Source organism: Poecilia reticulata, chromosome 2, assembly GCF_904066995.2.
Source record: "Poecilia reticulata chromosome 2, P_reticulata-male-v2, whole genome shotgun sequence".
NCBI lineage: Eukaryota > Metazoa > Chordata > Actinopteri > Cyprinodontiformes > Poeciliidae > Poecilia > Poecilia reticulata.
Genome location: NC_088831.1, coordinates 42,403,374 through 42,475,462, shown reverse-complemented (window position 1 = coordinate 42,475,462; position 72,089 = coordinate 42,403,374). Strand labels below are relative to the sequence as shown.

Below are 72,089 nucleotides of genomic sequence, written 5' to 3'. Positions count from 1 at the left end.
ATGGACTAAACTAGAGCCGCATCGTCTGCTTCACTTTCCCAGATCAGTCAGCAAAACCAAAATCTGGTTTGGTCCCAATGAGCCACCGTAACGGAGTCTAACTCACACCGTGAGGGAGCTCAGTGACTTAAAATGACTTTGGCTTAAAATGATGCAAATCTTTCAGAGCCTTTCGAATCCAATTTTTAAGATCACAATTTGATTCAGAAACCAGTTTATCTTTTCAAAAATTGTTTTGAATGTAGAAACTGAGTTCAGTTATCTGACAGACAGGAAGAAAAGAGTGTAAACAAGCAGAACATTTAGTTTCCATACTGTATCAATTCCATCAGTTTATAATTAAACAAAAACAGGTTTGTTCATAAAATTATGTGCCTTAAATTACCAGCATTAGCTTAGCTTAGCTTAGCTTAGCTTAGCTTAGCTGCCTGGCTTTTTCCTAAATGAAAAACATTTAAAAATGATTAAAACCACACACAGTGGGCGAGTGGAGGAGCAGCAAAGACGTATGACTTGAAACTGATTTTTGAGCATTTTGAATTGATTCAAAATGTCCAGAACTGATAATTATGATTCTTTATTAAATACATTTTTTTCTGCACCTCCATTGCGTAGAAAAGGACAAGATGGCCGACAGAAGGATCACTGGTACCCCAGTTTTTCGCCGACACCTTTTTATGCTTCTAATAAACCTCCTAAAAAGGTTCAGACGTTTTTAGGAATGTTATTGGGGGTTAGCCTTCGATTGGCAGGTAACTTCCTGTTCCACCGACAGAACCGTGATTCCCATGACGCCCTCTGGTGGCCGTTATAACAAACTGAATAATTTACATCTCCGTCGCTGGTCTGATTGACCAAATTACGTTCAGATCGCGTTGTTCTGTCTGGGTTCTGAACTGTGTGCATAGCTCTTTGCCAGTCTTTGTATTTACAGTTTAATATTCACTTCAGCAGTAAAATGCAGAAAAGAGCCTCCGCCCTGTTCTCCGTTTTTACCCTGAATCTCTCTCTAGATTTTAAGCGTTTCATGATTTAGCGATAAAAATACATCTACCTAGCATCCAGTGTTTCATGTTTTACGTTGTCGTCACTGAAACCATAAATACAACCAACTGCTTTCCCTCCCTGCAGCGACGCTGAAAGCTCGGTATTTATTAACGCGACTGTGCTGCGTAAGGGGGTTTGTCGAAAAACAAACTCTCTGCAGAGGCAGCTATCAGGTCGCAGTATATCTCGTTAATTTGTTCTTGCAATTAACAGCAACAGAAATGCATGCGTTGATTGAATCGGCTTTCCCCTCCTTCCAGCTGGAGGAGCAGCGTGTCTTTCTCTGAGCCCTTAATGGACCACAGGTCTGGATTTGTGTCTGTCAGGACGGATGAAGCATTTACTGATATTAATAGAGCTGACTAATCTTTTCATATGTAGATATGTTTATTTAAACATGAAACAAACAGCGTGAATTGCATTTCACAAACACCAGGTTGAATGAGGCCATGTTAATTTGTTGAGCTGCGCAATTAGGTGGAACAGAACGCTAATTTAATCTCTTCTCCGCTGGGAAATGATAATGCACAGAGCAGAGAAGCGTTGCAAAGGTAGACACCGCGCATTAATGCTTTCAAGTGATTTTTAATTATTTAGGTATTTTTTCTAACTGCGTTCTGCTGGGATTGTGACATGCAGTCTGAGACCAGAGGCGGCTCCATGACGCACGGATCATGACGGAGAAAATGGTCCGTAATCCCGACCACCCGGCTCTGTAGAGGAGGGAAGACTGGCCTGAAGCGACTGCCATTCAGACGGCTCTCTTTACAAAAGAGGTTGTGATGGAAAGATGAGAAATGGAGGACGGGGCTGAGCACATCAAGTTCATGTGACGTGACCTTGTCAGACAAATAGTTTTGATGATGGGGTTTAGTGCAGCACACCAAAACACCAGGGGGTCTTTGCAAATCAGGTGGTGATGAAAACCCTCCTGACTTAAAGTGCTTTTGAAAGCCAAGGCCAAAGGGTCAAAATACTGCAGCTAATATAATTAAACCAGGTTCACGCAGGTCCTGAGCCCCAGGCCTCGGGTCAGCCTCTCTTCCAGAGGAATGTCTCCATTCTGGGGCCAAAGGAGTAGAGTTATGGCTCCAGAAAGAACCCGCCCCTCCAGGCGTTCACGATGCAGTTTAACCCAGATACCAGGGGGTCTGGGAAGGGGAGAGAGGGAGCTCAGAGGCCCCTGTGCTGGGAGAGTAATGAGAGACAACATGGAGGAAGGTGTTTTCAAATGAAAACAGGGATGTGAGCCAATCCCAGCCAGGCGCTTCCATCGGATCCTGACCCTTCGGCCTGTGACCAGGCAGATTAGTCCCAGGGGCCTGGAGATGGACACGGACACTAAGCAGGGGGCCCGGCTTCTGTAGGGAAACGGGTCTCCAGGCTGGAACGCCAATCAGCCACATTTCACCAACATCTTACCGTTTCTTTTAAGCTGATTTTGTTACCCAATTGTAAAAGTCAGCATGAAAAACAAACATTCGGTGTACTTCACTAGGAGACAACGGTGAAGCTTAGCCGCTTCTTCATTAATCATAAAACTGTTCAAATCAAAATTACGAACATAAATGTGCTTAGAAACAACCAATCAGAGCCAGAGGAAGGTCTCTGATGCCTTTCCTGGAATCAGTGAAGGTTTTTCCATCACTGTTTGCTTTGGATGGGATATTTATGAAACAACGTCTCCCTTCTAATCCTTATCATATTGTTAAGATGTTGAGTTTCATGATGAGTGCAGTAAACTGTTTTGTGTTTTCTCCTGCAGAATTCGCTCAGATTACTTTTGTTGTTACTTTCCTGAATAAAATAAGGACATTTTAATTAAACTGTTTCTAATAAAAGATCCAGAATAGAGAGATACAAACAAATAACAATGAAATATTATCATTTAGCACTACCCTTCATCTGATTTCATCCTTCGGTTCCATCTTTCTGTTTTTTCCACATTTTCCAACACCTGCACAGAAATTGGTCTCCTTAAATCTCCCTCAGATGGTGAGAAAAGGAATCTTCTTCTGACAAATATCCCATTGATTTCCCATTCTTGACAGCGCTCCCCCCTCGGTGTCAGCCAGCATTGAGCAAAGCCCACCCAGTCAGCCATTTAAAGACAACAATGTTAATCTGTGTGAAATCTATCGATCGCATTAGAGCAATGTTTCTAGACCTTATCTTTCTTCCACAGAAGGTCTGGTTATGCAAAGCACATCTCCGATTACCTTTAACCTTTCATTCCTGATCTCCTGTTGGCCAACCTCTGCTTCCCCAGGAGACATCAGCTGGAGAAAAACACAACAGGTGGGTTTCTGCAGGAAATGGAAGAGATGAAGCAAACAAATAAAACCAGAAAACATGAAAACAATCTTGTCATAAATGTAGAAGTTGGGACATTTTGTAGGAGTTGGTTTGGTGTCAGGATTAAATGTTGATATCAACGTATATAAAAATCCATCCATCCATCCATCCATTTTCTTGCACCCTTGTCCCTTAGTGGGGTCAGGAGGGTTGTTGGTGCCTCTCCAGCTGGCGTTTCGGGCGAGAGGTGGGGTCACCCTGGACAGGTCGCCAGTCTGTCGTAGGGCACCACAGAGACACACACACACACACCTAGGGGCAATTTGGAGAGGCCAATTAACCTAACAGTCATGTTTTTGGACTGTGGGAGGAAACTGGAGTACCCGGAGAAAACCCACCATGCACAGGGAGAACATGCAAACTCCATGTAGAAAGACCCCAGGCTGGGAATCGAACCCAGAACCTTCTTGCTGCAAGGCAACAGCTCTACCAACTGTGCCACTGTGCAGACGTATATAAAAATCCTTTAATACCAAATAAATCCCAGCAGGAACTTTGCAAATAAAAAGTAACTCAAGGATTTTCTGATGGAATCAAAACATTTTACATTCAGGCCACAATCAAAGCCCTTCCTGAAGACTAATTGCACACAAAGAGCCTTATTAATTTTTTTAACTCATCTTGTAGCTTCGTCCAAACCTAATTGATGTCGCCCTGCGTGGGGCAGCAGCAGCTTTTAGATGGTCTGAAGTCTGTGAGTCTTTGCTGAGTGATTAAAGTGAAGCAAATGAGAGAGGAAGCAGCATCAAAGTCAGATTATAGGAACTAGCATAGCAACGCGCTAATATAATGGCTTTACTAAGCAGCCTGTCACTTTTGTCCAGACTGAATTATTTCCTTAATTATTTCACACATTGCCATTCTGGGGGGATTCCTCATTGTTCTGAGCAGCTTTGGGGGTTTTTCAACATGTTGAAAGACCAGATGGTCCAGAAATGGAAAAGCATTTATGTCGTCTTTTGTGTGCAAACAGTAAAAAAAATAAAATGAAATAAAGAAAAAATTACTTTTGTGCCTCATTTATGTTCCTCATATATGAACATGTTGCATATAAGCAATATCAAATGAATGCATTTTAATACAGCATTTTATTTTTTATATAGATTTTTTAAAATACAGCGTTAAAAATATTAATGATTGGGGCGGGGTTTATTTATAAAGACATAAGTGCTGTCCAATGGGCACACATCAACCAACCAATCACATGTCAATGATGAACTGTGATGTCATAGTTTTTCATCCAGACCACGTGGGTTTGCTGAAGCGCCTTTGCATATGCTAGGCTATTCGTATGCTAAGTAGAGTCGTTAACACCTCCCGCACCGCCCGCTCCCCCCCTCCAAGGATTCCGCAATCGACAGATTTCGACTCCCGTGAGTGAAAATGTAAACTGTCGATTGCTGCCGATATCTGTCGCTCACGAGCTGCGTACGCGTCAGAATACAGGGTCAAAAATCCCACTTTTCGTCCTGTGCGAATAGCTGACCTTCTGTGTGGAGAAGCTCAAACGTCTGGCTTTATTTCTACTTTTAAATAACCTTCTGTGATCATCAGCGATGTTTAAAGCCTGACGTCTTCCAGGCTGTTATCAGGATGCGTGTGACAAAGCCTGCTGGGTTTTGGTCCCATTTCAGTTTGAACTCAGTACTTTCCAGGTGAAAGTGTGATGGTTTCCTCCAGCAGTGGCAGCATTTAGGGGACCTGTTGGGAACCGGTGGACACTTTGAGTTTGGTCATGAAGAATTTAAAAGCAGGAAGGAGCATGTTGTGTATAGAAAATGGTCTCATTCTGGAAGGAGTAAATGTGCAGCTGCATCCTGATGCATCTCCAGAGAGCTGCGCCACGTCGCTGCAAGGAGCCATTTTGGAAAAGATTGGTTGTCATGTTGTTAGGAAGCAGGCACGTGCAGAGGAGGGGGATGGGGGGGCTTGAGCACCTGCCCTTTTTTTGCTCCTTGCCCCCAAGTGCCCCTTTGGTCAATTTTTATTTTTTTATTTTTTTGTATTATTATTTTCTAAGCCCTATTCTGACACATAACATGTACTAAAATTATTATTTATTTATCTTTCTTTTTTTTTGTACAACATAATAAGCCCTCCGGTCACCTTGTTACCTTTGACCTTTTGCCCGTGACGCATGACGCAGTTGCCTCTCGCGCAGTGAGATGAGGCGGCTAACTGGAGCTCAACGTAGCGAACGTTCCAGATTACAGATCAGTTTATGGTGAATAAAAAAAACGTTTTTGGTGAATAAAGTGGAGTAACTTGCTGCTTGTCAGAAGACGGAAAACGTTAAAGTATCGTTTCTGCTTCAGCTCGGAGTTGCGTTTTAAGCAGAGAGGTAATGAAATACAACAGAAACTGACAGGCCTCTGCGTCTGCCTTTCTCTGAAGAACTACTGAGGGGAGGAGACAGGCAGGTGAGGAGAAACTGTTCTTATCTATCGATTCAGTGTTTCTATCATACAGACATTAGGCTGTTGTTGATGTGCTATTAGCTAGCTGCTAGCTAACGACTTTGCTAGCAAAGCTAGATAACTAAAAAGCTTCTTCCCTGTATCTTTAATGATATCAGTCATTCTTTAGTATTTATTATGCAATACCAGGCAAATCGCCCGTCCAAAACCGATCATCTTCCTAATGAATATATGTCCGATGTTCTAATTTCCTTTGATGACCGTCTTCATCTCCACACAACACACTGGCAGCTCTTTGTTTTATAGATTACAGTCACTAAAAGGTTGCATTGTGCCCTTGTTTATATTTTTAATAGTGTAATTCTGTAAAGACAAAATATGTCTGGTGGTCCAGCTCTGATTTACATATCTTGCTAAATTGCGGGTTTGAATATTGCAAAACTTCCCTAGAACAAAATAGACCTGCAGAAAGAAATTACTAATAAAATATCTTACATATGCATAGTTGTATGCTCTGTATAGAGATTTCCCTTAGCTTTGATTGTACATCTCACAATTTTGTAATGTATCATTGTTTATTAAACTCTGAAAGCTGAGAGGCTGTTAATATTCTGTCCTACAAGGTGGTTAGATGGGGCCTTTTATTTGAGCACCTGCCCCTTTAGTGGCCTCTGCACGGCCCTGTTATTACTTATAGTCTTTACTTCACTCTTACTTCTATTTTATTTTTGATTCCACAGTCATATTTTGTTTTTCATAGTGTCAGGAACTCATGTCTCAGAAATGGAATTTACTGTATGAAATATTTTTATCTGAAAAATGTTATTTTTTGAATGTGAGGTAAAACATTCATCCATCCACATTCATCCAGTTTTCCCGTGATCCCCCCGTGGGGTGCCCCCACAGGGGGTAACGTTTCGGACGAAACGTTAGTCCGAGTATGCCAGTTCGCCAGTTGAACATCTCGGAGGCGAGTGGGATACGCCCTGGACACGTCGCCAGCGTGTCACAGGGGGAACATATATAGACAGACATGACAAACAAGCATGCACACACATTCACACCTGAGGATTTAGAGGGAACCCAGTTAACCTGACAGTCATGTTTTTGGACATGTGGGAGGAAGCCGGAGAACCCGGAGAGAACCCACGCATGCACAGGGAGAACATGCCAACTCCATGCAGTGAGACCGGTGGTGGGAGTTGAACCCACAACCTTCTGACTGCAAGGCAACAGCTCTACTAACTGTGCCACTGTACAGCCCGCTATAAACGACCAATTAATTCTTTTAAGTATTACAATAATTACGTCATGACGGAAGACGTGACGCAGCTCGGACCCTGTGACGTGTTTGACCCGTTCCATTCTGTTCTGTGTGACAACACCGCCCTCTGCTGGTCTTGTTTTGTTCCTCCTACTCATGGACTTTCACTGGCGACATTCTGTAAAGTCCTCTCCGCTGTTCTGATTTGCTTGATGACTTTTTATTGCCCCTTTTCCACCGGCTCCACTTCAACTTATCGGCTCGGCTCCATTTCGGAGTGACCGCGTTGCCACCGGCCCAACTTGGCTCTGCAGCAGGGTGCCGCCTCCTGGTGGCGGGGGGGTGTAGCGCCATGTGCTGTGCTTCGTTACATGCGACCCAGAGGTCGCGTTAGCGGAATATTTCCGGTTTTGACCGGTTATTTTTTTAAAACGACAGAAACATTTAAAGCCCGTCGGTCATTTGACAGCTTATAATTAACACCCTCTTTACTCACTTTACACAAAGAGTTCATCGCAGAGAACAACTAAAATCAATCAATAAAAGAATCCTTTCTGAATATCATCTCATGGACGCTGAACTAAATGCGTCTTTCTGACCGGAAGCTGGCGGCGTGGTGAAGAGTTATGGACCGGACGCCTTGGAGCGTCTGGTTAGGAAGCGCATTCAACGACTTTAGTAGAAACAGCGCGTTTAATTTCAGTCTCCATTACATACAGAACAGAGAAAACTGAAGAGAAATCAATGCTGAATCCATTTATAGTCTAAACAGAGGAGCCGGCAGTTTATCTTGAGGAAATAAATGAAGGTGCACAAGTTAATTAGATCGTAACAAGCGCAGTGCGCTGCGGCTGCGCAACCAACGCGGACGCGGCTTTGCCGCTGCAAAGAGTTAAACTTAACTCACCCAGTGGCTTTAATGAATGGAGCTGAAGTGAGCGGCGCTCAGAAGCGCGGTAGACATAACATCTGTCTGTCAAATAATAATAATAATAATAATAATAATAATAATAATAATAATAATAATAAATCCTCGCACGCCCGGGCCGCTCAGGGTAAAAAAATAAAGTTCAATGGGTCGGTTTGGATCAGGCAGATCCAACTGCCCGATGAACCAGCGCAGATTTCTCTGCAGATACAACCAGGAGGAATTTGTAAATCTGTGCGATCAGACCACAGCAGGTGAAGTGCTGGTAATTTAAGTGGAGTTGTAATTTCATTTATTATAAGTTATTGGGGCCATAGTCAGTGGTTTTTGTCACTACGGAGAAAAAGTTAGATGCATTTTTTTCTGCTTTATGTGTGATGGGATCTGGATACACGATTCAACTGGGTGAATATTAACTAAACCCAGGCACGTGCAGAGGGGTGGGGCTGGGGGTGGGGGGCTTGAGCACCTGCCCTTTTTTTGCTCCTTGCCCCCAAGTGCCCCTTTGGTCAATTTTTTTTTGTTGGTATTATTATTATTATTAATTGTATATGTCACATTTTTGTAATTTATCATTGTTTATTAAACTCTGAAAGCTGAGAGACTTTGTTAATATTCTGTCCTAGAATGCAGTTAGATGTGCCCTTTTTTGTTGTTGAGCACCTGCCCCTTAGTGGTCTCTGCACGGCCCTGTTAGGAAGTATTTTACAGCTGTGGTTTCAAAACCACAAAAAAAAATCACCGTTCCAACATTTGCTGCACTTCCATTACGAATGAGCGCGAAACGCTGTCGATAATCTGCTAATTGCTGCTTCCATTAAATAAGAAACGCGATTAAAATCTCACATGAATAAGTTTGTTCACGCGGTGAGTCGTTAAAAACATGCAGCGCCATCATCCTCCAACTACTTCCTGTCAATGTTGCGTCGTCATGGAAATGCATTTCCAGGGCAGTTTTGTGAAATAAAATAATTTCAGTACGGCCAGAAAAAACTCCTCATCGAAGAGCCAAACGTTGTTGTCAAAAGATGAGAGTTTTTTCAAAATTGCCGTGTTCCCATTACGCAGATTTGCTTTAGAAATGTCAAATTGTGCAATTATATGGTCAATGGAAACGCAGCTAGTTAAAAGTCGCTCATCAGAGGCAGCTGTGCTGGGGACGTCTGAAGAGAAAACCAAGAAACAGACGAGAAACCGGAGGGACGGTCTGATTATTTGGAAAGAAATCTCCTGCTGAGATCCAGTTTTTCCATAAGATCTCATGGGATTCTTGAAATGTTGCTTCTACAGTCTCATCATGATTTCGATTTCCTTGATGAGAAATTGCAAATGCACCTCATTCTTAGCGGTTTCCACATCCTGACTGTTTCTGAGGTGGGATTATAGTCACTCGATTCACAGATGGGATTAATCCTTATCAGCACTTTGAACTTGGTATCTGGCAGTGGAAAGGCCTCCAGCGTGTCCAGTCCCACTGACGGGGAAATCTGCATTCAGACATGAACCTTTTCCTGTCCTCAGTGCTCCAGCCTGTGGGTCTGGATGTGAGCAGAATGGTTAAATTGTTCCATCTTCATGATGTTTTTTTGGAAAAGAGGGAGGTGAAATACAGGAGGAATGAGAGGAGGAAAACAAGCATTTCATCTTATTTCACATCTAATCCCTGGAACATGGGATGAAATTCATAAAGATGCGGACAGGGAGCGGCAGCAGGAAATGACATCTGAGAAACGGGCCTGGCTGCTGCTTCTATTAGCCATCATTACGCCGGGACAGGATGCCGTTTTCACCACGGCTCCGATCCCCTGGGAACCAACAGGACGACGTTATTACAGACGCCGCATAACCAGAAGTGTCATATCTGTCCGACCGCGTCTTCAGGGGATTTCTGGATGGCCTGTCTCTGGTCATTTACAGGCAAATCTCTAAAATAATAAAAAACCTCCTCTGTCTGTCTTTGTTCTACTTTGACAGCAGGACAGTAAAGCTCTATATCACTGAGGAGTTTTTAAACTTTCAACACACAGCAATAAAAAAATGCTGTTTATTTGGAGAAACTTTTCAAAGCAGAACACTTGGTGCTTCTTCTGTTTGCTGTGCACATGGTGGGAGATCTAACACTAGTTGGTGACAAATACTGAAAATAAACATGGAACTGTGTTTTTTTTTTCCTCTTTCTCTTTTAGCCTGCACAGCTTTCAAGCAGCTGACCTCCATAATGCTGTGCTTGTGGGGAGAAAAGATGGAAATTGACTCCGTTTTCTCTCACAATACGACTGCTCACTTCTTTATCGTTTCTGAGGAGCAGAAAGAAGGATTGTCCCACACGGCACAATGGCTGCTGAACAGTGACAGCGGGAGGCTGAAATACCAGCCGCAGACGGAAGATAACAAACTCCGTCTCGGTTTATTTCTCTCTTCTTTTTCCTTATTTCGTTCCCTCTTCTTTCCATTACATCTGTTGGAAGAAGTGACCCAGCCGGACGCCTCCGGCCTGACAGCTTTGTTGTGGTGTAATTGGTTAAGTGCAGCAGATTATCATGTGCAAAAAAAAAAAAGCATCTTGCTAGAAAAAACAACGACAGCTGGAGTGAGCTGACCTCTACTGCTAAATCACGATTTTGTTAAGCAATGTAAAAAATAAATAGAAAAATAACAATGATATCCGTCTTTCAGTTATGTAACGACGGATAGCTTTGCTTGCTAATTGTCATCACCATGACAACCAGATAACGAGGTGAAAGTAACACATTTCATAGGTCAGGGAAAAGTTTTGATTACAAAACAAAACAGCGGTGGAGAGGGAAGTAGGAAGTCTGCTATGCTAGCTTGACTTTGACAACCTTCAGCTGTAGATGTGCTGCAGAACTCTGTGTGTTTGGATTTGGTTAAAACCAGTCAACCCACCCACACAGCGACTCTTTGACACGTCATCAATAATCAGGTGTTTAAATTACCTGATCGACCTCCGCTGCGTTCAGACGATCAGTTATTAATAACCACAAAATAAAACATTAAACCTGAAAGCTTAACACTGGAACTGACTGGATGTTTTGTTATTTTGTGCGTGAAATGTTTGCGTGATTTCCTGATACAGAAGCGGAGCTGTTGTCAGTCAGTTGCTATGGCAACGGGTCTGCGCATAAGTTAGCCAGCAAAGATAGCAAGAAAAAAAAAAGGGTGCGAGTGTTCTTCAACAGTTTTTATGATTTATATTTCCCTTTGCTGCGGCGCGCTCCTCTAAATGAGTAACATCTAAATATCCGGGTTTCATTTTGTGAACAGAACAGTTACGGATGGTTCATAAAAGAAATGTGTTTTTACCCTCCGGCGGTGTGCACAAGCACAAACTTTCTGTATGTAAACGATAATATGCAACATGTCTATAGTTGTTATAACTTACTGTAGTTCCATGATTTTCCAAAAGCATTTTTAAGTAAATTAATCTGAAATAAAACTAGAATTTTCCACAGGATTCACTGATGTTTCACTAAAAACGTCTTTGCTGGGAGGATCTATGAAGCAGAAAGTGAACATTCTGACTTGGAATAGATAAATAATGATGAGTTTATTTGAGCAGCATTACTAAGAACCAAACTGTGACCGTTTCATGCTAGTGTCTGAGCATCTCCACACCTCCAGCTCTGTGTGAAGTTAATGATCCACCAACATCAGGAACAACCAAAAGATGAAGAATTGGGATTAAAAGCCCACCTTCAGAGTCTATTTCTGTGCTTAAAGAACCAACATTTGTAATTCTTAAAGTGTAGCTAACCCCTTCTGAAAGCAAAACCCCGCCTCTCGACAAACTGAAAAACTCAACCAAAGTGGGTGGAGCCACGATAACTTCTCTGTCTCCATTTCATTTGTAACCCAAAATCCTGCTGCATAAATAGTTTAAGTGGAGTGGAGGCTTCTGTAGCAGTTAGCCAGAATGACGGAAAGTCTTTAATCCTCACAACAAGGTGTCAAAGTAAAACATACGCCGTCACATCCGTGACTCTTAATAATAACTTAAGCTTACTTCCCTATACGAGGCCAACCAAACGGCAATTCCAGTCAGTCTATCAATAAATTCAGGTTTGTCTTTCTTTCCCGACCATGAAAGAGAAACATGACTGCTGCTCTCGCAGGGTTTTGTTTACCTTGTTCCTCCTGTGGCTCTGAAGCGCAGAGACTGATGTCTCTGTCAGTGCAGCAGGAGTGATAGAGGTGAGACAAAAAAAACACATCCCAGCAACAAATAGGAAGTGACACGCATGTGTGCAGGCGAGCGTGAACACACAACCCGAACGACACTTAACTCCTGGAGAGACTCATCTACTTTCTGTTCCCTCACACACACACGCACACACACACACACACACACACACACACACACACACACACACACACACACACACACACACACACACACACACACACACTCCGTCTGTCGGAGTGGAGGGACAGCTGGCTTAGCCTGCTCCGTTGTGTGTGACCATGGCTGCCTGAACCACTTCACACTGTGTTTGCAGTGCTTATCTGTGTGAAGGGCCAGGTCACCAGGGGTCACAGCTCTTATTTGCGATGCTGATAGAGTAAGTATTGAAAAAAAAAAAAAAAAAAGCGTATAGTAGCAGAATGCTGAGTGTTTACTCCCAGCTTATGTGGCGTCTGCACTGCCTGCGAGCTCTCAGCCTCTGGTTTTCATCCACTCCTTATTGGTCGTTGCAGCTTCAATCAGATGTAAGAAATCTGGGAAACGTGTGATTCTTTCTCATTGTGAGTCAAATTCTCATATGACCATGTGAATATGGACACACCAAAGCAAAGCAGGAAGAAAATGAGGGTAAAACTAATCTCTCTCTTTTGTTTGAAAGTTTTCCAAGTGTTTGGCAGAGCAGCTTAGCATCAAAATAGATGTTGGCATGATTTGTATTATTAACACAAATCATGCCTGAAAGCTGAAAACTTGTTAACTGTTAAACAACCAAGACAAACAGAAGGAAAGAAAAATAAGACCATTCACAGTTTCATGGAAAATAATGTAAAACTGGTTATTGGTGGACTTTTAAAAGTTTTAATATCCAACAAACTCAGGTTTTAATGATTCCAGCTGCCTGATTTAAGCCTGACGTTGTTGTGCAGCGACTTTCATCACCTCAATGTAGAAAAACTGAAGGTCCAACTCTTTACAACGTGATTTAAAACTCCATAAACCCAAAATCATTCACATTTCAGCTGTGCAGGGAGAAAATATCGCTCAAATGTCTAATGTTTGTGTTCCTAAGATAAGATGGACCTTCTGATAAAAGCTGCTTAAAGGTGAAAATGTTGGAAACTTCACCTTTAAAACACTTTACTGGATTATTCTACAGTCAAATTTAGACACAATCTGATGCTCAAAAATAATGTGCAGGTTCACTTTTTATGTCTAAAGTTACACAGAATCAAACTTCATTAGTGATTCGCTGCCAGTTCTGCCTTCGTTGTCATGGATTCAGTGAGGTGTTGTGGAACATCACACTCTCCATCCATCAGCTGCAGGTCCGTCCGGATCCTCCGTATTTCAGCTCCATCGGATTGAGACCCAGTGACTGTGGATCCACTGACGTACGTTCAAGAAACCAGTTTAGGATGGTTTGAGCTTGTTGTCATGGTGATCAGATCAGAGGATGGAAACAAAGAACATGGTCTGCAACTACGTTTTGGTATTCTAGAGTTTATAATTTTCATTTTTGTGATTTTTTTTAATAATTTCTGTGATTAGTTACTTCTTTGTGTCATTTCTTGCTACCAGATCTGGGCTCCAGGAATCATCCTCCTCAGTTTAAATATTATCTTTACGTTTTAGGACTCATCATTCCCAAAGCAGGAACTTTCCTCGGTTTCTTCTCTGGACAGTTTCCTGTTGAAACCATCAATCTGCTGTGATTCTTCCATCATGTTTCTTGCATTTAGATCCTGTGACTAGTTTAAACTGTTTATGAAAGGAATCCATGTTTACCTGCAGCCGTAACTAAGACTTTTCAGTGTCATTGTCTGGTTTCTAGTTCTTAGCTGACATGCGACTCGTCTCCTTCATCGCTTCATGTTTGTTCAGAGATGTGATCCTTCATACTTTGGTTATTTGAGCTACTGCTGTTGTTTTTATCTCAAACTGATCTGCTGATTCTCCTCAGACATCATTAGCTGATTCTGTCCGTGTAGCTGCTGCAGAGCGGATAGTTTCTCTTTTTCACATCTTTGAACCTTATAGAGTGTGGAAACCCCAGCAGATCAGCAGCGTCTCAAACAGACCAGAGATCTGTCACCAACTTTCCTGCCGCTTTCAGAGGCACCTGCATCGCCTTTCCTGCTGGGTTTGATGCTCGGCGTGAACTGAAGTAAGACATCATCACTAAGTCCAGAAGTGTCAAAACTCCATGAATTATAGAGATAGAAAAGCTCCAGTCTGTGCAGCTGTTTCTCATTCTAAAGGACTTTAAACCGTAGGAACGGCCGGGCCTGTGCCTTCCTGTTTGATTCTCATCTCCCTTCAGTGTGCTGTCTGGAATTTCTCCCATTGAGCTTCGATTTCTCAGGATCTCATTGGGACCGATCAGCGAACAGAAGGAGACGTCGTGAACGATGACGTCCGTTTATCTGTTTATCTGTTTGTGCTGAGGTTTCCCTGTCCTTCCTGATGTCATTTCAACACCCTTATTATTATTATTATTATTATTATTATTATTATTATTATTATTATTATTATTATTATTATTATTATTATTATCACCAGAAGAACATTTCCAAGTTTAAAGGACTAAAACCGGAGCAAAAGCTCCTGTTATTTAATAAATTGTGGAGTATTTAGCAAACCAGGACAAGAATTAAACATTTAGCTTTTTGTGTTGTCCCCTTTACCTTTTGTCTTTCTTTTGGTTTTGCTGCTTTGTTTGTATTTTCTTTACTTCATGTAAAGCATCGAGCCCATAGCAACCCAATAAATAGTTTCCTCTGGGGTCAAAGTGCAGAGTTCAGCCTGTGGAATACTGTAAGTTCACAATCAGGCTCAAATGTAAAGTTAATTTGTCTTAAAGCTCCAGATGTGATGATTATCTTTGTTCAGCCATCGTCTGTCACAGTTTTCATGTTGGACTCTGTCGGTTGAGCCTCGGCTAACAGTGGGTTTGATTAGCTGATATCAACAGCCTTCCTGCCCCTGGTGTTCCTCTGGGCTCTGTCTGCGCCCACTCAGGATCTCACTTCTTTTCAGTCTGAATCAGGAAACTCTCACTAATAAAACCACCACATCTGGAGAATTTTTAGTCCTTTAAACTACGACCTCCCAGTTTCCACTTCAGGTGTGATACTTGTGAAACTATCGAATCTTTCCTGAAGTTACAACCAGGTGGGTTTTCCTCCACACTCTGTGCTTTTATGCTTAAATTTGCTTCAGTCTTTTGCTCCTGCAGGCCAGTCAAAAGGAAAAGCAGCTTAATTGGCCCAAAACGTCCTGCATATCACACTGCAGCCGTCTGCAGAGTTCGGTGTAAAGTCATCCCATGTTGTCGTCGTTATGGGAGTTTCTCAGTAGGTTTGTATTTTCCAATGTCATTTTTCTCTCCACCTTTTAGATTTCCTAGAGCAGTTTGGTTCCTTTAACTCAAGGTGATGCTTCATGCTGCCACTGTTTGATTCTTCAGCTGATTAAATGTAATGTATTTTAGAGCTGTGGTACCTTCTCTGGCCAGTTAAATGTGACAGCTGGAGCTTTCAGGCTTTTGCCCTCAGAGGTGCAGGAACAGAAATCAGGTTTTGGTGCCACAGACTGACTCTGCACCGACACCAGAGGCAGAGTTTTCCTGCTACTTGGTATCACTGTTCACTTTAATCATATGGCTGAAATAAACTGGTTTCGATGCCAGGATCTATATTCTGACTGAAGTTAATCAATGAAGTGTTTTCACCAGCAGAGCCTGATGAATCCCAGTCCGCGTAATTGGAATTGAGCTCCAGTAGTTAATTTCTCTCTTTTGCATATTTGTGGTATTAACAGTTAATCTTATGTTGCTCTAGCAGGTCAGCTGTGATTTAAAGGGACAAACTTCTCTCATGAGTAAACGCATTAGGACGAAATGTTCCTGAAACGCTCAGCATATTCCACAGATTAGCTTTTATTTGTGAGGGTTAGAAAAATGAAGAGACACAATAAAAACATAAACAAGTTAAGAGAAAAAAAATGAATACAATTGTAATTTTTTTAAATGTATTAATGCCAAAAGAAAAATGCAACAGTGTATTATGGGCAATGCAGATGTAAAAAAAAAAGAAGTACATTTCTGCCAAAAATTTCAGAAATTTTGAAATGAATCTCAGAAATTTTCTAAAATTTCTGATCTTGAAAAGTCAAAAATTTTCTAGAAAAAGAAAATTGAGATTAATCCAAGAAATGTAAAAACCAAAAATCAAAAAAGGCTGAAATTTGTATGGTTTTTTTTTATGTATAAAAAGGTACTCCTTTAAAAAAAAGTACAAATTCTCAAAAGTAGCTCAATATTGTCATAAAGAAGCAGAAATATGTAAATCTTTGTGATTTAAAGGAACAGAAATATAACACAAGCTGCAGGTTTTTTTAATTTAAGCTTGAAATTAAATTTTAATTTCACTTTTACCCAAATTCCACGAGTGAAGCACAAACGCCTGAAATCAGCATGAACTCGTGCTTTCACCTCTCATCCAAAACGCCTTGTTTACCGCCTCTGTTGAACGATAACTGCATTGATTAATGTCACACTTCATGCACTTTCACTGCAGAGATAATTCTGTTCATCCCGTCCACTTGAACAGTGAATAAAGAAGAGTTCACTTGAGGCTATAATGACTGACATCCATTTTACATGCAATAAATGTCACACACTTCTCCCTAAATCACTCCTCACATTTAAACCCTTCAGTTTATTAGCTTCGTCCTGCTCCTCTTCTTCCGTCTCCTTCCCGTTTTCCCTCCTCTCCTCTCCTCTCTCCGCCCGTCCATCCATCACCGCAGCTATCGCGTCGCCGTCTCCACTTGCGTAAGCAATAACAGCACCAGCTGTACTTGCAGTTGCCAACCAAAGCCCAAAGTCTTTCAATCACCTCGATATGGATCTGCTTCAGAGGAAGCCCCCCGACTTTCTCGGCCCAATCCGTCAGCCGGGCTTCAGATCGGCAGCAGACGCGGCTCTGATAAGATGTTCTCTGTGGTCAAGGCGTGATGAGGAGCAGAGGAACAGCCGTTCGCTTCGGGCTGGACGGCTTTCCGGAGCACTCAGAGGCTTAACGCACTGCTGACGGACGGGAACCATTACAGGAATATTTGTGGTTCTGGCTACGGATTGTCTTTGCTGCTCTGAGAGCCAAACTGGGGGATTCATTAAATTAGGGCACTGGGTTGTGTAATATTATGTTTCTGTTGATTTGTTAAAGGACTAAGAGCTAAATTGGACGCCTGCCCTTGATCCTCGGCTGTTGTCTTTGTCTCTCCTGCAAACCCCATTGATCATTTCCAGGTTTGCTCTCAACTGTATACGTTCAGCAAGTGTGTTCTCCAGAAAGGAGGATATATATATATATATATATATATATATATATATATATATATATATATATATATATATATATATATATATATATATATATACATAGGGGCTGCACAGTGGAGCAGTTGGTAGAGCTGTTGCCTTGCAGCAAAAAGGTTCTGGGTTCGATTCCCGACCCCGGTCTTTCTGCATGGAGTTTGCATGTTCTCCCTGTGCACGGTGGGTTTTCTCCAGGTACTCCGGTTTCCTCCCACAGTCCAAAAACATGACTGTCAGGTTAATTGGTCTGTCTAAATTGTCCCTAGGTGTGAGTGTGTGTGTACATGGTTGTGTGTCCTGTGTGTCTCTGTGTTGCCCTGTGACAGACTGGCGACCTGTCCAGGGTGACCCCGCCTCTCGCCCGGAACGTTAGCTGGGGATGGGCACCAGCACCTCCTGACCCCACTGAGGGACAAGGGTGCAAGAAAATGGATGGATGGATGTATATATATATATATATATATATATATATATATATATATATATATTCTGTGGATTAGCAATGTCAGCTGAAGCCATACACCAGGAAACAACTGGAGTACGCCAAGGACAGGTAGTCCAGGATGGCGTAACGTTGTGTGAGCTCAGGCCTCCACAGATGGTGGAGGTCAGAGGAACAGGGCCCTGCTGGGAATTGAAACCAGGGTCTTGATTAAACACCAGCCTCCCTGCCATGGAGCCCTGCTGGGGAACATGAAGGAGCCGTGGAGGCTGCAGTTCTGCTGCACACACTGTTTGTTCCTCTCATAACTTTTCTAGCGTCTGGGTCAGCAGGAAAGATTAGACCTAAAGATACAACACTAATGTGTTTTCTGATGAAAAATGATGCGGTGAGGATAACCAAGAGATGCAGAGGAAGTTGAGGTCAAGATTTAGATAAAAGAGGGACAAAGGAAAAAACAGCTAGAATGAATTAAAATGAAATGCTGCTCGCGTTGCCTTTACTGAATTACATTCATCACTTTTTGTTATGTTACAACCACAAACGTCAGTGAACATTATTTTATTTTATTTATCTTATATGATTGAGAACGCTTAATTATACATAAACATCAGGAGGAAGGAACAGTAACTGATTCAATTTTACTTTTATAACCCTAAATGAACCCAGTTTATATAACTCCCTGTCATTCAGGTCACCTTTCTGTAGTTTAATCTCATTACGCAGCTCTGACTGTTTGATGCAACATTTAGAAAACATCAGAGAACAAAGCAGAGGAACACAGAGGTGTTTAAAACTGGGTTTGGTTACCAAACAATATTAAATATCTGAAAGGTGAAAGAATGTGAGAAAACTTCAGATCTACCAAGACAAGACGGTCCAGGTGAAGAACCAGGTCAGGCAAGAAAAACCTAAACCAGAAACAGCAAAGATGGAGTCACCGGTCAGGGGAGAGAGTCTGCAAACCCAAAAAACGTGTGGGGAAAAAAAGTAAGGCTGCACAATACATCAGAAATGCATCGTTATCGCAGTATTAGTTTGAAACATGCAGGTCATGAAAAACCACATGGACTGCAATGAGGTTTAAAAAAGCTGGAAGGAAAACTCTTCATCTGGCTGTTTGTTCTGAATCTAAGCAGAAAGTGAATCACATCATATCATAATCATATCAGATGCTCAGGGATGTTATTGCATGTTTTCCTTAAATGTTGTGCAGCTCAAGTTGAAGGGAAGTTAGACGACATGTTTGTTCGCGGTTCTGAAGTTGATGGAGCTGAATGCAAAGCATCCTGGGAGAATACCTGTTAGGGTCTGGACAAACTGGAACCAGGGTCAAAGTTCACCTTCCAACATAAAGCCACAACGGTTCAGATTGCAGCAGCTTTCATGAGCGAAGATGTCCTAGTTAAAGTTCAGAGTGAAACATGTGGTAAGACGTGTTCATGTTCCTCCCAGTCTGGCTGCAGAGGAGTTTCAGTGGATGTAACGACAGCTGGAGGTAGTTTCTACCTATAATGTAGAGAAGTAGCAACTTTAGGAGAATATTTTCAACATCCAGGGTTACAAAGCAATAATAAATATCTGGAAGGTGAAAGAGAATCTTCACAGAATCTTCCTCTTATGAGGAAGATCCTGTGGTCGGGTCAGAACCACCACCCAGATTTCATAAATAAACATCGTCTTCTCCCCTGTCCGCTGCTGCATGTCCTCTAAGATTAGAAATTATTCAGTGGCTCATCAATCTTCCAGTCCTAAAGCGAATAAGGAAGCTGGGCTCCTCTCTCCAACCAATCACCTGCTTTTACTTCTCCTGATTTCTCTTCCTTTTTACAGCAAACAGCTGCCTTGAGCTCGTTCTGCTCTGACGGACCAATCCAGTTTATTCAATAATTCAGCGAGCAATCTACCTGTGGTGAGGTCTGTGGACAAACTGCAGCTAAACGGAGGGAAAAATGCAAACAAATCAGCACCACAGGGAGGCTAAGAGGCCTTTTCAGCACGTTAAAGACGCCTGTGTCCATGTGGCATCAACAGGAAGAGGAAACTCACTGATGAAATAAAAAAAATGGCATTTTTAATGAACTAAACAGAAAACAGTGTGTGTGGGAAACAGTTCAGTGTGGGAAACGTAAATCAGATTGTGTAAAATAACAGAAATTACAAAGATTGACTGATTCATTCATTCATTCATTCATTTTTTCTGGGGTTTTCCAGTTTATCTGCAGGTATAGAAATTGCATGTTTTCATTTGTAAGTAATAACAAATTTATCACAGGAAATTATTCATGGAAATCATTTGAACATTTATTTTTTTATTTATTTTGTACCAAGATCATATTTAAATATTACACTCATGTATTTTTAATACATTTTACAGCATTTGGTTATATTTCAGCAAATAAGCAATTTTTCCACTGGGATCAATAAATTATAATCTATTCCGTTCTAAAATATAATAATCTCTTGTTTAAATTCTCGATATTCAGTCATTAAACAGACGAATAATTTTTCTGGATCTACAAAAGGAAACATTTAGTACCTTATAAAGCTATTTATATAAATATGAGTTTGTTGCTCAGTTCTTTATAATCTCCATTCTGAGATTACGGCACACAGATTATATTTTCCTTTTGATTGAAATCAGGATGAATTTAGTGAATTAATGTTCATCCATTCAGTTGTTTGTTCCAGATTCAGAGTTCCACTTCTCACATGCAGACAGGATGTTTTTATATTTATTATTCTGCTAATTCCACCTGCAGATCTGGACTAACTGTCCCATGTTTGACTTATCCAGTGTTTACAGCGTCTGGTTGGGCTCCAGAAACCCAAACATTCCTGCATCGCCAGCTGTTCTGGAAAAAAAACCACACCAGATTATCGACTTGTATCTGAAGGAGCCGCATCCATCCAGTGTTTTCTACACTCAGAGATCAGAGGCAGGAGTAAAATGAAAACAGTAGTTGAGACTTGGGAAGGTGAAGTCATCCCTCACCTGCTGCCAGCGCCGTTAAAGCACAGACAATTAAATGTAACGCAAAGTCAAAGCTGTGGTTGTGCTGCTGAGAGACCTCCGCCGTCAGCGGCACCAGGTGCACAGAGGAAGCAAATCTGAGAAAAGAAGTGAGGCAGAGTAAAAAAAAAAACAAAAAAAAAACAAGTATGCTGTGTGTTTTTTTGAGGAAAAAACACAAAGCATAAAACTCTCTGCTCTGCCTTCTCTAATTCTGGTTTGGATCTTTGAGCTTCTTCTTCTTCACACAAAGCTTGACTGACACATAACTGACGTCTGAGGCTCAACTCACCGATGTCACCATTATTACCTCCTAGAAGGAGTTTATGGAGCCAGAGCTGCACAGCGTTAAATATAATCACAACAGACACGCGAGTACGATTACAAAGAGCCAGTGCTGCTTCTCCAAACCCTGAGAGCAGCAATTTTCTGTTGCCAACATCTGCCTGCCTCCTCCCTTTTACAAATTGTTTAATCAGGGAATTATTTGTGAGTGTGGGGTTTCTGTGCACCCAAAATGAAAACATATTGGCGTGAGTAATAAGCAGCCAGAAACAGGCGGAGCTCTCCTGTAATGTGTCTGACCACATGGGGATCTGCTTCTGAGGAAAGGAAGGAAATTGTTCGGTGCTGCAGCTTTCAGGCGGGGAGAGCGGAGGAAAGAACGGGGGGATGGAGGAGAGAGAGAGCCAGAGAAACGAGGGGGGACTGACAGGAAAACCTCCAGGATGGAGGCGGTGCTGCTGGCTCTCACAGACCGCAGGTGGAGGAAGGTGTGACTGTTGTTTCTGTCTTTTCAGTTAGCTCGTGTTTTAGAGAGGAGCAGTCTAAATGCATTTTATCAGAGTTTTTTGCATCTCTGATCTGAATCAAACTCATATCCAGCAGTACTGAACATGTTTGTCCTTACAGTTTATTTTTTTATTGTGTGGTTTTATCAGATGCAGACGGACTCACAGCGAAACTCATTATTGTAATATTTTCTACCAAAACGATCAGCTGACTGCACTTCAGTAAGGTCAATGAGTCGAATCATTTCAGTCCAATCAGGACACTGATTACCAAGAACAGGCCAGAAATCATTGTCTGCCTCCAAACAACCAAACACTTCCATAAAAACGGCTTTAAAAAGATATTGACTGTGAATTTTGCAGCTAAAGTAAATGTTTTTGATTTACTGGACCCAGACGGTCCAGTAAATCCAAGTAAGTTTCAACGGAAAAAATGTAGGAAAATGTTTCCTGCAAATCAAATCAGTTGAAGATGTTTTATTTTTCAGTCATGTTCCTTCTTTTCTCCCTCACAATGTTGTGCTTGTTCGTGGCTGAAATCAAGAAATATGTTAAACAGTGAAAAGAAATAATAAAGAAGAACAAACAGCTGCGAGACGATGCAGAGGAACAGTGAATGTTCAGAATGCCAAACTATGACTTCAGAGCATCGAACAATAACTAGGTTCAGGTTCACAAAGACTGGGTTTGTTTGAAGAAATCTCCACAGTAAATAGAGACCAATTGTTACAAAAACTAGCAAACATTTCAGCAGCAGTGCAAATCTTTTCCACATAACCAGTTTGTGTTTTATTCTGAGGATTTAACTCCTCTACAGTTTACCACGTTATCAAATAAACATGTTTCTGTTTGTTCACAAACAACATCATTTTTAGCCTCAAAAGTTTTTGTTAGAGGGAAGTTAAAATAATATGATTGACTCTGCAGACATTTAATATGATGTTTGTACAGATAGTTTGCTTTAATACATATAAATACTGTAAAGGAAAACATTATAAAATGTTCATGTATTCAGTGGCCAAATAGGGATATTATTTATTCTACCAATAATATTTTGCTGTTCAATGGAAAGCTGATTATGATCTATGTTTTATACTTTCAGTACTTATAGGTAAATAAAAAGGAACCATAATTATGTTTTAAGCTCAATGAACCAGATTATTAGTCGACAGGTCTATTAAATTAACAATGTCTGTTACTCCACTTGCTGAGCAGATTTTCACGCATTTATATATTATATTTTTGCAATATATTGCACTAAGTAGGTTGACAATATAGCATGATCTGCAAAACCGAAAATCTGGCAAGTATTCACAAAGAAACGTTTTGTTTGGTTGATCTAGAAGCCTTTAACATAATGATGATTCATTTTCTACTACATATCAATATTTCTGATGGACTGAAGCGTCACGTAAAGTAAAGCAGAGGCTGTTTATCTGAAAACGTCCTGCTTGCTGTGAGGCCGTGCAGCGTCGATGCAGAGGGACTAACCTCTGTGATGGAGCACGGCGAACACCGCCTGCCTCCTCTGTAGTTAAACAGCATTCAGCATAACTTATGCGAGTGCCAATCACTCCAAATGAAAAGCACAAATTAAACTCTCATGCTCAAATGCATAATTAGACCTCTGACTTGGCAGTGGAGCGTGAACGATTGAGGGTGGAGAGATGAGTGCCCGCCATGGCGGTTTTATTTATTTATTTATTTTTTTTGCTTGTACTGTAGAGGTGGATACAGCAGCGGCGATATTACGCCTCACTGGGTAAAGTCAGAGGGTCGAAATGGAGCCACGATCAAAAACATTTATGTTGAGTGTTTTCCGCTGATAGGAAAAATGTGTGTTTCTTTTTAACCAGGAACAGTTGAAAACTCCTCCCATTATGGCGGTTAATGGGTTTCCATACTGCGGCGCGGACGCTTCACAACAACTGAAAACTATGAAATTCTCCGTTCCAGCGCAAAAATCAAAAGCAGCTTGGCATATGGGAGGCAGAAATACGAACCATTTGAAAAACCCTCTTTGTCTCTGGCTCTTTCCTTTCATGAGAGATATACATAAACACCCGCAGAAAACTTTGAAACCTCTGATTTTACCGACGTCACGATATCTGCAAAAAGATAAAACCAAGTCCAGAAACGGGTAGATCAATACTGAGGAGGAAAACAAGAACCCAGACGATCCACTATAACATCTTAATGCATTCCTTTAAAAGCACAGAAGCATCAGAACATCAGCCAGAACGGGAGGCGAGGAGGAAACAAGGTGGTATTCTGAAAACTAATGTTGTTTATTTTCAGTTTTCCAAGGTCACAAGATATTTCTGTGTGACTCAGAGCTTTCAGCCGTAGACGTTTCTCCTTTCTCATCCAAATCTTGACAAAGAAAGACAAAAACAGAAAACCGCTGAGTCACCGAAAACCAAAGGGCTTGTAGAAGCAGGAGTTTTTGAACAAATTGGTAAACAGGAATTAAAATGCTCCAGTCTGACGAAGCTCAAATGCTTGATTGCCTTCAGACAGGAAAATAAACTTCCTCTTAAAGAAACGAGTAATAGTTGTCTTCCACCTGAGCCGCGGACGTCTGCAGCTCCTCCAGAGTTACTAATGTTGCATCGGGGCACTTCTCTGAAGGAATGCCCTCCTTGTCTTGCTGCTGGCGTTTTAACTACATTAATTATACCAGAGATCAAAGCATGTCACATATTTCACATTTTTATTTGCAACAAAAAGGAAACTGAAAACCAAAACCTTCCGCTTCATGTTATGACCATTAAAAGATATTACATTTGTGGTTTATAACCTGACAAAATGTGCAGAAGTCTAATTTTGTCAGGTATTGATGGTTTTAATGATGGTTTTCATAACTGCATTGCTAAAACCCAAAATCTTACCAAGTATTTCTGGTCTGATTTCTAGTGAAATATTTTCGTCTACTTGAAATAAAGCAAAACTAACTCATAGGTAAGTTTCCAGCAAGATATTAGAGCTTGTTTTCAGTAAATAATTCATTAATTTTTGGTGAAAAAGTAGCTTTGGCAGATTATTTCACTTGTTTTTCCATATTTTAGTTAAATTACCTGCCAGTGGAACGAGTAGTTATTGACTCCTGTGTCTATTCAGATATTTGCATTAGAAACTAAACCAATATTACTCGGTAGGATTTTGTGTTTTTGCAGTGTGTCGACTGCATTTTGTGTTTATGATGTTTTTATGATCATGTAAAGCTCTTTGAACTGCCTTGTTGCTGAAACGTCCTATGGAAATAAACTGCATCGATTGGTTGATTGATTAAACCGTTTGCTTATTGGCTCAGTTCGTGTTGTTTGACCACATTCAGTGATTTTGGACATCATTTATTATCAACTATTGTTTCTTTTTGTATGTGCAAAGTGGGAGGAATATTAGTTATAATCTCTTGAATTTGGGGCTTTTTTTTAAAATCATTAGCAGTTTTATGCTAAATGATCGGATCCTGCTTCATTAACTAAAGCCAAATGTAGTGATGAGTTATTTTAGCATTGTAGGATCAATAATTCTGACACCCAGTAATAACAGCTTTGGGTATCATCCCCTTCCTAAATTAATGGTCTGAGTCATTTTTGCCAAAAGTTATTTATGCAAAAGAAGAAAAAAATCGTTTTTATCGCCAAAAGATGATTTAGGCAAAACAAAAAAAATAAATAAATAAATCACTTTTGGCAAAAATAACTTTATTTTAGGAAAGTGACAATGTGATCATTTCTGCACCAAAAAGAAAGAGGAAAATATTCGTTTTTTTCTCATTATCATCAGCGAAACCCTCATTAATTCTGATTAAAGACTCTGTCTCTTGTGGATGGTTTATGAGCAAAAGTAGAACAAAACTGAAGGAGGAAGATCACTATCAATCCTTTCAAAACTTGAAAACGACGACATGTTGGCAGAAAGGTCGTGGACAGCACGCTCTCTATGCTTCTGCTGCGTTTCATGGCCATCTGACAAGCAGCAGTTGAGATTTCACTTCAACAATCAACTTGAACAACAAGTAATTGAAAATGCTATCCAGTATGTCATCTAGCACCCTTCAAAGTAGATATTCCATTCTTCCATTCTTCACCCACAGTGTTATCTGCTCTATTTCTGCAGCCGAGTGAAACAGTGTGAATAGCACACGGCTGCCTTGGAAACAGAGGCCCTGGAGAGGATGGAGAGCTGATTAGAGAGAAGCTGCTTGTCTCCAATCAAACCCGGCGCCGTGTCTGTTTACAGTGAGCGCATCCACCGAGCTTTCCGCGCTGACCCGGAGGGAAGATCCGAGGGGTCAATATCTCCATTTGCAACTGGCGCAAAAAAATCCAAAACCAAAGAAAATGTCTCACAGCGCAAGCTGTGTTACACAGTCTCTGCCCCTGAGACCGAATTATACTTGCAAATATTGTGTAGCTTTGTTTCTTTACTGGCTTTACAGCAGGAGCTGGATGTGGATCTCACACAGTATTTTCTTTATTCTCTTTGACTGGGATTGCAACCTGAGGCAACCTCGGCTCTCTGGCTGGATGAGTTAATGAAACAGAAAAATGCCTCATAAATGCAACATGACCAAACCTGCACTCAGCATACAGAATCTGCAGACTTGTGACCTTTGACACTGAGTTGTTGTGTCTTTGTGTAAGAGTACTTAGCTATATTTTAGAATATATCAACATCATTGGAACAATGAAAATGTTCTACTGCTTATCTGTTGTTGCTGTTTATTCACCTTTAGATGAGTTACACGTCACATAAAGCTCCAGTTTCACATTTGCTGCTTATTCAGTCAAAACATTCTTATTGTCCAAAGTGATTTCATGTTTCTAGCTATGTTTTTTATTTAAAATACATGCAAATAACTTCTAAACTGTTCACAAATGCCCAGAATGGACAGGTTATTAAACACATGGGTTTATTAACGACAGTCATCTACTTCAGGATTCTTCTAAAAACGCTTCTAACTTCCCCCTTCAATAGCATAAAACCACATAGATTCATTTTTACAGTCTTCCTCATGTTTTCTCTTACTCAACATGGAGACTCAGTCTCAGAGATTTGTTGTTGTTGTTGTGCAGAACAGTTTGGGGCTTTAGTGACTCTGTGCAAGCAGGGCTGGGTGAGGTTTGGACTAAATGGAGCAACATTTCAGATTAATCCTCATTAATGTCAATTATGTGCTGACCCTTCCACTGAAAGGGAAAATCTGAATCAACGTGGTAACAACCCGCCTGCAGCGTTGGAGATTTTAGAAGATTAGGATTCTTCCTGCGGGGAAGCGGATGCCACAGGTGCTCTCGCATATCAAACCCCGGGCTTCGCTTCAGAAACCGAGAACATTTGTAGACACACTGCACCCCACATGGTCCTGGATTAGACGTGAGCGTTGAGGCTTTTGAACACACGTGAACATGGAGAGGCAGTGGGAAACACAAGCCAAGCACAAGCCACATTTCTGCACAGGCAGACTTGGCTTTATTTTGGCATGCTGCTCTGCGGTGAGCGGTGTGAGGGTTTAGAGGGATTGAACGGTGTTGACTTTGCTGTGAACCTGCAGAGCCTCTACACTCTCACAGCTGCCTCCCTCATCATCTACAGAGGGCCTCCAATCATTGTGGAAAATAAGGGCTGGGGAGGCTAAAAGATATATCGCTACACCCCCTCCTCCTCGCTCCTGTCCTCCCTCCGTCTCTCCCGTTCTGCCTCTCTCTCCACCAGTGCGAGGTTTTTTATTTTTTATTTTTACTGCCTCTCCTTCAAGGTGGTTGTCATAACTCACATTTCTTTGAGTTTATCTAATATTCCAATTATGCAGCTGCGTATTCGGCCGCTATTTTTAAGAGCACATCCCAAGGGCATGCCTGCAGCTCAGGCATTTCTTAGTTGAAGAACCACAGTGAGTTGGCTGGCTGTGACAGATCTGTCATATCACAACCTCCCACTGGATTTTAAATACTCAGCTCTCTCAAACAATGGAAAAACTTAGACATTTTCCACATTAGGTATTGTACAGTATATAGAAATAATGGTTGACCATTACTCAACTGAAGCATTGATGCTGATAAGATGCACAATTAGCCTGTCTTAGTTCTGGGTTTTCCCAGTACGAATCAAGTTTTCTCAGTTCTCAGAAGCTGCAATTTTCATAACAAATTTATGCAAATCTTTGTTGATATTCTGCTAATGTAAAAACAAAACTTTGCAATTTGGTTATTTCCAATGAAATAACAAACAGTTAAAATCAGTTTGTTCATGCAAAAAGTCAGTAAAAAAAGTAGCACCATTATCCTCCTACCACTTCCTGTCGTCTTCTTTGTCGTTTCCACCAGTAGCAACATCCAGCTGTTGGTCACATGACTCATGAGATGCAAAAAAAAGTGTTTCCATTCCAGTTTTGAGAAGTTAAATGAAAAATGTGTTTTTTTCTAAATTGGTAAGTTAAAGCAAATTTATGTTTGTAATTCAAATTTGCACTTTATTAAGGTAAATGGAAACGCAGTTAGTGTCTACAACCAGGATCCAGACCTCTCAGAATAAAATATATCATCCGGACAGATTATTTATAATTCAAATCTGGATTTATGAATCAAATTTTTAGCAATTTTATTAGCGTCAAAGATAAACAAACCCAACAACACCAATGCAATTTAACTCTATCTGCATTTGTGACTGCAGCATGCAGTTTGATCACCAGGTGAGCCAGGGTGTCATATATATTTAGGATGTATTAAAAGTTGTTGCAGGGAATTTGTTATGTCAGAAAAACAACCTCAGGGTTTGCTGCCAGTTTTAAGAGGATATAAACTTTTGCTCTGAAAATGTTTTGTGTTTTTCTTGGGGTGAGCCTTAAACATGTGCTTTAAAACTCTTTATGGTCAATCTTTTTCCTAAAGGAATAGAAGTGGGATCAAAAACATGAAATTCATCTATTGCAGGCAGGTTGACGTTCCAGGTGGCTAATCTGTCACAGGGCAACAGAGAAAATCTTTATCTTTATTTGTTTCTCTAATTATAGATTCATGAAACAACATGAGATCACCTGACATTGGAACAAAGCTGTTTTGTCCTTTTTCTTACCCCGTTTTTACTTTCCCATTTCGTCTTTGTCTTTGCAGATCTGTATAGTTGCTCAAATGTCTTTCTGACAAGAAATAAAAACTTATTACAACAAACTGAGGCTGTGGATGAGGCCAAACAGCCTCTGATTTTATTCCCATTGGGTCAGTTCAGTAATCCAAGCGGTTCTGCTCAGATAACTTATTCATTACCTCGGGGCAGACGAGGATGGGAATTAAGGTTTTATGTAAAAGCAAATAGGTTTTGTTCAGTTGTGTCCAAATTTTAGCCATTTCTTTTTAGCGATTTATGCCCTTAAGCTCTTTTGTTCTTTAAAAATAAGATTTTTGGCACAACAGCAGGTTCTGAGGCAAAGGTCACGGTAGTAATTCAACTTTAGAAGCGAGGGATCTGCACTGGATGGTTATTCACGATGCAAGAGATGAGGTATGAAGTGATAAGAGCTGAATTCATCCGCAGCTTTAGCACACTCAAGGTTTGAAACTGGAAGGATAAAGTAGCAGCATGGCCCACAGAGCTGGCTCCCCTCCAAAAACTAACCACTAAAGGTACATTTCTCCAAGCTTCTGGCGTTGATACATGGCTGTGTTTCCAGTTACTGCCTCTGTAAAAACCAAAGCTTGTGTCCAGCTAAGGAAGACGTATCTCCTGCTCATTCTTGGATTCAAAACCCCCAGAGAATGGTCAACAGAAAAAAGAAAGAAATATATGGATTTCAGTTCATAATGAAAGCCAGCTCACGATGCCACTCAGTTAAATATTTTTTCCTAGATTGGTGAAATTCAAACTCTTCCTGGAGAACAGACATCCCATATATAAAACCAAGCCAGTTTACAGCAGAGAGACGGACTAAAGAAAAGAACGCAGTCGCCATATTTGTGTGCGGATTACTCCAGGCCTCTTGGCTCTGCATTTAAAGACTTACTGACCTTTTCTGGGAACCAGTTGTGACAGAAAAACAAGGCAGACTTGTAGATCGGTGAGAAATTCACCTGCGGTGGGTATAGCGGAGTGGGAGATCTGTATTGCACCTTTTTTCCATTTACTTCCAGACCTGTTTCGGACCACATTGCCAATTTCAGGCACAATTTGCTGAGAGGCCAGATGCAGCTGCTCTCAGGATCTGAGCACAGCGGTGTGATATAAACACAAATGGAGCAAGTCTTGAACTATTTAGGCTTCCATACGGTCACATTTCATGGGAAACGAGAGTTGGACTTTGTGAAACCCATATAAGACTATAGATATGTTGTACAAATGCAAGTCTTTGTGCTACTATCAACTTCACCTTAATGAATGTAGACCACAGAAAAGCAAAAATCAGAACACATGTTTTGCTTTGTTGTGTTTGGCACCTGTACATTTGTTTTGCATAACTTTGTTGGCTCCATTCTTTGCCTTCATGGTCAAGGTCTCTGCTAATGTCATGCTAATGATATGTGTGGGTGGCTTACTTGACATGGCTGGACTTCGCTGTTAAGCCTCAGCGTTAATCTGTTTGGACACATCGGCCAATGAAAGCATTTTGTCATTAAAGCCAAATAAAGTTTTCTTGTAGCCATTTTCCAGTCGGGTCTCAGGACCTGCAGATGCTTTGTAGCTGACCTATAAATCAGCCGGTGGTTCTCCAAATAGAACCAACTTTGTCAGCAGAACTGCAAGCACAGGACCAGCTATCAAGAGGCATCCATCCATTTTCTTTCACCCTTGTCCCTCAGTGGGGTCGGGAGGGTTGCTGGTGCCCATCTCCAGCTAACGTTCCGAGCGAGAGGCGGGGTCACCCTGGACAGGTCGCCAGTCTGTCGCAGGGCAACACAGAGACACACAGGACACACAACCATGCACACACACTCTCACACCTAGGGGCAATTTAGACAGACCAATTAACCTGACAATCATGTTTTTGGATTGTGGGAGGAAACCGGAGAACCCGGAGAAAACCCACGCATGCACAGGGAGAACATGCAAACTCCATGCAGAAAGACCCCAGGCCAGGAATTGAACCCAGAACCTTCTTGCTGCAAGGCAACAACTCTACCAACTGCGCCACTGTGCAGCCCGTTATTAAGAGACACAGCCCCTAATTTCTTATCCTACATAAAACTCTTTTTATTTCTTGTTTTTGTTGTTTACAGAAAAGAACAATTAGCAAACTTTGATCTAAAGGAAGAAGGTTATGATTATACTCATCAGTTCTTTTAATTTAATAGGGTTATGGATGAAAACAGGTCTAAGTGGGGAAACTTGGGCAAATTGTTGGTTTGGCTCTGAGTCTCTGACTAATGGGAAACACCAATAGGTTTGTCTTTGGATCTTCTTCCAATGCAACATTCCTGGAAAAAAGTATTTTTGTTTTAGCAACAAACTTAACAGTTAGATGTAGCACGAAGCAATAGATGAACAATCATTGCTTAGTTTGTTTAGTTTGGTGAAAGATTCAATTCTGTGACTTGATATCGTTCCAGACTGAATGACATCATGATTAAAGAACATTTTAAGGAAGAAATAGATTGTTCTCTGACAGATAACTTAAAGTGGTCAGTATTCTTTCCCCGTATAGCATAATTTAAATGACTTGTGGTTGATTTTTTTTATCACTTCCTACTCAACCCCTCCCGACCCCACTGAGGGACAAGGGTGTCAGAAAATGGATGGATGGATGGATGGATGGATGGATGGATGGATGGATGGATGGATGGATGGATGGATGGATGGATGGATGGATGGATGGATGGACGGACTTCCTACTCATTTTTAAAAAGTGTTCCAATATGTTTGGGAGGCACTGCATATTTTCACCAACCTTATGAAATAAAAAAAATACACATTAATCTTGAATGTACTTTCATAGAGTCCAGCAGCAAGATGTTTTTTTAGACAGCTGATGTTGAGGTTGTTTAAACTGTAGTTTTTTAATTTGTAATTTCAAGCTTTAGTTTTGTAAATAAGAAAAATGTAGACCAAAAGGTAGATAAATATGTTTTAAGTTGCCTTAAAATCAGTAATAGCATGAAACAAGATGTGCAATGCTTGCAACGTTTGCAGAAATCTGTCTTGATTACAGCGTTTTCTCTCTTCCTGCTGTTGCCAATCAACTGTTTCCAGGTGAGGTAAAGTTTACGCCAATAAAGAGGATGGCTGGCCATGACCTCAGATGCCCTGTGGTTTTCTGATACAAATATGAATGTGAAAGTCAGAAACACAAAACCAGATAAAGCCATCAACCAGTCTGTTGCAAATACCCGATTATTTCATTGATTTTGTGCTCCTGGAGGCAGCCTGCAGTCATTGTCATCTGGGAATACAGGCATGACAACCTGGCAGATGTCAAACCATCCTGGCTCTCCCACCTCTTCATTCCCCCTTCTCTTAAAATGTTGATTCCCCAACATGGCCCTTCTGCTGTTTACCATGCAGCTTTCCTGCATACACAGCCCCCAATGGAAATGTGGGCACACATGTAAAACACTGGAAGGGACCAATTTATTAGACAAAAAGCATTTTGAGGATAAAGTGACTACTGTACAACTTATTCCCTCAGTCAGTCAATCTACACAACTTATGCTGCTGCATCAACAAATTGATTTTATCTGAGCAAAAACTGTTAACTAACTAACCTAAAATGTTTAGTCATTTCATTTAAACTACCCTGACAGTTTTTAAAAGTAGCAACAGCCCCAATGTAAATGAAAACAAATTCCCATAATTTGATCAAAACTCCTGATTGGCTTTTAGATACTGGAGGCTGTTGATCCTGTCCCAACCGTCATTCTGTAATACACAAACCGTCAGCAATTTAACTATGTCAAAACTACATTTTCTCCTCCCTAATCGCTCAACATTCAACGTCTTTTGTCAAACATATGCAGTATTCATGAATATACAATGGAAAAGACTGCACATGTGGCATGGAGGAAACAAATGCTACATGTGTTTGTAGCATGTAGCATAATGCATTCCACCAAATGCATCCCTCATATGCTAATTTTGTTTATGTATTTTTATTTTATTTAATTAATCATTTTTTATACAAAATTTATGTAATAATTTTGGGAAAGTTTAGTTTAGTTTTATTGTTACGGTCGTAGCCCATGACGTCACTTCCTCCTTCACCAGCCCTTTCCTGGATGCTATGGGGGAAGGTGAGCTTTTCACGGAGTTTCTGTCGGTATCTTATTCAAAAGTTGCTGTAGATGACAAAATGTTTTACTATCGTTTAACTAGCGTGTTTTTATGATGTTCATATCAGTTTATATATATATTTTGGCAGAAGAATGAATGTGTTTGTCGAGTGTTTTGCCGCGTATGAGTGAGCTAGCCGACTGCTATTATCAATCAATCAATCAATCAATCAAATTTTATTTGTATAGCACCTTTCAGCAGTGCTTTACATAATTAAAATAAAAACAGCATGTGATATTAAATAAACAGTGAGAAAGAGAAAGATATTTTTTTTTAAAAGAGATAAAAACATTAAAACCCCTTTAGGACTTTAGTTAAACGCCGTTTAACTGGGATTCTAACCCTCAGGGACTTTAGTCAAAAACACAGTTTGACAAGGACTCTAACCTCTAGGTTTTTAGTTGAAACGCTCTTAACTGGGACTCTAAACCCCGTAGAACTTTAGTTAAACGCCGTTTAACTGGGATTCTAACCCTCAGGGACTTTAGTCAAAAACACAGTTTGACAAGGAGTCTAACCTCTAGGTTTTTAGTTGAAACGCTCTTAACTGGGACTCTAAACCCCGTAGAACTTTAGTTAAACGTTGTTTAACTGGGACGTTTTCCGGGGGGCTTTACATCATTAAAACGTAGAAAAGAAATAAAAAGAAATTAAAAACATTAAAGACATAAAAACATGGAAGACATCAAAACCCGCACTCTAACCCTAATTTAGCCATAAGCAACTCTGAACAGGTGGGTTTTAAGTTGAGATTTAAAGGCACCCAGTGTTTCAGCTGTTTTATAGTTTTCTGGAAGTTTGTTCCAAATCTGTGGTGCGTAGAAGCTGAATGCTGCTTCTCCTTGTTTGGTTCTGATTCTGGGGATGCAGAGCAAACCAGAACCAGAAGATCTGAGGAGTCTAGACGGTTGGTACAACAATAACAGATCTTTAAGGTATTGAGGTGCTAAACCGTTCAGTGATTTATAAACTAACATCAGTATTTTAAAGTCTATTCTCTGAGCTACAGGGAGCCAGTGTAGGGACTTTAAAACTGGTGTTATGTCTCTATCTTCCTGGTTTTAGTCAGAACACGAGCAGCAGCGTTCTGGATCAGCTGCAGCTGTTTGATTTATTAGTCAGACCTGTGAAGACGCTGTTGCAATAATCAATGCGGCTAAAGATAAACGCATGGATGAGTTTCTCTAGATCGTGCTGAGACTTCAGTCCTCTAATCCTGCAGATGTTAATGTCGTTTCTTTGCTATGGGCAGGCGGACTGATGTCGGCTGAATATTCTCTGTGCTGCTGAAATGTTAACTTCCATTCTATACAGGTATGTTGTTCCCATTTGCTATTTTTATTGAGCTTTCTTGTTCATTTTTGGAGTTTTATCTATTTTATTTTCACAAAATACCTAGATATTGTTATGCATTTTGATTATTAATCACAAGTAAATCACAAGGTTTGTGTTTCTTTTTTGTTGTTGTTTTGTTTTACTAAATTGCTTCACAATATCCCAAGTAGATAAATGATAAAATTGAAAATAAAAGTAAGTAAAAAATAATAAGACAATTATAAAATTGACAAAGACATCAAACGCTAATAATATGAAAAAACAAAACAATAGTTAATTTTAGCTTCATCTATTTTCTTCCCTCCTTTACCATTTCTCTTTAATTGGTGTTGGGAAAATAGATGTGTTTTCACTCTGGATTGATTAAAGTCTGATTAATGTCTAAATTATCCACAGACATGGATTATTTCATTTAAATTTGAGAATTTTTCAGGTCTCTTTTGATGTTTGCTAGAAATCCAAACATAACCTTATTTTAACCAGAAGGAACTAGCCATAAATTATAACTTCTCAATTACTAACACAATATTTTCACCAGGTTACGTTTTCAACATGTAGAATCTTCTTTTAATGTTTATTAGACTTCTAAATTTAAGATGTTGTAGACTGAGTAGCAATAAAAACGGGAGCTAGCAGCTAGCATCAAACTCAATCTTTAGTCCTTTACTTCCCTAAATATTTTTGATTTTGTCTGTTTCTTTACAGAGTGTTGTTTGGACATTATGAACTTTTATTTTTTATGATAAGCTTTTGCACCTGGCAGTGTTTCTTGGTCCAAACCTTGACAAAGTATATAGGTCCCTTACTATTCACACAAGGGTATATTTATCATCTCTTGAGGGTTTCTTCCATCTGTTCTCTGAAAAGATTTATACCCTGCCCTATAAAGGACAATATCACCTCAAAACCATTTTCTTTTCTTTATTTACCAATAAAGTAGAGATATTGCAGCTTTGTTGTTCTCATTATAAAACACCTAAATCTGGACATGTTTACAGCCACATGGATATGCATAAATACATATTGTTTTCTGTATGTAGAAGTTCAAACACAAGGCAAGCAATTGACAGGACTTCATTTCACAACTGCCTGGAGAAGGAAATAAAGAATAAACTACAAATGCATGTAGGCCAAGATAAAAAACTCAAGTCCTTTTGAGTGGCAGCCCAGATTCAGTGGCTCAGGTGGGCTCAGCCAAGCGGGGCTCCACATGCATAAATATTGCAGGGTTTAAATCTGAATCCTGTGACCATTTTGATTTTGTGAAAGACTACAAGTAATGGAGTGAGGAAAGGAACTGGTGTGGCTTCCATTTCAAAACACGTAACTGTATGATATGTTATGCATTGCACATGAGATGAGCTCTTGCAAGTTTCATTTTCCTGTAGACTTGCTTGGGTTGTAGTAGTTTGTGGTACAAACCGTCTGGTGGTGGATGAAAATGGAAAATTTCGACCAAAATGTAGCATCGACACCGCTAGTTTTAATCACTTCGATTAATTAGAAACATTAACTGTTGCTAATAGGCTGCGTGTTTTACCAAATTTACCCCACGGTCACATTCTCCCCTTCCTGTCTCCTGTGCTGAACATGTCTACAGTTGTGTCATGGGATAATCAGTGCAGTCTGGAGGTGATCGACAGGTGATGAGAACCTCGATCTAAAAACGGCAGGAAGTCTGTCATAAAAGTTGTCAGCCTGTAAGTGAGAAGCTGCTGCAGAAATTCCCATGCACAGGAAGGAGAGACTGACTACTTTTCTTGCCAAGTGTAAGAAAACGACAGAAGACTTCCATATGGAGTTTAAAAGCAGCAGAAAATATGTGAAGTATTGATTCAACATTGGCCTTTACATCATGTTCAATAGAAATTTGAAGTTAAGACTAAAGCCATGAAAAAGTGTTGGCCTTTACGGTTTTTACAGTCCATGATATTTTACAGGCAGGTTTCACAGAACATTTAGCAAATCGAAGCTAAAGCACAAGATCAAAAATCACATTTCTCATCCTAAAGACCTAAAATGTGAATACAGCAAAATGCCCAAGACATCAATCGGGTAATTATTTCCTTCTTACCATTCTGGACAAATTGTTCATGTAGTAGCAGAGTCGCTCCCCAGCATGCAGCCCACACTTCGATGTTAAAAGAATCAGCCAGGATGGGTGGTCTCTACAGCGTCTTGATGAGGTCTGCAGGGGGCTGTAAAGAACGGTGTGGGCTCTCCATCTTGAAAGAGCATGAGAGCGTCCCAAGTGTTTTGAGTAAGTGAAAAACCTGTGTAGTAATGTCATTATGTTTTAATATTGTGGTGGCAGCAGGGGGCCTGGGTTGAACCTGAGTTCACTGGATCTTCTGGCATTCCTGGTTGGCTGAGAATTTCTGGTAGAAGCTCAGATCTGATGCCTGTGGCTAAAAGCAGTAGCACCAGTGTTAGCTCTGTCGCCTTGCCAAAAGAAACTCCTCAGTTCAATTACCCGTCTTATAATAGACTAGTGACTTGTCTAGTGCGTCCCATGACTCCCATCCGTTCACTGCCAGCTTAAGCAGAAGCACATGTTTTCATCATTGTCACCATTTATTAATGGATCAAACTTTCATGCAGTTTATAACTCAAATTTAAATTTCATTTTTGGACTAGAGCTGAAACTGATGGTTGAGACCCAGAAACGTTTTATAACTTAAAATTCCTCAGATTGTTAAAAGTTTAAGGGAGTAACTTTTTCACTTCCGATACGATGTAAATACTGCAGCTTTTAGTATTTGCCGATACCGATATCGATATCAGCATGAATCGTACTTACTTTTTCACTTATTTTGTAATGTTGGATGTTAGAAAAAGCTTATATTACTCAGAGAACATTAGTCTTACAGTTGATTGAAACGGTTTGTATTTTTAGCCACTGAGTTTAAATGGCTTAAAATGATCAATTTCTCTGATTTTACTTCTTATATTTATATGTTTGAGTAAAATGAACATTGTACTTTTATTCTATGAACTACTGACAACATGTCTGAAATTCCAAGCAAAAATTCAGTATTTATTAGCAGAAAATGAGAAATGGAACAAAGAATAAAAACCTTAAGGCAGAACCGTCCTACACCTTCCAACAAGCGGCTGCAGAAGTAAAGTCCTGAATAGTTCATGGTATAATTAGTGCTGCTTTGATGCTGACAGTGTCGTTATAATGGAAGCAGAGCAAACACTGATGCTCCATCCATGAAACAAAAGTAATCCCAGCACATCCAACGTCACACAGATGGGAATTTAAAATGTATTTGTTGACATGAAAGTATTTGCAGGAACAAAAGCAGCTTAAATTATCAGATGATAGTTTGTAATATGAATTATTTATTTAATGAAAGCAGCCAACATAGAAGACATTTCGTGTTTCCCAGCAGGGTTCTTCACAAGTTATTTTGAATCCTGGAGAACTGTGTAATGTCAGCTCTTCACTGTGTTCCAGCAAAGTTTACAGACAAATCTGCTAAAAGGATTACAGAAAAAAAGTAATCGAGTAAAGTTTCTGTTGGCCCGTCAGATGGAGAGAAGGAATAGTTCATATATTTGACAAAATATATGAAAGATCTTAAAAAATAACTGGTTTCATCATTGATTTTTGCCAATCACAAAATCAACATTATTGAAACACTATTTTTTAAATATTTTTGCTTCAAACAGACATTAAATATGCACTTATTTTCTAATACATCCTGTTTAACGTGGACTTCCAACTTTTTCGAAGGGGAATAATGACCAGCAGCTACAACAGAAGTATTTAGTAGACAAACCGGATCTCTGCATTTGAGCAGGAACACGATGCTAAAACTTATTTATGATTTATTAGGCAACATCTAAATTTGAATACATGCATTTAGTAGTGTAGTGCACTAAATTGTTGGTAAAAAAAAAGCTACATTTTATTAAATATTAGTTGAGATAACTAAACTAAATATTAGTTTTTGGCTGCCTACTTTTTCTGCCTAAAGAACATCAGAAACATTTGATTTTATTTATATTTAGCTTTTTTAAATCTTGTATTTGGGCACTTCAGCAGTTATTTTAAGAGAAGCTTCAACAGAAAGGAAGTTGTGGACATGCCACGATAAAATAATTATTATATTCATTGTTTCAATGTTTTCTAACTTCCATGAATAATTGATGATTAATTTTGATTTTATTTATTTCAAACTGGTTTTTAAAAGCAGTCAGTAGGACAGAGACAACATGTGCATACATAACCAAGAACAAAAACATTGTTTGCTTCTACTTTCCTGTTTGAAAAGATGGGAAAAGTGAACACTTATTTAATCCTACCCCTTAATTTGATGAATAATTTATATTTTTACCAAAATAATAATGATTGTATTAATTTGTTCATGATTTATTAATAGCTATACGAAGATACCAGAGAAGTTTGATGGATGTAGCGATGCAGATGTGCAGACGGTTGGTGGGTCAGAGGAGCATGTTGCGCAATAGGAGACCAACATGAAAGAGATGGATACAAAGAAATTCTTATATAATGGAGTTTACTTCAGGTTTTGTCCATTGAACAATCACAAAGAAAGCCTGTTTGTGTTGAATCTGCTTTGTTGTCGACCTCTTCTGAGAGATGCTTTTCCTTTGTGCTGCACATCTGCACAATTGAGGCGAGGGACTCTCAAAATACGGAGCGGCGACATGACAGAGATAACTGCTCATTGTCTCTGTTCTCAAACTCTTGGCACAACACGATGACAAATTTGCTAAAGATGTCAGTATGACCTGAGACGGAACAGAGGGAATCATATTGCACATTTCTCTTCACACCATGTCTGCTCTGGAGGCTTCGGATGTCTGGAGCTGTGTGTTTTATAATTGGATGTTGGGGGATGAAAGAGCCACAATTGAGCATTGGTGGTCATAGGAAAGGTTCCAGTTTTTGATGGTTTACCCCTCGCAGTAATGAATGAATCATCGCTGCTCCACTGAAAGTCGTTTAAAGGGAAATTACAATCAGAAAATCATTTAACTTACCTGACATTTTATGGGCTGATGCTTCAGTGACTACAGCTTTGAAGCATTTAACAGAAACCCTGTGTAGAGTATCAGAGTTTAGTTACTCCATGTGTGTTTGTGGACAGAGATGGATTAAGATGTCCATTGAGGAATTTTCTTAAGGCATTGCAGGGAGTATGAGGTTCAGGAAATGTAGCTTTGGGCAATCCACTCCACTTGGATGACCAAAGTAAGAGATATGTCTGCATTCTTGGCACAAAGTCCAAGTTCAGGTTGTTCTGCAGACAACCTGAACTTGGTTGCTCCCTATTGTTGATCTTGTGTTTTATTTTCACGGGCAGGGTCTCAATCCTTACTTTAGAAGAGGATCTTTGGGTTTGGGAACAGCAATGTGGTTGCTTTTAGAACATGAAGTGGTTCCTTCATGTGCTCCACAGAAAGGTGGACTGCTTTCTTTGGATGGGGAGAGAGTCTGCCTGATGCAGATCAGCTTTATTATGTTGTTGGTTGGAACAGGAGATGGACTGATGTGTCTGGACCTTGTGTGCTATAATCGTGTGTTGAAGAAAGGACTTCAGTTGTGTTTGATATAACAAAATCTACATCCAATTGGATGTAATAAGTTTCCTCTGTCTGCCCTCATAACAAGTGAAGAGCTTAGAGAATTTGGGGCACCATAAAGCAAACACTTGAGATAGTTTGGGAAACGAGACAAAAATACTTGAGTGGAGTTTGATGTTTTGATTAAGCACAGGGCGATAGTAGAGAGAAACAACTCTCTTTTAACAGGAATAAAGCTTTAGTAGAGCCATAACTAGGTTCAGCGACCATCTACTGTGACTGGGTGAGAGTGTGACACAAGTTGATATTTGTAAAAAAATACGAACCAAGAGAAAAAGGAAGATAAATGACATACATTCATAATTCTGCATAAACCATCACCAGAAAATTCAAACCATCAGCTTACGCAGATTTCTTTTTTCTTTCTTTTGTGTGTGAGGTAGAAAGGGTCTGGCTTGGCTTTTACTTGCACAGTATTCTGTAGGAAATTATTGAAGTCCTGGTCCACTTTATTTTTATGACATTGAAGAAGCATATCTAATAATCGTTATGCAAAAATCCCCCCAACCCAACAGAAACACAATAGTTTGGGACTTTCTTGGACGGTGCCAGAGAAGTTTCCAGCATGTGTTTCTTTTACGTGTGGGGCCGTTGTAATGGCCCTCAAAGTGCAGCCAGATGTGCAGACAAGAGAAAACAAGTGATGTGCACGGCTTGTTATCTTCTGCGGCTGAGCAAGTAAACTTTGGGGAGCAAAACTTTGGGAATTTGTTGTTCGTGGTGAACAAGCTTTGTTACTCACTAATGCATAGCTTTAGGCAAAGGATCATGTGGTTGAGCTAAAATATATATATAAGTTACAAATTGAGATCATCAGTAAGAAAAAAACATAACATATGTCACAGTTTTACATTTTATTTGTCTTTCGTGGGATAAGTAGATTTTTCTCATGGAGAATATAATTTTATTTTTGAGAAAGATTGCGGCCACATGAGAGCTGTTTGATGACTAGTGTGGACAACAGATGCACTAAAGAATTAAGGGATTTTTAGGTATCATGACGTTACCTAACATGACATCAAATAACTTGTATTTAGATAAAAGGTCCTACATTTATCCGAATCTAAGCTTGGATTACTCACTGATGGCTTCAACCTCCGATCATTCAGGTTCTTTGATTTGATTAGATGTAAATAAATTCTTTGGTTGACGCATTAACACACATTGCTCATTTTCTAAATCTGCAATCAAGGAAATCAGTCAGCTGCAGCTTTGCACCTAATGTTGCTTTGATCTCCGCACCGTGGAGAAAGGGTCTCGGTGTTTTCTCAGGGGAGAGGGCTGTATAGGAAACCTGACTTAAACCCAAGCACATTAAGAGACTGTCTGGTTCGTGTTTATTGATCTACCCTGCAGTTTGCAGTTCCCAAAAAAGAAATAAACAATTGATTATTATTTGTGTGCCAACTGTCACTTCTGATTTGTGGTTATTTATACCAAATTTTGCAAACACATACAGTATGAGTTCCCAGGAGAGTTTTGGTGGAGAAGGAAGATTATTTCCAGGTATTTTTGCTGTTCTAAAAGCAGAACAAAATAAAATCTTATGTTTTTGAAAGAGTGTTATTTTTCTGTGTTTATCTTGAAAACCTCTCAGGAATTTAGCTTTTATAATTGCTTCTGCTTTAGAGATCAGGTTTATAACTTGATAAGTCTTTATCATTTAGAAATTCCTAAATTCCCAACTTAAGCAGGATGCAGAAGATAAATGAATGACAAGTCCTTTTGGTGAACCATAATAAAATGCTAAAAGTTGTGCCAAAAAGAAAGCAATTTATTTGTTCAGATTAAATCACAACAGTACTCCCTGCAGTACATGTTGGTTCTGGATCTCAGGGGTTTTCCTCTGAAAGGTGATCTGTACCTGATCTCTCCGGCAGGCGTTGTTCACTCTGAAGAGCCACTTGTACCCAGGGACGATCTGCATGATGTTTCAAAGTAGAACAATACTCTGGTTTTTTTTTTCCATCCAATATATTCATGCATCTCTTGCTCCATTTCCAAACAAGACACCAGGACACTTGAGGCAGAAATCCACTCCAAACCACCAGGGGGCCTTCTGCCTTTTTCTGGTTGAGAACCACATGGAGAAATTTGATTGTAGATAAACTTTTGCTGACATGTTCTAAAGTTCTCTGTCCATCCTGATGCCAGAATAATTTTATTAAAGTAAGCTGTTCTCCAACACGAACCCCAATTTCTTCAAACAGTCTTTCATGTATAAAATGCATGTTTGGATCATCAGAGGTTGTATTTAATCCCATTAAATTCCCACAAAAGTGTTCATGAATTTTATGCTAGCTCAGACTAGCTCACAGTATGTGTCTCTCACCAGGTTTGTGATTATTTTAGCACAGTTCTTGTCTTTGATCCATTTTAAAACGGTTAAAGTGCCATCAGGGAATACAGTTTCTATGAAGAGCTGACGTTTGGCAGGAACAAAGTTAAAATAAGAGCTACTCTTACAGTGACATTGATGGCATTGGGCAAACCCAAGGTTTACCATCAGAGCAGGATTCGGGTACATCCATTAATCCATTTGTCCATTAACAATTCCCCTTTATCCTTGCAGTATCATGGAAGAGTTGATGCCTATCTCCATCGCTCATTGACTGAGGTACAGGATGACAGGTTTCCTCCCTTCTAAATTTCTTCTTTTTTGAGTTTTTGTTTAACAACAGACACTTATAACCTTGTCTATACAATTGATAACCAACCAAACTCCATGTGAAACATTAATTGCAGTCCCTTAACCCTGTTAGCAAAAATCATGACTTATACACGATAAACCATATTTTTTACACATCTCAATCTGAATTCTGCCAGATCTGTACAATCAGAAATTTACTTCAGTAGAACCTGCATAGAGTAAGCTAAGAAACCTCAAAAACACATCATTCCCCAAGCTAATATTCAATAACAGATGTGAGAAAAAGTCACTGATATCTGTCTATTTGGAAAGCCAAAGTTTCCATTAACCACAGATGAAGAAGACATGGAACAAAGAGTGAATCTTCCCAGCAGTGACTGGCCTACAAAAATTACCCAGTCACTTTTCCAGGGGTAAGAAATGAGCTGAAGCTTTATTTTCCTCACGGTCAGTGTTTGTGATTCTAGAACAAAGAGAACATTTTAAAAAATGTGTTGCGGTCTGATGAGGCACAGGGCATATTGTTATGTCTGGTTTAAAACAAAGACAGCATTGCTCCAACTCAAGGGTTGGTTTGAGTACTTTATTCCTCAATTTAGTTTGATGATCTGAAACAGCTTTTTGTATCAAGCAAGTGTAAAAAACAAAGCAAAAACAGCAGTGATTTGATGCAAAGCACATTTTTAAAGTCACTATTTAAATTCATACAGACTAGACAAAGTGCCAGGCTCTGTGTGACAGGGACACACTCAGATTTGTAACACCAGCTCTCTGTTGCATTGCATCAGCCTCCTAATGGTACTTGACATTGTTGAAGTGCTGAGGTTAATGTTAATGAGCATTGGAGTGTGTGTGGAGCTAACACTAAGCCTGTCCTTCATTCCTTGATATGCAGTTTTTCATCCGCCTTCCTGAAAGCACTATCAATAAAAACCTTCAACTGGTTTGGTAATCCCAGGATACAAGGTCTGGCCCACCTAAAAACTACAATGCTGTCGGTTACAGTTAATATTCAAACTTTATTAGTCATAAATCCTTTGGGTTTTAATCTGCTTCACCTCCATGCGTTGGACTGAAATCGTATAGCCATATGGTTCCTTTTTTATTCTCACAAATTGGTCTACCACTCAGCTAAGCTCCCCATACTGAGCAGCATATATATATATATATGACTTCAGCCATTTAGGTTTGGGAGCTTGGCCAAAGCTATATGTCAGAGCAGGGAAAAAAAAAAGTGGGAGCAGGGCGAAAATCTGGGTGTATGACTGAAAGTGCTGGCTCCCACCCAGCTCTACCGTCAGGGTTAAAGTACCTGGAGCTAACGGCTTTGGATGTGTGAGCTCGGGTCGGTGTGTGTGTGTACGTGTTTCCCAGCATCTCGGGGTTAGGTTTCAGTTTTCGTGCTGATGGGAGGAAACGCTGATTTAATTTCAGCCTCCTTAGAGTGCCCCTAGACCTCTGATTTACAACCCTTGATACTTTAAGATAATACACTGAGGCCAGGCCGCATTAGCTACAAGAGCAGGGAGAGTTAACATTAAGATTCACACTGTACAGCAAAGACGAGGCGGCTATAAACAACTGAAACAGATGGGAAATACTTTAAACTGGATTTTAGGGAAGATATTTGTACATAACAAAGAGCTGCATGACGGCTATCCTCCTTTTGTCCACATCTCCTTTTCGACCATGGATTTCTAAGATGAGCTCCTGTGTTTTTATGGCCTATAACCATTCGGGGCTCTAACAGAAGACGTCATTATATATTCCACGGCACGGTGGCTCCTCTCGTCTGTTCTGTCCCATTGAGCTGCAGGGTGATCTTGAAGGAAGAGGGGGCACGGACAGGACCCCAGAAAATGAGATGCAGAGGTCATTAACTTTTATCCTTCACATAGGTTATGGATTTAAATAGAAAGATGGAGCCATATTCAGTCTGTCCCTTCACAGTGACAGGTAGAGATCTTGGAAGGCAAAGCTAACATTCGAGGGGTGAGCTATAGCTGCCGGTAACTGATTTCCCTGTTGGATTCAGGAGATGGGGAAGTCTCTTATACCATGTCAGAGGGATATTATAGCATAACCTGTTAGCAAAAGATCACAGAAATGGTAAAGTGTCACTTTTAGATGTTGCATGTGTGATCTAGAGATAAGCTTGGGGTACTTTTCTGCTCCCAGAAGAAGAGTTCAAGTATCTTGATGTCTTGTTTATTTGACAAGACGGTCTTCATTTGCAGTTCAGATACAAACTTGAAAAATGTACAAGTGGCCCAGCGCTACCTTAGAAATAAGTGGTGGAGCTCTGACAGAGGGGACTTGAAATACTCGCACATACACATTCTCTCTTCCACATCTGCCTCGTTCACGCCTTCCTATTTGAGACTTTCTGGGAAAATCACACTAGGAGGTGACCCACAACTCACTAGAGAGACTATGTATCCCTTCTGGCCTGCAAACGGCGTGTAGTTCCCAGAATCCTTTGGATAGTTTGGCTGGAAAGAGGAATGTCTGGGTTTCCATGATGGATCCTGAGCACTGAACCATTTTATCAAAGGTGGAATACCACACGCTGGTTTTCATCAAACACACCGTTACAAAGAGTTTGGTTTTGTAAAATTAAAAATACAAATAACTCCTTTAAGGTGATCCACAACAACTTCTGACCAAGAAAGCAGGATTTAGGTTTAAACATAACATGAACCGCAGTAATAACTCACCAACTTAACCTATAGTGACATTTTCAGAAAGTTACAGAAGTTCAATAAAATTAACCAGAGTCTTTATTTGCTTATTAGTTTGCAGATTATTTTCATATGCAGGACGACTCTAAACCGATATTGCATTTCCAAAAACGTGAATTCACTTTATTTTGTTTCCAGAAACATACCTGGGAACAGCTGGACGGTAAGCACTGATAGAGACGGTAAACATTTATTGATTCTGGTATAGATGTTCCAGGTTGTGGATTAAGCTTCCAGCTGGTTACTATTTTAAACCCCTTCACTGTCATGATGAATCCTAATGGACCCATTATCTTACATGAAAGCAGCTCTGACCTGCATCAAAGCGCCGACCAGCTTTGATGCAGGTCAGAGCTGCTTCCTTGCTCTGGCCTTTATATATAAAGTAGAGATGTGCCGATCAGGTTTTTCCCTTCCGATACTGATCACATAATTATTATTTTTTTAATCATAAGCACTACGGTTACATTATGTGGAAAAAGGAGCCATGAATTAACCTTAATTTAGACAAAAACTTGTTTTTAATAACTTTTTCCAAGAAAAAAACAAAACAGGCATTATGCAAATTGTACTGCTTTCTTTAACAGACTGAAAACATATGGAGGCTCTGAAGAGGCTAAATAATGCAAAGAGCCAAAAATAAAACCTCTCAACATTGCCAAAAAATTCAAGTATAAAACTTAGCATTCAAAGGCAAAAACAGGATCCATTACAATAAACAATCCAGAGTAACTGAATGAAAACTTCCTGATAGCATGGCGGCTAGCTGATTACTGCTAGCTCTGATTGGCTGTTTCTGACTGAGCGGAGTAATTATGCAGAGCAGGGAGGAGATCGATTATTTTTTAGAGATTATCTTTCTCATGTTAGGACAGCGAAAGTTTTAATACGTATGTAAAATGTATTTTTTTAAGTTAGATGCTGCAGCTTTAAGCAGAGGTTCGGTGTGAGAGTCACTACCAGGTGGAGCAGAAGCGGCGCTCCGTCTGTGAAATTACTACCTGTAGCGCTTAGCAGCGGTTCAACAGCGAGAGCAGAACCAGCGTCTTACATCGCAGCTTGAAGACTTAAATCATTTTGCGGGTTATTTGTTTAGCTTTCTGACCGTCATGCTAATCCGGGTGAGTGTTTGTAGCTGTGCGCTGCTTTACCTGCTATCTGATCCTCCATATGTCTTTTTTACTGCAGTGAGCCTCGATGTAGCCAAACTCCGTCAAGTATGGCATTGTTTTTATGTCGTATTAGCTTTGTTGTGTTGATGCATTTTGACGTGCTTCAATTTTCCGCCGCAACACGCAAACGTCCTCATTCACTCAGTGCGTTATAGTTCAACATCTCTTAGGATTTGCTGCTGCGCGTTTGCGCAGAGTGAAGGAAAGAGGAGACCAGCTGCACAGGCAGGCTGCGAAATGAGATGCAGGTGATCGGTTTGTGTGATCGGCATCGCGATCACCGATCATACACATTTTCACGGAAATCGGCCGATTATGATCGGTGGCCGATCGATCGGCACACCTCTAATATAAAGTGATCCCTCGCTATATCGCGGTTCACCTTTCACGGCCTCGCTGCTTTGCGGATTTTTTTTGTGCAGTTCTTTTCACAGTGCATTGTGTTCTGCGTCCTGATTGACTAAAATACGTAATATACGTAATCAGAAACTGAACCTTTGAATGCCTGCTGAAAAAAACTGTGGCCGGAGGCTCTGCTGTAGATACAGCTGTGAATCTCGCGTGGCAGCTTGGAGGAGACGCTTCAATGACACGACTCCGGATGACACAGGTTTTATTCTTTGTTTCACTTTAGAGTATTTAATTATGCTGTGTAATAGCTGTAAAAAAATAAAGGTAACTACTTCGTGGATTTCACTTATCGCGGGTTATTTTCGGAATGCAACCCCCGTGAAAAACGAGGGATCACTGTACAAAAGTCCCCACTGACCTCTTAAGTTAGTGTTTTGTGCTCTGCAAGAATTAAAGGATAAAATATTTCAGCTTGTTTTATCCACTGCACATATCTTAGGCATATTCTGCTTTATTTTTACACCCAGTTTTGACTTCCTCACCTGCTACCAATTAAAATTTTATTCATTCATCTTCAGTTCTCGACAGAAAGTTATTCTCAAGATTAGGATTTAGAAAAACAGTGGTACAAAATGCTCAGGACTGAGAATTGGACCCAGCAATGTCACATTGACCCAGAACATTAGGAAGGGCACCGTTCTGGCCAGAGTTAAGTTTGTATCTTTATCCTTTTGAGTTATTGTGGGGATTTTGGAATGGTCTAAAAATGGAATAAACTCTTTAAACTTGAGGATTGGGGCAAACACTCCTTAAACCCCTGGCAGAACGTAGTTAGTAGAACGTTTCATTGATTTTTTTCACCAAACAAACTAAATTTTACAATTACTTTTGTGAAAATGGGCAACCAATAAAATCAAGTTAAATCCAAGAGATAAAAATAAGACCAGACAATCAATATGTGATGATATCTTCAATGAGCAATTAATATTTAATATGGCGTCTTCATTTTTTAACATGAATATAATTGGTGTTTCTCACTTTACCTGTCACTGGGCATAACTTTACGAGTTACTGATGGGCGACTGGACCTTTAAGAAAGGAAAAATATTGTAATAAAATGTGAATAGGCCCTCAAAGACACAAATGGGAGCCGGCAGATGGGAAGAAGGTGAAAAAAGAAGAAAGCTCATCAGAAGCAGAAGCACACCAGCTGTCAGTCAGTGTCAGTCGGCTCCCGCGGCGCTGCAGACACCGTGTTGTTGGAGGCAGGAAGGACAGCGGCACCTCGCATGCCTGCGGCGCTCAGAGAGCAGGAGACGATCGCAGCAGGCTGCACCCCTGGGCTTCCTCTTCATCTCCACGCTCACGTGGAACGTTGTGATTTGTGACAGAAACGTCTGCGAGTCCAAGCCCAGACCTCAGATTACGTCCATGTCTCGCTTTTGTATTTTACCCTCCTTGATGTTTGGTTATTATTTATCCAAGTGTCTTTTGTGAGGAAAGCAGCAACTAAAACCACTAGGAAAACTTTTCTGTGGAAGTAGGAGAGGTGAAAGGTCACTGCCTATAAGGTTTGCACTGAAGGAAGGAGGAGTGAAGCGCTGACTCTGTGAGCTCTAATCATTTGTTTCAGCTCGGTGTCGGTGGAAGGGCTTCATCACAACATGTTTGCCATATCTTGTTATAAATTGTGTCTTTTTACAATGCGTTTGAACTTTCTGGCTCCCAGCCCCGCTGGCTTCACCCTGGTCAACTCCTACACAGAAATCTACAGAGGGTTTCAAAGCACGCTAGCTAAAAACGTAGAGGAGGCATGCAGGGAGGGAGGAGCTGTGGGAAACTGATAGAAAGAAACCGATGCCTTGCAGTCATGTTTGGGTTGTGTGTGTTTGTGGGAATCCAGCAGCAGCAGCAGGCGGGGGAGCATGCCTCGGCTCGAGACCGAGCACCGTGAGGCAGAGCAGCAAATTATACCAGTTCAGGGATGAGCCTGAAGCTGTCAGCAGAAATGGAAATAAAAAGGGGCTTTGAGTGGCCCCACAGCGAGTCAGAATGACAGCCATGTAAATAATATTGGCTGAATATGCTGCAATTTGGACCTAATTTACCCCACCGCCCCTCCCTGCTCTCAGAAAGTAGAAGAACTTGAAACAATTTACCCTTTTGAAGGTTAAAATGAACATTTCAGGCCTGTGCGCTGAAAGAAGCTGTGTTAGCGACAGTAAGCGCAGCGATGCATGAGTCTGAGCAGGCCCTGCTCACTTCCTCCTGTACCGGCTGGCCCAAACTCTAAAAATCATTACTGCACCATCTGTCTGTCATGACTTTGGCATATTTTCACTTCACATTTATGACGCTTTTTTAACTGAAACCAGATGCAGACGGCCCTTAAAGAGCAGACTGATGCACCTCTTGGGGCTAATGGCTCAGAAGTGTGAACGTTGCCTTGGAGGGGCCTAACTCTGCCCCTTTCAATATCGAGCCACTGACATTAAATGAAAATACCATGCAGAGCTGGCAACCTTGGCCTCGTAATGAAGGCTGGCGAGGTTGCGTCACGTCCTGAGTGGGTGTGTGTGACCGTGTCAGGCTGAGAACTCTGGGAACTCCAGAACGGCTTGGCAAGTTTTAAGGAATTAAGTCAGTGGCAAATACTCCTTACAGGAAAGAAATCTGTCAGAGAGAACAACCAATAAAATAACACTGATTTCTATTAGAGTGTGCAATAAAAGTATGTCAAGTATACATAAATAATGAGAGACGTGGAGGAAAATAAGGTGATAAAAGTGACAATGACTCTTTTTAAAATTTATTTAGCAATTTGTGCGTTTTTGGCCAAACTAAACTCTTTGGGCTGACGTCGTCGTTTGAATGAAAAGAGCACTTCAGATGTAGTTGGATTGATTTGATTGGTTAATAAAAGAATTGGCTCATGAAGAGCAGAAATTACGTTGGTGACTAAGTGGAGTGATTATAACGTTTTACCAGTTTTCTGTAGTACAGAGTTAAGAAAGGGTCGTAATTACTGTATGTTTGAAAAAACTGTCCGAAACTGAGAAAATAAGTTTAAACTGAATAGTTCAACCTTTATTTATGATGAAATATTTAATTGTGTTTTGTGTTTTTCTTTACTACACGTTTATGCTTCCTCCTTTCAGATTGGGGTCAAAATTTGAGTCGGACAAAAAAAACAAACCTGAAAGTGTAAAAAAATTGATAGAAACGAGTTCAAATTCAATCTGAAGATGTGAAACAAAAACTGTAAAATATGAAGTCTAATTAAAAATAACTACGTTTTTTTTATTTCCCTTTTTGAACACTGTTTTCAGGTCATAAATCTAAAATTTGATGTTCAGATTCAAGTTTTATTTTTCAGTTTCAACTTCTTTTATTTGCAATAATTTGGACCTTTTTTTTGCTCCATACATGACAGAATGTGAAAAACAAATTGGTTGGGCTGTTGAGGATAATTAAGGATTTTATACAGTGGATTAATTAAGTTGAATAATTTTATATCGACCTTTAATCAAACACAAAGCAGTGTTTCATTCTAGGGGAACTATTAATTATATGTATAGAAATTATTTTACTTAAAATGTTCCCCTGAATGCAGTATTTATTTATAATGTCATATTTTAGTTGAAGACTAGATCAAGAACTAAAATGAGAAGAACAGATGACTGAATGAACAGATGAAGTGATTAATTAAATGCTGTCAAAGTGAAGTGTTGCTAAATTATCTCCTCTAAGAACATTTTTAAATGTTTGACGTTAACAGAAACTATCAAAATGCTGACCTCTCCCTTAAAGTTTATTCCAGACTGAAAGTGTTTCCAAAAGCCAAAAACATAAAACAATATAATTTAATGGCGGATTAAACTGTATGTTTTTGAGTTCAAAATAAATTTTACATGTTCCATTGTACACGTAAGGTATGATCAGAAGAAGAAGAAATGATTGCCTCGTCCAGGAACGAGTGTTGGCCCAGCAGCGCTTTGTGGTCCTGGCCAGCAGAGCAGCAATAATTCCTTCTGGAACATAATAACCTCTTGCATATTAAAGGCAACACTGGAAGATTACAGGTTTGAGAGAAACATTTTTGCTCTTAGAGGTCGCTCAATAGATGGCAGAAAATACAGAATGTTAATTTCTACACAGCCATTTTTCTGGCAAGTTTTGTTCTGTGAAACTCCCACAGGACTCTGCCAGTAAAATCAATGACTGATTGATTCGTCCAATTGACTCCTGCTTTCAAAACAAAAGTTCTGATTTGTTAAAGCAGAAACACTGAGCCGATGGACGAAGTTCAAGCAATTAGAATATTGGGTTCCAGAACCTTTTCCCCTCTCAAACTGGTGTTTATTTCCAACAAACAGATGCCGTTGGACCATACTGAAACAATTATGTGTAAATTTCTCAAGCGCACAGACAGCCCTGAGTGTACACTGTTTGGAATTACATCTTTGGAGTTTGTTTTCCCCTCTTTTGGATTTTTCACATAACAGCTCTTTAATAAATGCCAGAATGTCTGAAAGAACCCGACATCTTCAGGGAACTTATGCGGATATCCGTGGATCAGAACCTGCCATCTGTTGTGTGTTGCTGAAACAAAGGTCTGTTTTATGGCAAACGTTTTTTTTTTTTTTTTTTACATGTCAACACAAACAAGATGCACGTCTAAAAAAAATTTATTCAAAAGTACTTGATGAAAAACATTGACAAGGCATTCGCTTAAAAAAACTAACGCGCCGCATCTTCAAAGAACCCAACGTAAAAAACAAAATAAAAAATTAAATCTCATAAATATGACTATCAACGGCAATTAATGTATGATAATGAATGTTGGATTTGACTTCTTTGACTGGAGAAGAAGACTGATGTTTTTAGTTTTCATCCTGCTCAGACGCACCAATTAAAGGACCAGAAATTACCCATAATGCATGCTGCTGATTGTGTGATCATATGGTCTACACTTCTGATCGGATACAGAGAAAAGTTTCAAACATTTCTACTGTTTATTGCCGTAACTTGATATTTGATCCTCTTGCAGTAGAATTTTTTTCCAACATGAAAATACAGTAAAGAATCTGGTAATTTATTTTTCTATGTACAATATAAATAATAGTCCATCCATCCATTTTCTTGCACCCTTGTCCCTTAGGCACCAGCACCCCCTAACCCCACTATCTCCAGCTAACGTTTCGGGCGAGAGGCGGGGTCACCCTGGACAGGTCACCAGTCTGTCGTAGGGCAACACAGAGACACACAGGACACACAACCATGCACACACACACTCACACCTAGGGGAAATTTGGAGAGACCAATTAACCTAACAGTCATGTTTTTGGACTGTGGGAGGAAACCGGAGTACCTGGAGAAAACCCACCATGCACAGGGAGAACATGCAAACTCCATGCAGAAAGACCGGGGCCGGGAATTGAACCCAGAACCTTCTTGCTGCAAGGCAACAGCTCTACCAACTGCGCCACTGTGCAGCCCATAAATAATAGTGTCATCAAGAAATTATCTTTAATTTGGTAATTAAATCCTGCGTATTTCTAGCAGTTATTACGGCTTATACCAAATGAAAGCTTAAAAATTCAGTTTCTCACAAAATTTAGACTGTCAGATTCATCGAGTTTTTTAAGTGACTATATTTTTAGTTTAAAAAATGTATGATTAGACACAATTATAAAGAAGGCTGCTGACTTCATAGGCATTCAAAATCACTAACCCAAAAGGTCATTGGTGAAGCTGGATGTTCACACATCATTAGAAAGATGAGTGGAAGGAAAAAGTGCACTGGAATAAGACACAAGCATCAAAAATAAAAGCAGGCTTGAGAGGATTTTGATCCAAAGCCCAGTTGAGAATTTGAAAGAATGATTCCCATTTTTAACGAAATAATTGAAATAAATCATCTTGTACAGAAAAAAATTTTGAATGATCAACATCCTTAAAATGCCGAAGTTACTGGTAAGAAAGTATTTGAAAAAATAAAATGAATACCTTGGACCGGTGACAAACTGGAGCAGTACAGATTTTCTTGCGGCTCACCTTCCTTCTCAACAAGCGATTCGCCTGTAACCTTTGACCCAACCAGGATATCAGACACCTTTAAAGCTCTGTTGTGAAACACAAAGCTGAGATTAATCACTGCGAGACACGGCGCATTCCACTTTCTGTCTTCTTGATCCTGACACAGACAAATTAAGACATCATATCTCAGTCAGGAACCAGAGATCCAGTGTTCACTTTCCCAAAGCTTTCATGTGCAGCGCTGGGCCCCGCGTGGCCCCCAGGAGCTGATTAATCAATGTTTCCCCAGCCTGCTGCCCTACTCTGTTCTGCAAGTCAGAGAGAGCGATGGGAGGAGAAAAAACCCACAAGGTGCAACTCAAAACCCTCCAGGATTTCTGTCCCGTTGAGCATCGTGGAATATTCTGGGACAAACTGTTTGTGCGTCAACAGAGGGGAAGAAAAACCAGCATGCTCCACTTTGACCCCCCAGTACATCCAGCAGGGACCAAAATGAAACTCCTTTTCCTCTTGAGCCTTTTGATCAAATATCAACCACATGAGCAGATGTAGCAGCAAAGACTAGATGTAAGTCTTGTCCTCTGGTTGATGTTCTGTGTTTTCAACAGTTTGCTGCATGTTCACTTCTTCCATTTGTCTTCAAAGTCCAACCGTCTGCCTACTGCTGCGTCCCAGGAGACACTTTGAAACGGTTCAATTCAAAAGAGAGAGACTGAAATTTGGGCCACCTGACTGCGACCCAACATGGCGCCTCGGTGGATCAAATCTGGATCTGCTTTCAGGAAAGAACTTCAGCTTTACGTTCTGGGTGTCAAAAGCCTTGGAGTATTTCTAAAGAGATCTGACCTGAAAGCAAATATAAATTTAACATGAAACGAGTCGATCTGATGTGTGTTTCTGAGAGATTTCCGCCTGTGCTTTCCTTCTGAAAGATTTATGTTTCTGTTTATTCATCAAGTCGTGTTATTTGCCTGCCAAAATAAGTGTTTTCTTCTTGTCTTTGCCTCCACTTCCTCTGTGTGTCTCCTGTGGATTTTCGAGTCTCATTTGGAGGCGACCCACAGCCGCTCTAATCCCTCTGGTGTCATGAAGCGCCCGCTCTCAGAAGAGATCGCTGTCACAGAGAGAGACGTCGGCCTTCAGCCACAAACCAAAGAAATGTGCAGTAAAGAGGTAGAAAGGAGCAGACCCTTCACCCTTTTATAGCCTACCATTACCGCTTTTATAGTTCGACCGGCCATAATCCATCTTGGGCCGTCGCTAAGCCCTTAGTCAACATCCCACATTGTCTTAAAGTCTTTCAAACATCCATCGTCTTCTGCTGTTGTTTTTTTTTTCCTCTGGCATCCTTAGGTGAACCTCTTCCACCCATCCTGACCTCAGATCAGTCCTGCTTGTTTTTAGCTTTACACACAAGATTATAGGCAGGAAAAGGATGTAAACAAGCGGCTGTAAGCACGAAAGAGCAAACCCAGGCTGAGAAAGCATGTAGGGACTGTGAGATTGATGGCTGATCACATTAGTGAGTAAGCTGACTGTCCGTGCCGGTGTAGTACCTCCGTGTTTGTGTTTATCATGCGTTTGTCTGGCCGGCCGTGTGAGCGAGCGCGACTGGAGGATTCCCGCGATGACAGTCCCAATCAATCACAGCAGCCACCAGAGTGCAGAGTTCAAGAGACATTTTGGCAGCGGGATGCACAGGGGGGCCTGCCAAGGCAAAGAGACCGAACTGGAGTAATGATTGCCATTAGGCGCCTTTATGAATATTTATGACAAACATCTGCAGCGTGAACATGGCTCTGTGAGTTAGCAGAGTCTTGTTCAGAGTCGATGCAGATGCTGGGGAAAAAAAAGGAGTTGTACATGTGATCTGTAAAGGACTCAGGTGAGGTGCTTTCAGGTGTCAGCAGAAAAACCAGGTGTACCAGATTACCCTGAACGCCTCAGGAGTTCAGAGATTTCAGGGACCAAAGCACACAAACCAACCGGATTAAGATGACATACTTCATCTGTGATGCTGTTATGAAATCAAATATGTTCCATCCATCCATCCATTTTCTTACACCCTTGTCCCTCAGTGGGGTCAGGAGGTGCTGGTGCCTCTCCAGCTACCGTTTTGGCGAGAGGTGGGGTCACCCTGGACAGGTCGCCAGTCTGTCGCAGGGCAACTCAGAGACACACAACCATGCACACACACACTCACACCTAGGGACAATTTGGAGAGGACAATTAGCCTGACAGTCATGTTTTTGGACTGTGGTACCCGGAGAAAACCCACCATGCACAGGAGAACATGCAAACTCCATGCAGAAAGACCGGGGCCGGGAATCGAACCCAGAACCTTCTTGCTGCAAGGCAACAGCTCTACCAACTGCGCCACTGTGCATGTTAACAAATATGTTAGCAATGTTTAAAGATTGAAGTGAAGAACTACGTAAACTACAATGAACCACTAGTGATGGTTCAGGATTTACCTGTTCACAGATTTTAAAATAATCTCAAATACATTTAAAAAAAGATGAAATATGAAGGATCCAATCCAGAAGCAGCTTTTATTTCACTTGTTGCTGATTGGCTGCAACTCAAAGGGAGGGAATAAAGAAAATCATGGATATATTAAAGTATATTTGATTATTGCACTATTAGAACAGGAAGTTGTGTGTTTTAAGAGGAATGTTGATTTTATATATTAACAGGTCGTTGTTTTCCTTAACCTCCACAAACTGTCCACTATAATTTTTATTTTCATTTTTATTGTCACAGTACAAACATCGACGTTCCCTCATCACCATTCAGCAGATTCATTCATCCTATTATTTTTCCATTTCCTTCTTGATTTCCAGTTATATTTTTGGAGAAAATGCAGAGAACAAAGTAGATCCAAACATAAAATAGAGTGTAAATGACTTTGCGTTGTACGTTGTTTACAAAATTCACAAACACTGAAAGCTTTTCCCAGACAATCGGGGGATTTTGGTGAACAACCTTAAAGTGCAGACGGTGAAAACTCTTCAGCATAAAACTGGAATTACCCTGTTGTATGGCGGAGATAAAACTCTAGACATACAAATTTCCATGTGTGGTCACTACGGACTCAGATATGGTTTTGAAATGACTCATATTTATCCTCTCAGTGAATGTTTGTTTGAGTCTTAAATACCTGTCTGTGTTTCTGTATGCCAGTCTGAGAAAAAGAGTGGGCTTCCCCTGCTGACTCGGCATCTCCCGGGTCCATTGTTATTATATTACTTAGCAACTTCAGCTTTCTTAACGTTACACCATGACGACTGCTCCTATATAACGCAAATTATTTCAATGTATTTTTGCAATCGCTGCTTAGATGTGAAATAAGTGGGAAAAACCCAAAGGTTTTAATGTTTGCAGTTTTGTTTACCTTCTCTTTTTACTTTTATTTAATGAAGAAAACGATTTACATTGAGGAAAACGCAAAAGTTTATGACACAGTTACACTCTGAGTGAACACAGAAGCAAGATAATTGAGATAACAGTGTGTGTAGTTTATAAGGATAAGGTTTTTTATGTTTTCACTCCTTACAAAATACCTGATCATTTATGCAGATCCACTTAATATATATATATATATTTTTTTGAACTTTTATTTGAACAATTCCTTGACAAGATCCATTCTTATGTATTTTTCCATTGCAAAACACTTACAGATATGACATTCAAACATACCTCTTCTAAAACTCCTCCTTCTCCCTCTTTCCTTACACTATTACCGAAAATCCAGTTTTTTGTTCCAGATATTGAATTACAGGAGTCCATCTTCTATTACAAATGTCTTTCCGCAACCTCAGAGTTGCTGTAATATCCTCCATCAGGTTGACAGTCTTCAGCTTCTGAACCCATTGTTCCAAGGTAGGTGAATGTGGTTTCAGCCAGTTCACAGTGATCACCTTATGAGCAATCAACACCAGGGCTCTCAGCATATATTTAGAGTCCTCTGTCGGAAGATGCACCTCTTCTAGAATCACTTTATGTATTTCCCAATCCATAGTCAAATTTAGTATTTGTCCTATTTCCCTTTTTACCGTCTCCCAGTAACGTTTCACTTTTGGACATTCCCAAAAAATATGGGAAAAATCTCCTATTTGTCCACACTTCCGCCAGCAGAGATTACTGGCCTTATTATCATAGCTGGCTATCACTATTGGAGTCCTAAAAAATCTCATTCTTATTTTCCAACTAAACTCTCTCCAGTTTGGACTATTCAGACATTTATGCCAATTATCCCAAGTGTTTTCCCATTCAGTGTCCTCTATCACCACGTTTAGTTCCAGTTCCCATTTGTTCTTGACATCTAGAGTTGTTTCTTCCTGGTCAATTCGTATTCTCTGGTAGATCCACTTAATATTAATGACCTCTTTGTCCAAACAATAATAATACATGACTGTGCAGAACTATTAGCATTGTTGTTATTTTTATTTATGTGCCAAATAAAGAAGCAAATACTTTACTGCAGCTGCTATCTGAGGATTTTAACTCTGTCCGTCCAGCACATGTAGCGTTAGCTTGAAGTTATATTTTAGCCAAAATAAATAGCTCCAGCATTTTCTGATTGTTTTAGCGTTTTATTGTAATCAAAATTACAGATTTACAGGTGAAATGTTTGTAAGGAATTTGTACGATATTTGAGCTGATGTATGATGTTGAATGTGATTTTGTTTTACTACTTCCCATGTCAGTTACAGACTATATAACTTGACATGAAGTAAGACTGACGCAGCAGTCACTTAAACTCAATGTTTTGGACCAATTTTGAGAAAATTTGCAGTAAAATCAGAAGAAAATGTGGAGATTTGTTGATTTTGTGTGAATTTTGTGGATTTGTGAAAAACTGGAGGGACTTATTGATGTAATGTGGAGCCTAGAGGGCCACATAAAAAGCTGCAGCGGGCCAGGTTCGGCCCCCGGGCCTTGAGTTTGACACCAGTGAGCTTTGCTGTTTTGATTTGGTTGCTCGTTCTGCTTTCCATCCACATTTAATGTTTCATTAAATGTGTCATTTTTTCCCTCAACAACCTTTGGCTGAGATTTGCTCATATTTTCACACTTTTACACACTTTTCCATTTCTGGCATTATGAATTCACTTCAACATCATAAACTACAAAGTGGGCTCCTGATTTCTGAAGATAACTGGATTTTTAGTGGTAGCTGCACGGGCACCCCTTAAATTTCATACAAAATTTTCCGGTAATCGTTCTTCTTGGACTATCAAAGAGAGGATCTCATTCAAACGGCAATAAAAATCCCAAATTCACTTAGAAGCGTTGACAGCTTTCCAAAATGCTTGGAACTACTTTCCTCCCTGGAAGCTCGAGCAGCTGCAGGAGAGTTGGCGATCCTTGATCGTACCGAATGGATTTGATGTGGGACTTTTTGTCTTAAGTGCATTTTATATGAGATGAAACAAACGGTCACGTTTTCTGACTGAGAGCCTCTTAAAACAGCACTCAGGATGTTTCAAATATTAAATCAAAATGAATGCTAAATGTAACTGGGAACAACAGGTGCTTACACACACACTTATCTAGAGTTACTGTTAAACACACGTAGCTCATCCTAACCTTATAGTTTATCATCACAGCCACTTCAGATCAAATGGGGAAAAGTTGAAAAGTAATAAATCTGAATGTTTTGAGTAGAAAGTGAAGCTGAAGCCAGCTTTTCTTTAATTTGAGCTGTTTTGTTCTCCCCCATGCCAAAAACATGGTAAATGTTCACCATGATTAGAGCACGATATAATAAATAGCCCGAAATGCAGAACCAAAAAGGTCCAGAGAATCCTCTGCAGGCCTGCGAGGCGGGCTTCAGCAATCTGCTGCGGGACGCAGTGTGCTTTTACAATATTGAACGAGCCCCAAGCCAAAGGTGGCTTCATCATTTTTAATGAGGAGAAGTTTGGAACCACCGGTTCAGACACGCAGGCAAACACATTTGTTTTCTCCGGCACCGCGGTCGCAGCGCTGAACCAGCAGCGCGTGAGAGAGCCGGAAAAACAGAAACGAAGTGGTTTTTCTAAAAGCGTCTCTCCCAGTAAATCCCTGGTCCTCCCTCTGAGGGACTCTGAGTTTCTGTGGAGGATTACGGCACACGTTGATATCAGCAGTTTGGTTTAAAAACACTCTTTAACAGAACAGGTGTTTGTGAAATCTCCTTTCTGATCTGAGATCAGGTTTTATAAACAGGAGTTCCACACATTGTCTTAGTCTGGATTTATAAACAGCAGCTGGTCATATTAAAAGACTAGACAGTGTTTTTAAACCGGCTCACAAACTGTAATCACCAATTCTACTGAAAACAATGATTATGAAAGCAGCCATGTGCATTCATCTAGACTCAGAAAAATGATGGAGGCAGTGAGTGAGAACAGACAGAAGAGATCATGTTCACATTATAACCTGGCTGTCAGGGGAAACTGGGTTTTTCTTTCACTGTTTTCAAATAAATCCTGATGATTTTATAAGATTTTAATTGACTTTTTGTGTCTGTGCACCAACTTCCTGTGCTTAACGTGTCATCAATGTGTCAGGAAACTGCAAGTTTATATGTGGGCTATCATTTAAATGTACGTACAAATGATCTATGCTAACACTGGATCCAGTCTTGGTCCAAAAGTATGAAAGTAATTATTAAAAAACTCGTGTCATGCATACATGAATAGAGATGTTCTGCCTTTTAAGTAACACTGGGGATTTTTACACAGTTGTCTTTAAACTCAAATGATGTTTTTCAGTGTATCTGCTGTGTTTTTGGGTTTTATCTGTTTTATTTTCTTGTAATTTGCTGGAGCTGCTGCCTGACTCCAGAGGTCATCACCTTTACTGCTCTGTTGGCCACAGACTGTTTTTATTTCCCAGTCTCGTCGTGTTTCTGCCTCTGAATGTTGCTGTCTTCTAACATTTGTTGACAATGACTTTATACCCTGAAGGCATGAAACACAAATCATTCTTTAGTGTTTCTAAGTTGCAAAACTTGTTTTTGTTGAATTAACATCAACTAAATATTATGCTGTTATGATATTTCTCCACAGCTGCAACTGAAGAAGCTCAATAATCTGATTTGCATCTTAAAGCAACAACCATTCATCTGTTTTCTACACCATTGCAATTGTTGTTGAACAGATCACCAGTCTGTAACAGTGAACAGGATAATTAGCCATGTATAAGATTCATTTATGGACAGTAAAGACGCTCACTGCTGCTCTTTCTAAGTAAACGTAATTATTCGGGGAAAAACTCTGTAAGGAAAGGATTTGACTGAGATTCAAACTCAGGACGTTGTTGCTGCGAGGCAGCAGTGCTAACAATCCAGTCACCATAAAACCTAATTAAGCAGCTTTAACATTGTTAACCTCAACTTTATTTTTTCATGGTGTTTAATGGAGTGTTTAAAAGTAACGTGTTAATGTTATCACCTTTCGTCTTCCTCCTTTCATTCCCTCAAGACTCAGTTGTGCAAGTTGATAAATTAATTACTAACCTGCCTATTTTAGTTATTTTTAGCTAAATATATTTAGGACGGGTTTTGTCACTTATTCAGATTGGAAAGAGACAGTTTTAATGTGAAAATCTTTCTTGATAAGTTGTTTATGCTATTTGCCCAGCTGTTTGCTTCAGAAAAATATAAATCGTGTTTTTTGCCATGAATTTATCTGTGTGGTCAGAAAGCAGAAGCAACATCTTTTGTTTTGTCTACCAGGGTTAGTCCTCCGTCTCTGAGATAACTTAAAAACTTTTTTTTTTTTCCATTTCCTCACAGACTTGACTGAGATGCTGGAAGAACTTCAAGGCCGTGCCACAGATATTCATCACAAATCTTATTACAGACGCTGGCATTTTCCTGCCACAGGTGAGCTCACTCGCACCGAGCCGAACATGACGGGGGATTTCCCAGGAGGTCGGAGAGGGGTCGCTGGGATATCGGGTTAATGAAAACCAACATGGTGCAGGTTGTCTGGGTCTAAAGGAGGTGATAACGCTGGAGACAGTTGGGAAATTTGTAGTCGGTTTTATTAGTGAAGCAGCCCCAGGGAAGTGTTTTAATTTAATTTAAATCCTAATGTAAAGCATGACTGGACTTTGCAGGTGTTGCAAGGTGCTTCTCAGAGTGATTAGCATACCAAACATTAATTCCAACCACACTTTGCACCATGTACCTATATTCACTCTATGCGTACTTTATAAAGAAAGGGACGCCTGATGATATTAATGGGTAATTTTTATTATCTGTAGGCCATTAAATGTTTAGCCTACATGCAAAACACGTTTTGTTTTGGTGCTACATACAGAGGCGCATGCTAAGTTTAGCTCTGCTCTGAATGAGATGGGATTCCTGCAATAAACATTTAATTATTTGAAAATATTATTAATTAGCAATAAAATTGTACCACGTAATGTAATTAGTTTCCTGAAGAACCTTATTTCACAAAGAAAAATTGCATAAAATGAGTTTTATGCATTTTTCAGGTACATGGTGCCACTTTATAGCTGTTTAAATTTCAAATACATGCAAAACTGTCAATAAATAAATTTGTTCACATATTAAGTCATTAAAAAAACAAGAAGAAAACAGGAAGTGGCATCCTCCTCCTCTCACTTCCTGTTTTCTTCTTCTTCGTTGTTTGTGCCAGTAGTAACATCCAGTTGTTGATCATGTGACTCCTGTTTAAAAAAATGTTTCCATTATAGTTTTGCAATATAAACCAAATTTAAAACATCCAAATCCTAGCTTCAAAACATTATTTTTTTTAATTGGCATGTTTCCACTAAGCAAATTTATTTTCAAAATGTCAAATCAATGGAAATGCAATTTATGTTGCATTCAGTTATTATGAAAATAAAAAGAATTAAAAGAAATTTTGCTTCGTAATTTGGCACCTTGAAATTGGCCTCTGTCTCTTTAAGAAGCTCCTGCTCTTTCTGTTTTCCTCCGTCGTCAGTTTGGTTTATTGATCTGCTGTTGCTGCTTCTTTCCCTGCAGTATCTGAGCTATTTGAGCAAACCATCTATTTAAGTGCTCTTTGTATTTATTTCTGAATGTGTTATTGCAAATATTTTATTTCACTTTGACCTTCTGTTGGCTCTTCATTCTTGGGCGTATTTTATTGTTACTCATATATTTCCCTGGATAATTTCAGGGAATGTAACAGTGGATAACAAAACAATGCACCTCAGCCTGCACACACCGTCCCACATGTGAAATACAGTGAGGCTGGGACATTTTTACAGCTGCAAGAACATCATTCTTGCAGGGTGTGTGTGTCTTCTGTTGACAAAATGCTGTTTCGCTCCTTTTGGTAAGGAGCCGTTTCATGCCTGAATGATTCGTTTGTCAGAGCAAAGTGGCTCATCAAGCATATTGAAAATGTTTATATATATTGAACTCGGTAAAAAGCAGCCAGTGTTTCCCCAGAGAGCAAAAAGAGCTGCTAATCAAAACTAATTTAAAAGATACTGGAAAGTATTTCACAGCTAGATAAAAAGAAATGAAGAATGGGTCAGGATACTTCACATCTTTTATCTCAACAACCAGCGGCTGTTCTTCCCATGATGTCGCCCCAAACAAGCTCCTCCTTCAGCTTTGTTAAAGGGGCAGTACTATTTATTTTCAAAGCATAGGGAGCCATTTTATAACACAACTAACTATGTTACCTTCAGTTGTTATGAAAATGCTACATTTGTCAAATTTGACTTTGCCTTGAAATTGGGCCTCTGTCTCTTTAAGAAGCAGCAGTTTTTTTTTTGTTTTTTTTCTGAAACTCCTCCTTCAGGAATTCGTAACAACATGGCTCCACTATTGACTCTTTAACAATGTTTTTACCAGCGTTGCTCTGAGAAATGGCTCCTATTATGAGATCAGCAGATGTGCAGCTCCACCAGGTGTTTGCTAATTGCTGCTGGCTAGTCTGAAGGAGCAGAGTGGAGGTCTGCTCTGTGAGGTGGACGTTCTAAAGATTAGAGGAGGAGCTGCGTCTCAAAGGCGGAGCTAGGGCCACTCAGGCGTTTTGCACAAGTGAATGGTTGCCATGGAGATTAAATGATTTCTCAGAGAAGAATCATGCAAACACTCCAGGTATGATTTAAATGAGATAATAACATGATAGTAAAGCTCAAAAGGTTGATTTAACACAACACTGACCGTAAATATATTTATATCAAAACCTCACACTGTTCATTTGTTTCTCACATTTGTTCATTGATTGAACAGAGAAATCAGGTTCAGAATATAACGGATGTGTTGTTTCTGATGCCGCCCTGGGTAAGTGCCCATGTGTCTCCACTCTAAACGGCCTGTTTTGATGAAACGCACCCGTACGACAGTGTCGCCTCACTGCCTCCCAACAGGACCGGGTTTGTTTCAACTGTAACCGTCACATTCAGTCAGTTCTGCGTTTCAAGCTCTGCCAGAAGCCTTTCTGTCATCGTCCCTCCTTCCACCTTTTGTCTGATGGTTTTCGCTGGATGTCACACAGGCAGGCTTCCAAGAGATGCTCCCCAAACTCCGTCCCTACCTCTTCCTACTGTTGTTTATGGAGGAAATATCATCCGGACTCTTATTATTCCAGCTGGGCAGGAGATACCGCTGCCACGGAGCTTGGCCCAGAGCAGAGAACGAGATCAGCACCAACATACATCCTCATCCGTGCCAAATATCTTTTTCATCCTTTCTGTCCGGGCTCAGAGAAAACAAACAAGGGGAAGTCACTTTACTGCATCGCACTACCAGAAGGGAGACTTTAAAACAGGGTGTTCTCCGCTTTGTAAGCCTTTTCTTCTGTGTCTGGAGGAGGGTGGAGTCATTTCAGTGTCAGAAATGAGGTAAGAAGTTTTACGCCGGGGACTCTGGGGGTCAAACCGGGTTGGACTGGTTTTTTGGGCAGAAGCTGCCAGATCCAGGTTTAAGGGTCTTGACGCAAGGCGGCTTCCTGTTCCGAGCTTTGTGTCGGCGCTCAGATTGAACAGTCAGCAGACGTTTGGTGGAATTTAATATAGCAGCTCCTTCATGATCCAGAAACAATATTTTATCTAAGTGCCGGCACCTCCTAATTGGTGGGATTTAGAAAATTCATTTACGGAGAATACTTAGTTTTTTTCTCAGCAGTAACTGAAGCCAAAACACCTCCTTACGTCTGCACTGAAATCATACACTGTAATGATATAGTGCCCACATAAACCCTGTTTATTAGCTGCAGCTAGGCTTTCTGGGTTTGTCTCGTTCTCCATTTATTTCTTATATTACATTCAGACATCCTCTAAACTCATCAGTTTTTCAAGTGCAGCTTGCCTTCTCTTCAGTTTACACATTTCAGACCGTATTAAACTAATTTACACCTCATAAAATATAATAAAAACTTTCAATTCTGTCTAACATTAAATATTAGGCATCGGTGTAGGTCTAGAAGGTAAAACATTTAAACAAACTAGACATGAGAAATGAAACTGAGCTTTAAGGAAACTTAAATAAGAAACTTTGATGATGTCACAAAGTCTTGGGTTCAAATCCCTGCAGACGTAGGTTCTGTCTCCAGTTTGCTCTCACAGTTAGTCACATGTCTGCTAGCTGAAAGGTTTGTTTCAGTTTATTTTGGGGGGCGAAATTAGTGTAAAACAGCGGGAAGAAATCTGTAACTTTTATATTTTTAGTAGTTCGTCAATATGATGTAATCTGTTACCCAGGAAGTGGATTTAAAAGAAAGTTATTTTAAATAATTTACCACAGGGTCTTTATTTTGAGATATGCACCTAAAAGAAGATCTAAAAACTGCAGAACAAATATAAACCTCCTTAAAGGGCATCTTGTCTGATTCACCTCCAGTGTTTTCTCAGATTTGTCTCCTGAAGAGTCAACATGGCCGCCTTAAAGTCAGTGTGACAGTTATCAGATTTATGACGAGACCCTAACAGGAGTCAGCTGCTCCTCATTGGGTCACTGATGGTGTTTTCACACCTGATGGTCCACTACACTCAATGTTTGTTACAGTTTTAGCTGCTGCGGTTTGCTTTCGCACTGTATAGAATAAGTTATAAACTATTTGAGAAACTTGCACAGTGGCGCAGTTGGTAGAGCTGTTGCCTTGCAGCAAGAAGGTTCTGGGTTCGATTCCGGGTCCCTGTCTTTCTGCATGGAGTTTGCATGTTGTCCCTGTGCATGCGTGGGTTTTCTCTGGGTACTCCTGTTTCCTCCCACAGTCCAAAAACATGACATGTTAATTGGTTAATTGGCCTCTCCAAATTGCCCCTAGGTGTGAGGGTGTGTGTGTGTGGTTGTGTGTCTCTGTGTTGCCCTGCGACAGACTGGCGACCTGTCCAGGGTGACCCCGCCTCTCACCCGGTACGCTAGCTGGAGAGGAACCAGCAACCCTCCCAACTCCACTAAGGGACAAGGGTGTAAAGAAAATGGATGGATTGATGGATGTTCCCCTCCTGTAGGATTTCTATTCCATCTTTGGCAAAAGCCAACGGACCATTTTCCCTGCTAGCATTAGACTCAAGCATTTATTTAGGTTGTATTTACCCAGAATGCTCTGTGCTGTAGTCTGCGGTTCACGTCAACCAAACCGAGGCGTAGGTTTGTATTCGGACCAGATTTCACTGTTTTGGTCCACATCAGAGTTTGATTAACATTCATACTTCCACAAACAAACCGGACTTTCTAGGCAAACAAACCAGAGTTTGATTAAAGCAAACTAAACAGACAAAGAATTAAATAAATGCTCTATTGATTGGCATATTAGGGCATCATCTTCTTACTAGCATCAGGAACGTTTGGCAGGAGCTGAAGATGTGAAATTATGAGCAGAAGCAGCTCATAATATCATCTTTTTTCCACAGGAGTGGAAAACACTCTTTTTGTTTTTGTGATTAGTTTTTCGGCTGTTCCCTTCGTCTGCCTGTCCTCCACTGGAGGGAGATGAGGTGGTTCGGGCGTCAGGTGAAAGTCCCTTCCGAAGGTATTTTGGACCGGTCCCACTGGGAGGAAGCCGCTGGGCAGACCTGGAACACAGTGGAGAGATTATGTCTTGCGCTTGGCCTGGGAAAACCTCGGAATCCCACCGGATGAGCCGGAACGGGGAGCTCTGGGAATTTCTGCTTAATCTGCTGCCCTTCTGACTGGCCTCCGGATGGCGGATCCACTTTTTATACGTTATTAAGAATAAAATAACTGATTCTGATTCATAAGGCGTCCTGTGTACAGAGGAGCTCATTGACAGGAGTTTGGATTTTTTTGTCTTTTTAAGGAAAACACTGTCCTCTCCTGTATTCTGAGAGTATTTTTCACTCTTTGCTCTCTCTCTCTCTCTCTCTCTCTTTTTTGTGTGAACCTTTCCTACCTGTCAGACCTGGCCTTGTGTTTGACACAGTGGTGTTCCTCCATCTAAATCAGCCACTTAAACGCACCATTTAATGCTTTGTTAACCACGTTAAAAAGCTGAGTGCTTCACTGCGCCTTCTGTTAATGTGGCGAGCAAAAAGAGCTTGAGCAAAATTACTCACCGACAGTCAAAATGATTATTTAAATCTAAAAAAAACAACATATTTTCCTTCTTTGTTCTGAAGGTTGTGGTCAGTGTCTGCGTGTTTTCTCTGCTCCAGCAGCGGCTGCGTTAACCTGCAGATGACTGACCTCACCTCACAGGTTCCCACTTTGTGCTTCTCTCCATCTCTCTTTACAAATTGCTGATAATTAGCCCAGGGGGAGAGGTTTTTCTTTTTTGAGAGTGTGTCACTAATTGTGCCACTTTATTATTTTTCTTTTGTGGTGCACCTGAAAGGGACTGTTTGGTGAAAAACGAGGAGCTGCAGCAGCTGCTGCGTTTATCCCACTCATGTGTTTTGACTGCCGCTGCCGATTCAGACCTGACTGCGCTCCTCTGTGTTTGTGCACCTCTGCCCTGCGGCGCTCATGGCGGTGGGCGGTAGGAAAATGAAATGGTGCATGGCAGAAAAAAACCGACTCCGTTTGTTTCTGATAGCAAGAATTATGGAAATTATATTTAAATGGCCATTTGCCTGTCTTTTTATCAGCTGACCTGGTGAGCTGAAGTCATTGTTCGTATGTTTATCAGCGCATGCACTTGATTGTAGCCTGTGTAAGTATAGCTGTATGTGTGTGTGAGTTTGCTTGTGTTTACTGGTTTGAATTTGTGTATGCATTCGAATTTGCGTGTCAGACACACTTCCTCATTTTACCTCCTTCAGTTTGCATTTTATGGCAATGGTTCTGCCTGTTCACATGGGATCTAAAATGTTTCTAAGGTTGATTTAGGACAACAAACTGAGCTCTGGTGTTGGTGTTGAAGATCTACTCTACATGGGAAAGCGTGTGTGTGTGTGTGTGCGCGTGTGTGTGTGTGCGTGTGTGTGTGTGTGTGTGTGCGTGTGTGTGTGTGTGTGTGTGTGCCTTGTGAAATAAAAAAATCTCTTATTGGTTGCTTCGTGTTAGAAAAAAGTTCACAGTTCATAAACATGATAACACCAAACAAAAGTAAGACGACGTGGCGGCAGCATCCTCAGAACTGATTTATTTTATTTATTTATTTTCCCCAGGAGGAGTCAGGTTTTTCATTAAGGTGGATAATAAAATTATAAAGTTTAAAGTTTTCTCCTGAACCCTCCAGGTGTCTGGAAGAAATTTGAAGAGGGATTTCATTTCATTTCTCAGCATCTCAGTGAGTTTAAGCATAAATCAACAAAAATAGAAATAATCAGAACAAAATTAAAAAGTTTGGACATCAATCATCACAACAGTGAATCATCTTCAAAATTAAACCAGAGGATTTATTTTATTTTTATTGTTATTTTTTAAACATATAAATACCTATTTTTTATTGATTTATTTTATATTTTTATTCCTGTTCAGACCTGTTTTTTTGTTAACATGATACTCAGAGTTGTCCTACCTGACAGCACCGTGTAAAAGACTGATCAATTCTCCCTGACAAAAGCTGCGACCAAAATGCACTGTCATGTCAAAAAATGCATTTTATTATGTTTCATAACAGAGTTCCTTTGAGTTTTCTAAACTTTAAATTGAAGGACCAACACGCCTTCTAAAAATCAGTCGTCCTCCTGCGAAAATAACGGTTGAATTGATCAAATCGCCTGTTTGAAAACAAACCAACGTTCCTTCAAAGTGCTTTCCTGACAGAGACTCAGTGCTTTTACAGAAAAATGTGACCAAACATGATCTGGTGAGGAGTTTTATGAAGGCCTTGAGTTTGCAGCCACTCTTTTCTCCACTTCTTTTTTTTTTTGTTTTTCATCTTTGACTCTGATTTTGCTTTAATTCCCTCAGTGTAATTTTCTATGCCTGTACCTGCAGTTTGGTGCAAACTTAAAAAACGTCGGCGTGTTTTAACTCCCTCAGATAAATAAAGCCGCGCGTCGCTCTGACTCTCTGCTGATGGGATCGAGTACATCTTCAGGGAGGAATCTTTCTAAAGGTTACTGCCAGTTTGCCAAACATTTTTCAAGTGCCTCGGAATGAAGGGAAGGAGACGATGAGCTGTTAAAAAGCTACAAAAGCATTCAAGAGGGCTTTTATCAATCTGCCAGCAATATCCCTATTTAGATATATTCATCTGTCAAAAGAGTGTTTAAAACTCAGACAGCATGTTCAAGAACAAAAGGTTAAAATAGACTTTTTTTTTTTCCCCTGAAGACTTTATAAACACATCTGGAAAGGGCTTTGAACGTGTTCTCTAATCACAGCTGGCAGAGACTGTAAAGATTTTTTTTCTTTCAAAATCCCGATAACCTTGTAATGGAATCAGTCTGAAATGGTCAGCATCAACATTTAGCAAGAAAAAGAAACGTATGTTGAGGAACATCTTGTATAGGATGAGAAATCATTTTAAAACCAACAAAATCATATAGAAGATAAATGGAAAACACTTTTCATTAAAAATCTGCTTCTTTGTCCCATTTAAGGAAGTAATTTTCATATTTAATAAAGGATTTGAACAATTTAGCTTTAATAACGTGGTAATGTTATATTTTAGCATGTTTCCCCTTAAAGCCTTAAAGGTGAAGAATCTGCTTAGTGAGCCACAGTTACCACATTAATTTCAATTTTCCAGAGAAGATCTCCTGTAATTTAGATAATGACACGGTTCCAGAGCCATTTTCATTCTCAGGGGTCAAATATACAATTTAGTCATTCTCTTATGGATTATTAAACAAACAAATAAGGAGTTGCTTGGTATGACTCTGGCTGTGCTAACGACAGACACACACTGTGAAAGCTGAAATTGCTTGACAGCTTCTGTCTATTATTAAGCAACACTCTGTTCCTAATGGAGCTTGAAAACATCCACAAGGTCAAAAATGTCACATTTCTTTGTGTGAGCTATTAATGAGGATGATCGAGTTAGCCGTAGAAAGCATATCATCAGGTTTAGTCGCCAACGTTTTGTGGTCTCTGCTGGGAAAAGATTTTGTCTTCTGGATCAATAATTTAACATAATTCTTCATTTAAAGACAGTTTTTGTAAGTCGGTGAGAAAAACCTGGAACAGTTTGCTTTGTAGTGTAAATTTGGAGACCTTATAGTGACACCAAAGTGATGATCAGAAAATATATTCTGAATGAAAAACAGCTTTTTTATGACAGCTTGGGTCATAGAAGTAGCTAACCTGGTAAAAAACAGGCCCATTGTTGCACACTTGGCTTCATATTTATAACTGTTGAAGTTTTAAATGTTACCCAATCGCTAACGTTTGCCGTTGCTAATGTGACATATGTAATGCGTCAATTCAACGCTTCCTACACTGGTTTAACAGCACAGAAAATCTTCTGTTCACTGATTGGCCCAGTCGAGATTCTACTGAAGAAATCCAAGTCAATGGGAGAAAATACTAAAGGAAGATGAGAATCAAGCAGAATGGCATAGGAAGGCAAGAAACTGGGCTACACCTGGGGGTTAGCTTATTAGCAAATGTCTGTCAGTATTGATTAGCTAATGTAGCCCAACCTCGATAACTCCATTTGGATAGCGAATCAAAGTCTGGTACAACGTGAACAAATTGGACGTTAAATATGGGGGTAGTTTCAAAAACTGTCTGTAGATTTTTAGAATGTTTTTAAATTTTCCAAATGTCCAAACTTGGAAAAGTAAAACATGGGAGTTTTACTTTGAAAAGTTAAAACACCAAACCGCTGATTGGTAAAATGTGGGAAACATTTGCCCTTAGTGAAGGTGACATTCTGCTCCTCAGTCAACAAAAGGATGAGAGCAGAATGCTGGAGACTCAAAGTCTGAAATAAATGCAGCTCAGCTCTGGATCTACAAAGATGTTCACTAAGAGGATGACAACCCGAGTAGATTAAGACATGATGGGGGATTTAACTCGCTCCGTTTCCTCTGAGGCCTAAAACAACATCAGGTGTGTTTGACTTCACGATTAAGACCCATCAGGCTGAAGGACGGGCAGGGAGGAACAGGAATCCCCTGGTGGCTGATCAGCACCAAATTGAAATAGACGAGCTGAAGCACGAGCAGTTCGGCTCCTGATGGACGTCACAAAACGAGTGGCATGAGTTCACAGCTGCTGATCCTTTGAGCTTCAAACTTTACAGCATACAGGTCAGAAGCTCATAGTGAATGAACCAACAGATGCTGACCAATATTTATCTAGATCAGTGGTTCTTAACCTTTTTTAAGGTACCGAACCCCCCTGTTGTCGTCCTGCGTCCCTGCGCCACCGCCAGCTACCACCAGAGGGGGGTTTCCCCAGCTCCCTTCCGACGCTCCACCCCACGGGTGTGCCACCACGCACCTGCCGATCATCAGATCATCACCAGGAGCTTAAGAGGAGCCACCTGACAACACTTCCTCGCCAGAGTGTTGATATCCGCGGTAACGGAAACTAGTAAGAAGGCCTTGCATTGTTAATTCTACGTGCTCTAACTATTCCATCTCCTCGCTCCAGGTTAAACCGAGTCCGAGAGCCGGATCGGATCCGAACCCTACCCATCCGCCAGCCGGACCCGGATTTCTCTGACGAGCACCCTCGGGCTGGCCCCTCTCTCCCTCAGCTCCCCGGACTGGCATCGCTCTGGTTCCTGCTCCCCAGCCCTGACGTTTCTGTTCCGCCTCCCGTCCACAGTTCTCCGGATCTGTTTGTTAATAAACCTTTGATCTCGAGCTTTCTCCTGGGTGTTTTGCTGCATGTGGGTTCAGTATACTTCTAAAACCATGACAGAACACTCTGGCCAAGCGAACCTAGCAGACGCACTCAGTGAGACCCTCGCAGAGCAGCATTCACTAATCCAGTCTCATGAGGCTGTGCTACGATCCCTGAGTAAACAACAAAACGTCACGAATCAGCGCCTAGAGTACTTGGCATCTCTACTCCAGAAGCAGCAGCCCGAACAGACGCCCTCAGCGGGTGAAAAGGCGCCTCCTCAGCCAACTCCTCAACCCAGTGTGAGCGCCGATTACCGGGCGCCCACTCCGGATAAATTTTCCGGGGAGGCCGGAGGGGTTGGTGGATTTTTACTTCAGTGTTCGCTGGTTTTCCACCGCTCCCCGCCCTCCTTCCCAAGTGACGATGCCAAGATATCCTTCGTTTTAGGTCTCCTAACGGGCAAGGCGCTCAGGTGGGCGGAGGCGAGGTTTACGGACCCCACAAGGTTTGGCTGCTCCTTCTCAGAATTTGTGGATGAGCTCAAGCTGGTCTTTGGGAACACTACCGATCAAGCAAGTATTTCCCGTCGTTTATGGTCCCTTAAGCAGGGGCAAAAAACCGTGGCAGAGTTCTCAATCGAGTTCCGCACTCTAGCAGCGGCTTCAGACTGGAACGGCTGCGCCCTTAAGAGCGCATTTTTTCACGCACTTAGTGAGGGCATAAAAGACGAGCTGGCTCCTTTAGACGAGCCCAAGACATTAAATGAGTTAATAACTCTCGCCGCCCGCCTGGATAACCGAATCAGGGAGCGCCGAAGCCAGAGGCAGGAGAGGCAGCCTGTCAGATTCCCTGGCTCAGCTATTCAGCAGGTGTCCCAACCCGCGCGGCCCGGGGATCTAGCACCCGACCCAGAGCCGGAGCC

The 72,089-nt window shown here is 40.5% G+C and overlaps 2 long non-coding RNA genes across 2 annotated transcripts in view; one reads left to right on the top strand and one right to left on the bottom strand.

Moving 5' to 3' along the window:
* LOC108167251 (uncharacterized) overlaps positions 1-12,126 on the bottom strand; it is a 16,839-nt gene extending 4,713 nt beyond the window's left edge. The window contains exons 1-2 of the long non-coding RNA XR_001777602.2: positions 9,402-12,126; positions 3,267-3,353 (exon numbers count right to left, since the gene is read on the bottom strand). This is a non-coding gene — a long non-coding RNA (uncharacterized LOC108167251). The remainder of the gene's footprint in view (positions 1-3,266; positions 3,354-9,401) is intronic.
* A 20,836-nt stretch (positions 12,127-32,962) lies between these two features.
* Positions 32,963-66,212, top strand: LOC145550880 (uncharacterized). Its single transcript, XR_014086671.1, has 5 exons — positions 32,963-33,066; positions 34,359-34,420; positions 36,541-36,701; positions 60,800-60,889; positions 65,872-66,212. It is a non-coding gene; the product is annotated as an uncharacterized LOC145550880 (long non-coding RNA).
* Positions 66,213-72,089: the final 5,877 nt, after the last annotated feature.